Source organism: Silene latifolia, chromosome Y, assembly GCF_048544455.1.
Source record: "Silene latifolia isolate original U9 population chromosome Y, ASM4854445v1, whole genome shotgun sequence".
Taxonomy (NCBI): domain Eukaryota; kingdom Viridiplantae; phylum Streptophyta; class Magnoliopsida; order Caryophyllales; family Caryophyllaceae; genus Silene; species Silene latifolia.
In genome coordinates this window covers 370,984,432-371,056,520 of record NC_133538.1, presented here as the reverse complement: position 1 = coordinate 371,056,520, position 72,089 = coordinate 370,984,432, and the positions used below count along the sequence as shown (strand labels likewise).

The following is a 72,089-nucleotide window of genomic DNA, read 5'->3' as shown; positions in this document are numbered from 1 at the left end:
ACCAAGAGGTTGGAGTCTAGAGGGTCGTCTTGTTTGAGTCTATACTTTGTAATTGTCTTACATTTGAGTCGAGTTGATGTGTGACAGTTTGACCTAATAATTCCTCTCTCATTTGTGCTTTACCATTCCTATTTTCTTATGCCCACTAATCATGATTTTCGTAATGCCGTAAGTATTTACTCTCATGCTTGTTTATTTAATTAAATTCCTAATTACTTGTATTTTGACATATTGTGGCTGGGAGAACCCTGAGTTACTCCCCACTGACTGTGGCTTTCATATTTATTATGAATGACAGGTTTGTGATGAAGCTTAAGTGGGGAAGACCGTGTGAGCTAGCGAGTTCTTACCTCGGACCTTATTTAGTTATCACTTTGATAGACTCACCTACTTTTGAACTTATGTTAATTCGTGAGATATCTTTTCCCCAATAAATAGACTTGTGTTGTAAACTTAAATTTAACTAACTAAACTTATTTATCGTGTTGGTGATGCCTCGCGTTGGACTTCATTAGAAGCCTTAAAAGTTTTAAAAATCTCGTGTTTCCGCCACGATTTACTAGTTACTTTTAGTTACCTCAACGAGGGGTGTCACAATAAAACACAAATAATTCACATAAGAGAAAAAAAAAGAAGGAAGAAATAATTCACATCAGAGAAAGGAGGAAGAACTAGCTAGGAAATCGTCACAAGGTAATAATCTAATCGTCTCATAACATACTCATCTTAAGACTAATATAACTCGTAAAATAGACAACTATTAACTAACCCAAGACTAAGACCTTGACCGTGGGACACCAAAGGTTGACCGGACCCACCGTTGACCACTTATGACCGGCTGGAAGGGGGTGTTTGAAGGGGTTGTTGTCGGGTGGTTAGGATATAAGATTTACTTGTTTTACTCGGTTTTTGAACCCTTAAACGGACTCGACTTGACCTGGGTATGGTGGGGTTGAGACCTGGTGATTGGGTCGACCTTGTTGGTGGAGTTGGTGTGGTCCAAGGTGGTGTTTTGTACGGTGGTTGGCCGGATTTCGCGAAAAACAGAGGGGAAATAGGGGTGTCGTTGGTTGTTGTTGAAAACGTGTAATTGATGGGTGTTGGGACCACCATAGCTTGACTAGACCTGGCCAGGGGGAGGTGGAGATACAGGTGTAACCACCGTGGGTCAGTGGAGACCACGGTGGTGGCCACGGCTGTCATGATGGTGGTGGTAAGCGTATTGGGTTTCTTGTGTTGTAGTGTGTCGGGTTTGGGGAGGTTGTTTAGGGTGTGTTTATACGGGTTGTAGGGGATGGCTGGGCTGGTGATTAGTGGTTGTTGGGATGTGTCGTGGTGCGGGCTAGGAGGTAGCAAGCTTGGGTGGTGGCTGCTGGTGGCGCAAGGAAGTTAGAATATGGTTGTGTCGTAGGTTGTTGTCATTGTTATTCGCTGTTATAGTGATTGGATGGACGTGAGAGGTGTCGTGGGTGGTTGGTGGTGGTGCTAGGGCACGGTGGGGGACAGTGGTGGTCTGTAATGGTGTTGGTGGTCATGAATAGTGGTTGAAACCGTGAGTTGGTATAAGTTGCGTCGGGTTCGTATAGTGTTGGTGTTGTTGGTGTTAGCTGCTAAGGCACGCTTTGGCAGCCATGTGGGGTGGTTGTTGCTGGTGCTAGGGCCCGTGTCTGGGTTGTGGGGATAGGAGCTCACGGTGGGGCAGTGGCAGAGGTGGTGGTGTCGGGTTTTGGTATATTAACAGGTTGTTTGCGGTGAAGGTCGTGGGTGTTATTAGGTGTTTGTGATGGGTTTACACAGGTCAATGGGGAGGAGATGTTCGTGGGTTTTACATGGGGGTAGTTGTTGTGACGGGTTTTAATTAAGTGTTTGGGTGTAATTAATAGACGGGTTTTTACGTAATACTTTACACGTGAAATAATTAATATAATAAAATTATAATTGATTAAATTATAATAATATATTGAATAGTTAATAATTGAATTATAAATATTAATTATCTATAGGTGACGGACTTGTGGAACGGGTTTGTTGAAGAATATTTTTAGTAGATTGCATTAATTGGATTTGCTTGTCTTGTAGGAATTTCCTACTCAACTCGGGTTTTATTATTAAGTGAACGTATATTTAATTGTGATGGTTGATGAGATTAATGTTAATATTGAGATTTAATATTGGAGAAGGAGTATTTGTGTATGCTAAGTTGTTGCCTGAGCTGTATGACTGGATTGTTATTGATTATTTACGGTTAGTTATATTTGGTATGGAGGGTTGATTATTTAGTGTAGCATAACACGGAGGGTGTTACTGCCAGTTGTGCATAGCGAGTGATCGTTACTGCCAGTTGTGCATAGCAAGCAATTGCTACTACCAGATAGTTGAGCATAGTACGGAGGGTACTACTGCCAGGTGAGCATGGTACGCAAGTACTACTTCCAGTTGAGCATAGCACGGTGTTATGGGGGTTGTGCTACTGCCAGTGACTTAAGTGAGTTGTACGGATGAAGTGATGAGAATTTGAAGGATGACTATTTTCGTTGGATTATTATTGTTGTTTAGTTTATTCCTACTCAACCTCGTGGTTGACAGTGTATTCGTGAACACCTGTGATGAACCGTAACTGGGGAGCAGATTTGACAGGTATTTGAGTTAGGTGACTTGGGAGCTTATGGGAATGCGTGAGGACTTCGGCACATCTACCTAGAAGTCTAAACCACATAGTTCTTTATCCACTTTATTTATTTCCGCTGCAAGTTGTAATTAAATTATATTGAGTTTTTAGTTGGTTAATTTGTAAAGAACATGTAATCGCTAAATTTTATCTAAAGTACTTTGGTTTGTTGTACTTTGTTATTCACTACCTCGGAAAATCGAGATGGTAACAGTCCTATTTATTTGGGAATGTCTTGCTAAAGGCTCCGAAATAAATGGGGGTGTTACAAAGTGGTATCAGAGCTAAACGATTCTCAGGCCTAAACTAATGAACAATATTGAATTTAGTATTTGTCTAATAAAATAAACCCCGGGTAGAAACTATTAGGAGTCCCACTTAGTGCGGTTAAGAAGCTAGCCTTAATTCGTACTCTTTGGCCCTCTCAGTTTTGAACCGGGTACCTTGAGAGAAAATTTTGAGTGGGGTATTTAAAAAGGAGTCGCGTTAAATTTTTTTAGGAGTCAATGGGTTGCCTTAAAATGTATATTGTTGGCCTTGTTGCAAGCGCGGATTGAGGTAAGTATTGTATGGAGTTGTGTGAGGCCTTGGGCCGTGAGATGTAGTAGTGTATTGGCATTATCTTTGCACTTGGGTGATCATATGAATCGTGTGATGGATGGAGTTATCAGTTAATTTACATTTAGCTGAGAATGCAAATGTGATAGTGTTAATTGGATGTTTCACATATTGGAGTGTGTGCAATATGTGTAGTAGGAAATAACATGTTTAGTGATATGCTGATATGTGTTACCCCGACGCCATGTTTATCTCATCATGTTTAGCACTAGTTCTTTTTTTTTAGTAAGTAGGTTACGGGGACGTAACCTTAATTTTAAAGTTGGTAGGATTGTAAAATCGCTTGGTTAAACTTCTCAGATTTTTCCCCTTATTTGTTTTGACTACCATTTATTTCCTGTTTATAATATATGAACAAAATTTTTATTGGTGATAGTCCTGTGTATAAGCTTTTGTTTTCCGCTAATTTCATGCTTATACGATTTATGGTTTAAGAGAAATAAATATTTTAGTGGACAGTGGTCAGAATGTTCCTATACAGTTATGTTTTCGACAAACGATTTTGTAAAATTTCTCATTTAATGCATACTTAATATTTTTGCTTAATTCCAACTCCACTGTTTAAAAGATTCATATATGTTTTCAAATTGATAAGCCATGTTGCAAGATAATATTTTTACATTTAATAGTGATTTTTACAATTTGACCCAAGTTTTTGACAAGTTGCTGATCGGTTTCTGTTTGGACTAACTGGATTGTAAAAATCTTTATAAAATGGTTGTTCGAGATTTAAGTTTGATTATTTTTGTCATGTTTTTAAAACTCCCTATATTTTCTTAAAAGTATAAAAACTCAAAGAGGAATGTAACGGTTATTTAATGGTGATTTTTGAAAGTTACTGCTTAAGTTTGATTTCTGAAAACGCGGGTTTTACCAAAGTTCAATATAAATGCTTTATCAATTCTTAACCTATGATAGTTGAGAGATAGGAGTGACGATAGGGAGACCAAAGGAGGAGTAAGATAGGATATAGTTGATTAAACCTTATTTTTATTGTAGGGTTAGTTTTATACGCGTAACTCAAAGTTGGTACATATGGGGTTGTGAAGTGTGCTATGATTTATGTCAAAATGAGTAATTGTTGTTCTATAATAGTGATAATAGAGGCTTGTGATAAATTTTGTTATATTCTTAAAACAATTTTATCCTTATCTGATTGGTAATTATACAGGGTAGTACCTTTGTTATGGTCAAGGTTACGAGGACGTAACCTTAATTTTAAGGAGAGTGGGATTGTAAAATCTCGGTGGTTGTGGCGTTTTACAATTTTATGATGTTATATTATATGGTGTTGGTGTTCTCAATCTTAATGCTTGGTGTTCTCAATCTTAATGCTTTTGTTTGAGTTATCTGTTTTAATTGTTGTCCTTACTTGAGCAATGTAATGTGTGGTATAAGTGAGTAGAGCTTTAATTGTGTTATTAAACTTCGGGACGAAGTTTATTTTTAGGAGGATAGAATGTGACACCTCATGATTTTGATAAGTATGATATGGTTTGATAATGATTACATAAGTTAATTGTGTTGTAATGATCATAAGCAGGAATGGTTAATTGTTTAAAAAGGATTTCGTAGTATTCCTGGGCGAACTTCAGGACGAAGTTCATTTTAAGGAGGGAAGACTGTAATACCCCGTAATATGATAAGTATTAATGAAAATAAATTATGTAATTCAAATAATTATTTAAAAAGGCATTTATATTAATAGTTGCAAATAAGACGGTAATTAATAATAAAATAATAGATGAGTCGGGAAGACGAATTGAGGCGAGTAATAGGCATGTAATATTGTAATAATGGTACTAATAATTCTATCTTTTATAATAGTAATAATAATTGTAATTACAATAATAATTGTATTTTCTAATAATAGTAGTAATATGAAAATTATATAGTTTCCTAATTGCTTCCTTATACCCTATGACCTACCTATATAAATAGACCTTCTTCACCATAAAACACAAATAATTCACATAAGAGAAAAAAAGAAGGAAGAAATAATTCAAATCAGAGAAAAGGAGGAAGAACTAGCTAGGAGATCGTCACAAGGTAATAATCTAATCGTCTCATAACATACTCATCTTAAGACTAATATAACTCGTAAAATAGACAACCATTAACTGACCCGAGACTAAGACCTTGACCGTGGGACACCAAAGGTTGACCGGACCCACCGTTGACCACTTATGACCGGCTGGAAGGGGGTGTTTGAAGGGGTTGTTGTCGGGTGGTTAGGATATAAGATTTACTTGTTTTACTCGGTTTTTGAACCCTTAAACGGACTCGACTTGACCTGGGTATGGTGGGGTTGAGACCTGGTGATTGGGTCGACCTTGTTGGTGGAGTTGGTGTGGTCCAAGGTGGTGTTTTGTACGGTGGTTGGCCGGATTTCGCGAAAAACAGAGGGAAATAGGGGAGTCGTTGGTTGTTGTTAAAAACGTGTAATTGATGGGTGTTGGGACCACCATAGCTTGACTAGAACTGACCAGGGGGAGGTGGAGATACAGGTGTAACCACCGTGGGTCAGTGGAGACCACGGTGGTGGCCACGGCTGTCATGATGGTGGTGGTAAGCGTGTTGGCTTTCTTGTGTTGTAGTGTGTCGGGTTTGGAGAGGTTGTTTAGGGCGTGTTTATACGGGTTGTAGGGGATGGCTGGGCTGGTGATTAGTGGTTGTTGGGATGTGTCGTGGTGCGGGCTAGGAGGTAGCAGGCTTGAGTGGTGGCTGATGGTGGCGCAAGGAGGTTAGAATATGGTTGTGTCGTAGGTTGTTGTCATTGCTATTCATTGTTATAGTGATTGGGTAGGCCGTGAGAGGTGTCGTGGGTGGTTGGTGGTGGTGCTAGGGGATGGTGGGGGACAATGGTGCTCTGTAGTGGTGTTTGTGGTCGTGAATAGTGGTTGAAACCGTGAGTCGGTGTAAGTTGCATCGAGTTCGTATAGTGTTGGTGTTGTTGGTGTTAGCTGCTAGGGCACGCTTTGGCAACCATGTGGGGTGGTTGTTGCTGGTGGTAGGGTCGTGTCTGGGATGTGGGCATAGGAGGCTCAGGTTGGGGCAGGTGGCAGAGGTGGTGGTGTCGGGTTTTGGTATATTAACAGGTTGTTTGGGGTGAAGGTTGTGGGTGTTATTAGGTGTTTGTGATGGGTTTACACGGGTTAAAGGGGGGAGATGTTCGTGGGTTTTACATGGGGGTAAATTGGGTTGTTGTGACGGGTTTTAATTAAGTGTTTGGGTGTAGTTAGTAGACGGGTTTTTACGTAATAACTTACACGGGAAATAATTAATATAATAAAATTATAATTGATTAAATTATAATACTGTATTGAAGAGTTAATAATTGAATTATAAATATTAATTATCTATAGGTGACGGACTTGTGGAACGGGTTTGTTGAAGAATATTTTTAGTAGATTGCATTAATTGGATTTGCTTGTCGGGTAGGAATTTCCTACTCAACTCGGGTTTTATTATTAAGTGAATGTATATTTAATTGTGATGGTTGATGAGATTAATGTTAATATTGAGATTTATTATTGGAGAAGGAGTATTTGTGTATGCTAAGTTGTTGGCTGAGATGTATGACTGGATTGTTATTGATTATTTACGGTTGGTTATATTTGGTATGGAGCGTTGATTATTCAGTTGAGCATAACACGGAGGGTGTTACTGCCAGTTGTGCATAGCGAGTGATAGTTACTGACAGTTGTGCATAGCAAGCAATTGCTACTACCAGATAGTTGAGCATAGTACAGAGAGTACTACTGCTAGGTGAGCATGGTACGCAAGTACTACTGCCAGTTGAGCATAGCACGGTGTTATGGGGGTTATGCTACTGCCAGTGACGTAAGTGAGTTGTACGGATGAAGTGATGAGAATTTGAAGGATGACTATTTTCGTTGGATTATTATTGTTGTTTAGTTTATTCCTACTCAACCTCGTGGTTGACAGTTTATTCGTGAACACCTGTGATGAACCGTAACTGGGGAGCAGATTTGACAGGTATTTGAGTTAGGTGACTTGGGAGCTTATGGGAATGCGTGAGGACTTCGGCATATCTACCTAGAAGTCCAGACCACATAGTTCTTTATTCACTTTATTTATTTCCGCTGCAAGTTGTAATTAAATTATATTGAGGTTTTAGTTGGTTTTAATTTGTAAAGAACATGTAATCGCTAAATTTTATCTAAAGTACTTTGGTTTGTTATACTTTGTTATTCACAACCTCGGAAAACCGAGATGATAACAGTCCTATTTATTTGGGAATGCCTTGCTAAAGGCTCCTAAATAAATAGGGGTGTTACACTCGTACTCGGTAGAGTGATTGCATACGGCTTAAAATTTCGGGTCGAATTAGAACGGTGAAGTCCCTGCAAGACAAAGAGAAGGTTCGGGAGTCCACGGGCTATTGGTGACTCACCCGAGTTTGTCCATACGTCACCCTACTTACCGTCTTTGGTCGCTACCGTAGCACTAGTAGCTACTCTACCAACATACCTCACTAATCATATGTTACATGTACACTAGCATGCATTTAATTAATACACGACGCAACAATTTAGAGAGCAAAATCATCATTTGTATACCAACACATGCTAACCATCCTCAAACATGCTACTCACACCAATATAAGCATTCAACCTCCATACACATTCACACATTACTGAGAAAAACTATATCATACAAGGAACTTAATGTTAATCATACATTCATGCAACCATACAACTTTTCACATAGTGTTACCCATACTCATAACCACCCACATACTGACCAACCGAGACAATAGGCACTAATTTTGATATGAGGGCGCCTACTCATCCAAAACTGATCTCATATTGTACTCAGGTGGGGTTCATTTTATTAGACACACCTAGGTTCATTTTGGTTCATTGGTTTAGGTTCCAAAATCGTCGCTCTATTACCACTTTGCAACACCCCCTTCTTACCCGGCCAAGGTAATTGGGAGATGTTACCCTCTCGGTTTCCCGAGGCGGTAAAATCGGAGTTGCAATTAAGAAACAATTAATATAAATAAAGTATTTAGTGGATTACATAACCATAAATGAATAAATGAAATAAATGATACAACTCATGACTACTATACTCTTCTAATGAAATGACACTCGGCTCCAAGTCCAAGGCTCGTCCAATCTCCCACGTGACACCAAAACAACCTGTACTCAACCTGCTCCCCATATGATCGAAAATATCATATGGATCGACACAGGCCACCCCGAAAATAGGTGACAATTACACATACGCACAATACGTCAGTTTCAATACTTTAATATGAGACACAACATAATAAATAAATATGAAACATGCCAAAATGTAAATGAGATACAATTACCATGTCGGTACCAGGACACGTCCAGACGTACCCATGACCACCGATGCCAGGGACACGCCCACGACACCACATCTCACCATAAGGTACTGGGACACTCCCAGTCGTACCGGGTCGTGAAGCCAACCGGATCCCCTACGTCGTGTCTCACCCACACGAGTCCCTCCTAACTCAAGCCATTAATATGCACATCCATCTTGGAGTGAGAAGCTCCAAGAGGTGACCCGAGCGTAAGACGGTCTCCCAACCGTCTTACGTCTCCTCAACAATCAAGTATCACAACCAATGACCTCCAATACAACACAAGAACAACTACATATGACAAATGGAATACAACACTAAGCATATGACCGAATCATGAGTTCAATCCCAACATGTTATGAATAACAATTCCTCAAATACCAATATGATATACAAATCGACTCACCCATACAATAATGATGAAAGACACACAAATATGCACACAAAATATTGAAACCGAGTAGGATAAACCTACCTTTTAGCATTCTTCATAAGCTACTCAAATCCCATATGATTCTGCCTCGCAAGACCGTCTTATTCCTAAACAACCCATGTAATACCATCACAAATACATCTTACACTATTATACAATACAAAACCCTTTATTATTACCCACTTATTACACATTTTACTTATACTAATAACTAACTAATTAATCCAAGGGAAAACCCCCAAAATTAGGATTAAGACTTAAACAAGGATGAGTGGGATTCAACTTACAAGTGTGGATGATGAAGAACAAGATGAGAGATTACCTTAGAGCAAGCTTGGATCCATGGAAGAAGGTGTTTATAGGGTTTTAGAGAGAAGGGAGAGAGTTTGGAGTGAAAATCGATAACATATAATGAATAAAGATAGGGGTTTGAGATTTCTTATCCCGTGTTCTAATTCAGTGCCATTCGACCGAGTGCGAGTCCACTCGATCGAGTGTCACTCACTCGATCGAGTGTCAGACCACTCGATCGGGTAAACGTCTTACTCGGTCCATTACAGCCACAGTAGGTCTAGTCAAGGTCTCACTCGGTCTAGTGTACGGTCATACTTTCACTCTCGAGTACATCTTATCTCGTCCGATGGTCCTCTCACGTATTCCAATGTACATTTGCGGGCCCCAAAAGGTAAGGGTATTACAATAATAAACACCAAGAGTTGGCTACAGGAAAAACTCGGTCGAGTATCCAGGGATACTCGGTCGAGTGGGGCATCACTCGGTCGAGTACAGGTTCTACTCGGCCGAGTGCCCGATATCCAGGATTTACCCAAATGCTGGTCATGTGCCACTCAGTCGAGTGACACTCCATTTGGTCGAGTGTTGGCTTCGCTCGGCCGAGTTCCTATATTCCCAGAATTTGTCCCCAATTCTGGAAATGACCCTACTCGGCCGAGGGTCAAGTCCACTCGGTCGAGTGCCTCCTACTCGGCCGAGTCCCTTGACACCATCGATCGAGTCATGCCCCCGGCTTCTGTATACATCTAAACATTGTCATAGCACGTAAGGAGGTCCTACCCCACATGTTTCTATGGGTACAAACGTAGGTAAATCATACGGTTCTACTTCACATCTACACCATGGTTAAAAATTTTCACATGTAAAACATAGATTGCTCCTTTCAAACTTCAACTTCACATACTATCCCATCAAAACATGTCACATTACTATGTACACTATTTGCCACCATTACTCTTGAAATCCATAGGTTAGCATTCATGTGAACTTCATGCACTCTACACATCAAGCATACACACACACACACACACACACACACACACACACACACACACACACACACTGGCCACTTCACACTTAAACTACATACACTCTACCTCCCCCCCCTCCATTCACTCTGTTTACCATGTTGCCATGTTGTGACAGGAGCAAGATTGGAAGGGCAATGGTGCGGTTCTAGGATGTCTCCTAAATCATTGAGGTAGCACCTAACAATCTTTCTCCTGGTTCGTTTTATTTAGACTCCTCTAAGTTCATTGGGTTTATTCATTAAGGTTCCAAAACCGTTGCTCTGATACCACTTTGTAACACCCCTCAAACACCGGGAAGCCTTCGGCTAGGCGTTCCCAGCGCTTGGGAGCATTACACGTCTTGGTTGCCTAAGGAAATGGAAACAATACAAGGTAAAGGTAACACATTCATATCATAAATAAGTTTATAGTTAAAAGGGCATAGTTATATGCCATAATTAGGTTATACAAATTCAAAGTGTTGCCTTAGGGCCCAATAAATTACACAACCATTGTTCAATATCTCAAGCTAATATAAAAAGAAAGGGTGAGACTCGCTAGGTGAAACGCGCCCCCAAGCCTTCATGCATCATAACAATTAAGCACACATGTCAAACATCTGCTCCCCACATGACCGGAAATATCATGTGGTTCACCACAGTTTTGAAAACAGAAAAGGTCAGTTTCAACATTACAATTGACAATATAAAACCCAAATCGAAAACGCCACTCAATAATCCACAAGATAATCCAATTTATATCAAAGCTTGACCACATGACTCCACCATCCACACTCTCGATGACGACATCGCAACACTGTCATCACCCCGCCGGATCGCAACCCGAGGTACTCGCATCTCAACACGGAATACCTTGTTCGTATCGCAACACGAACCCATTAACCCGGACCATTAATGTGCACATCCTCCTTGGGGGTGGGTCCATCTAAGGAGCGATCTCAAGGCGCAAGGTCGATGTCCCGCAAACATCTCCTCTCTAAGTCAACACCCATCCATCACCTCCAACTCCATCCAAATTCAACATCACATAACCAACAAGATTAACCTCACAATTATAATGACCAATCAAGTAACCTCAAAAATGTCATAACCTTAATCATGTCTTAACCACCATTAATATCAAGAACACTCAATAATCATATTATCCACCAAAACACATGCAAGCAACAATAATATTGAAACCGAGTAGGAAAATTCTACCTCTAGCAAAGTCTCCACAAAAGCAAACAAAACAAGCCAGGAAGTCAAAACTCCTCCTCTATGAAGTCTCCACCTACAATTAGTGGAGTATAATCTATTACAACATGTACTAATATAATAAATTGTGATTGCTTTGATTACTACTATCATTAAATGATATTAAATAACATTACTTAACCATAAACCTACCCAATTACCAAAACCTCCAAAATCTGGGATTTGGGTGTCTTAAATGAACGTACGGAAATTACAAAAGTAAAGACATAATATTACTCATCAAGTAATGAGGAACAAGAATATGTAAACACCTTTTTAAGATTTCTCCAAACAAAGTGTAGATCTAAGATTTGAGGATGAAGGATTATATTGTAGAGAGAAGTGGTAGAGGTTTACAAAAATGTTTTTAGGGTTTATAAATGAAGGAAACACTGTTTATAGGTCTTATATATGAAGCCCAAAACGGAATATAGGCCCGCGTAGAAAATTTGGGCTGAACCCGGTGCACTCGGTCGAGTGGCCAGGGCACTCGATCGAGCGGACCGCACTCGGTCGAGTGTGATCACCTCAGTCCCGGATTGCTCAACTCACTCGGTCAGCCTACTCGGTCGAGTAGTAGGGCACTCGATCGAGTGTTCCCTTACGCTCGGTCGAGTGGATCACTTAAAAGGAAGGGGTATTACAGAAGCTCCAAGAGGCGACCCATGCGTAAGACGGTCTCCCAACCGCCTTACATCTCCTTAAAAACCATTTATCACCACCACATCTCCACCAACAACCTCCAACATCCACCACAATCACATTTATCACAATATGCAATTCACAAAGCCAACATGATGCTTTCACATGTACAACGAGTATCAAACATTTCTCTTTCTCATATGAAATGGATGTCAATCATACTATGTACTCATGTAAACCAACAATCAAGGTGATACATCAAGATATACTCCCACATTAACATGTTATAATGCAACTCAAATGATATCATGAAACCAACATTAACAACCCATTAACATGCCACCATGAAATCCCAACACTCCTATATATGATACTAACAACAATTACCCACAATAATCATGTAATGATGCAACAACAACACAACAATATCACATATGAACATTCATACTATTAAAACTGAGTAGGAAAACCCTACCTTTTAGCATACTCCATAAGCAATTCGAGTCAGGCAAGATCCCGCCTCATAAAACCGTATCATCTTAAATAAATTACGTAACAACTATCACAACGCATCCTATATGCTTCTATTATATAAAAACCTCTTATTATTACCCACTAATTACTCATATTAATTGCTAATTAATTAACCATAACAAAAACCCCAAAAGTTGGTTTGTACTAAAAAATAGAAAAGGTGAGATTCCGACTTATAAAAGGGTAGATCGGGAATAAGGTGGAGGAAAGGAAGCACCATCTTCAAACTCAAGCTCAAAAATCTTGGGAGAGAGGTTTAGGAGAGGTTTAGGCAAAAGGGAGATGATTTGGAGTTGAAGAGAGAGAAGGAAAAATGAATTGGGGTTAGATATAATAAGATCCTGACATAGGTTATCGTCCTCTGACGAGTTGCACTCGGTCGAGTGCCGAGTGCCACTTACTCGGTCGAGTACTGCTCGTACTCGGCCGAGTGTCACTCACTCGGTCGAGTACAACCCGTACTCGGCCGAGTTCCAGATACTCGATCCATGAACTCTCGACTAGGTCTAGTATGGGTTACACTTGGTCCTTTGTACATTTATGCCTTACTCACGAGCCTCTCGTCCTGTCAGGTCCTCTCACACATCCCAATGTTCCTTTATAGGTCCCTAAATATCTGGGTATTACAATATGAACATCCAAGAGATATTCAATCCCACGCAGAACTCGGCGATGGTCTTTTAAAGGAGCTTCAATCTGTTCTCCACACGAGATCCCGCCGACGAGGCACGTATTCCCAAGAACGCCTCTCGTCAAGGCACCATAAGGATCAGCGGAGTAACAGACATCATCCAGCCACCAACCCGCACATCCCAATGAGTGACGTGCAACAGGGTGGTAGATCATCTGACTACACCATTACGACATGGGTCGGATGTCACGCAAAATTTCCATCGAAAACCAGACGAGTAATAGAGATAGGATATTTATAAGGAAACATTACGAGGGCCATGATGGCCATTTGTGTTTTCTATAAGGAATTTTCTTGGTAAAGTAGAACCCTCCGATCTCCCCAGGAGCGGAGATCAACAGAGGAGGTCTAAGTCGAGAGAAGAAGAAAGGAAGAAGAAGTTGTGTTGTCAAACCCATTTCCGCTGAAGTGCGCAACGGGATATGCAAAAGCCCTAGGCAATGACTATTCTATTTATATAGGAAAGTCGAAAATGGAGTAAATGCAGTCAACCCCACCGAATCCCCAAAGGAATCGGAGGGTGACACGTGTACAAGGAAGCGAAAAAACGGCTAAAGATTCAAAGGTTCAAATCTGACCGAGTCCAAAAGCCCAAGGGAAAGAAGAAAACCACGACTACATTCAACGTATTAGCCGACCAAAGGAAATGTTAAATACATACACCTACTAAGCAAAGACACAAGGAGGACGGTTAGAAGAATTGGTTCGAGCTTGCCTAAAACCGCAGGGTACATCTCCCTCTGCCAAAGGCCCCTGTGGCAAGACAGCCTTACGTCCGGGAGGAAGCAGGCTCCAGAGAACCCGGTCCTCCCTCTGATGCAGAAGAGGAGGATCAGTCCAGCGAGCCTCGACTGACCCGACACTTCAGGCGCCCTTTCAACTTCGCCCTATACTTCCGGACCAGCTTCCCAGCTATATCGGTTCACAGAATTTTGATCGAGGTCACTGTCAGGTGTCCCAAGGGTAAACTACCCCTCAGGCGGCGAAACATGAACTGAAGCCGATGTACCTCTCTTTAGAAGATCTTACCGGTCGAGTTAAGGTCGGACAACTCCGCCCTAAGCTCCGCAGCGGCCGTTTCGGACAGCTCATGAGAAGACGGGGCTCGACTCCGCATTCTGACAATAAACGGTGAAAATATGCCCGACAAACAGGGGAACGAGTCACCAACTGACCGAGTGACAATCGCACGAGGATAATCGTGAAAAATGGATTAATGCTCATTTAATGCTCGTTATTTGAGGCTGAATCGAATAAGTTAACTCCTGAAATGACCTCGGACGCGTGATAGAAAAACCGGGAGAAAAAGAAACTGGGTCCGGTGGGACCTCCCGAACGGCTCAAATTGAAATGTATAATACACGGTTTTTCGGGATTCCAGGGTCCCGGAACAAAATTCTCCGGAAATCACGCAGAAAGTTCCTCGGGTCAGATAAAGCGGCCACGCAAAATTTGAGTAGCAACGGATGACATTTGGGGGTGCCGGTATGCCATAAACCAGCATTCGTCGAACCTCAACAAGAACAAGAGAGTACAATGTAAACTTCAGGGAGCCCCAAGAGAGAGCGCTCCCAATAAGAAATAAGACAAATCCTTTTATAAACATACGACACGAAGCGGAAGAATAAGAATCTCTATTTTTATCTCGCGAAGAAAAGGAATAAAGGTAGAAAGATTATAGAAGAAGCTACTCACTTCCTAATATAGGGAACAGTCTGTTACATACTAAAGACGAAGACTCCTACATTAGGACTCCAGTAATACAGGCTACTCAGCTGCCTTGGGGAGAGAGAGAGAGAGCTCGATTTCGGCGAACTTCGCCTCTGCTACATCGAAGTCCTCATCCTTAGCCACCTCGAATATAATCTGCATAGCCTCGGCCTGTACCACGGCTGACCTGCGATCTCCAAAGAGAAGATACTAGAATGCCTTCCTTACTCGATCACGGGCACAGGGAGAGCATCCAAAACCCGCTCCCACTCAGGATTCATGGGCCCTGAAGTCGCCTCACCTTCCTCCGGTTCCGCCACTAGAGCACACACTGGAAAGGTGACCAACTCCTCCGATCCGGCCGACCGCCTACTCCCGGGCACAGTACTCCTTCCCGATGACGACATCAGAATAACTCCACGCTCCAAGTTCCATGTAACCCTAACCAGTGAAACGCGGCAACGAATCTCAAAAGATATCAACCCGTGAGCTCACTTATCAAAGGCATTTATAAAGGGATTACACGAGGAGTAGGTGGACCTCCCCAAGCCGCCATATGGCGCAATCTCATTCGAAACGGCAAGACTCCCACGAACTTGTCTGTACGTCAGGACCGTGTTAACCCGTCATCAAAAGAGATATACGCTCCAGCACCTAGCTCACACGCTATCCTTTCTGGGGCAAATTGATGGGGCACGTCAAGCCGACGCAACCTGCATGCCAATCAACAGGTCAAACAGGTCCGAGTAACAGCCAGGTCGAAAGTAAGGTACACATTCTCTACCACATAAATATCTTCCCTTGGTTTCCTTCCAAGGGACACTTACATAGAGACAATGACCCTTGTAAGGGAAGACATCATCAACGACCATCAAACACAACTCAATCTAATCAATCACACAGCTACTTTCTCTCTCTAGAAATAAGACTACCATAAGTAGGGGTGGGCAACATCCGGTCTGGACCGGAAAAATGGACCGGTTCGGACTGGTATCTACAAGACCGGGACCGGAATTCAAAATTCCGGTCCGATCCCGGTCCACCATTTTTTAGGATTCCGGTTTCCGGTCCGGTCTTGGACCGGAAAGACCGGAATTATTTTTATTTTATTGTTTTCCTTAAAATATTAATTAAAAATACATTGAAGGCCTATTTAATTCGGTCCAACCGGTCTGGATTTATGGACCAGAATTTGAAAAAGTGGGTATGAAAAATTAATTCTGGTCCTGTCCGGTCTTGAACCGGAATTTTTCAGGTCTAGTCCTGGTCTGGAATTTTTATAATCCAGTTCGGTTCCGGTCCGAGATTTTTGACGATTCTTGTTTCGGTCCGGTCCGGTTTTGGACCGGTGCCTAGCCCTAACCATAAGCAACTAAGAGAGAGAGACCGAGATCGAGCCTTACGCCAAAGGTCCCAGCTTACATCTGAGGATACCATGCTGACTTAGGCATCGAAGAGGGCCCTCTCGGGACACCCCTCCCCCTCAGACCCTGTGTTACGTGTCCAGGTAAAGCGCTCAAAGCAGAGGGACATCCAACCATCCAAATCCGAAAGGAACGTGTCGACCCGACTTCGGATTGGGCGACGCTGACTTGATTGTTTTCAACTCGAAACAGCAAGTTTAAAGCGGTAAGTCTGGTAACTCAAATGACTAGAGATGTTATTGGGTAGGAGCGTGGACAAATTTTGAAGTGGAATTGGAAAGAATAAGTGAGAATTGGTAACAAAGATTGTACGTGATTTTTGTTTTCAAAAGTAAAACTAAAACCATATTACACTATTAATGTTACATTTTCATTTGAGTCTCTTTTATTAGTGGAAAATGAGAAGAGAATATATACGAGAGGATACAAAAGAAGTTTGATGAAGATAGAAGTGTTGGAGTTAGTGTCCTCCACAATAGTGCGTTAACATAATAAATCTCATTAATGGAATATCGTCAGATATTTAATTATTTGATCCTCATCAGTTGATTAACGTAAATCGATAACGGTTGGCTGACTAGAGTTTGACGTTATTGTCGTGAGACGGCGGTGATCAACTGACCCCTTTCGGTCACACCTATAGGAACGAACCCCAATAGACAACTAATTAATTGTATGAGATACAATTTATTTAGTCCCTTGATTTGTAGACTAAAAGGTTAGTCAATTATTTTAAGAGAGAATTCGAGTTGCGAACTCGAGGAACGGCCGTTATTATTTAATTATGTGATAATTGAATAATAAATTTTGGGAGACGGCTTTTAGTTAATTAACTAATAATTTACTAAAATTGTACTAATTGATTAATGTGATTAATTTTAGTACGTAAATAATATGTGTAGTGGTACACGTATATTTAGGAGTGATTTGGACGATTTAATTATGGAAGTATTTAAACATGAAACGATGTTTAAAATAAAATTACACGTATTTGTGCGACAAATATAAGAACCAACATGGACCCGTAAATGGGCAAGTGAACCGTGTAATATTGAGTAGTGGATAATTAGGAACATAATCATTTCACCTTACTTTGTATACTACCATAAGTTATCTTATATAAGATTTTGCATGTGATGTAAGATAAAAATATAAGACACATTTAACACTCTTCCTCACCTAACACTCCACCCCACCCGGTTTTCCCTTCCCTTAAAGACCAAATTGTTGTTCTTTTTATCATTCACTTGTACACTTTGCATGTGAATTATTTTGGTCTTCCTCTCTTTAAAAATAATACACATCTCTACTAAAATTGTTAGTATTCATATTAATATTTACTAAGAGAGTTAGTAATATTAAAATATTATCAAGGGTATAATATTAACAAGTTTCTAGTTAAATACTTGTTATTATTTTTGGGTAAGTTCTTGGATGCAGCAAGAAGGAGATCTTCTCTTTGAAGATTTGTAAGAAGGATCATCCATTTAGTATAAGCTCAAGAACAAGCTAGTAAGGTGAACTAGTTTGTGCCCCTTTTACCACAAAATCAATGTAAGAAAATTGTTTTTCCTTATACTTTCATTTTTATGCTTTCATATTAGCATGCATGTTACGTAGATCACCTAAATGACAAATTATGAGATAATTTAATTTTTATTAGAGAGTCTAATATGGATCTATGATCTTTTAAGTGGTATCAGAGCTTAGGCTTGTAATTTGCATGTTGATTTTAAGCATTTTAATGAATTATGAGATAATTTATAAAAACTCAAAAATGGTGTTAGAAGAGGTTTTAGCACGAAATTTTGGGACATGCATACCTACTGATCTTAATAGGTTTGTGGTTAAGTTTGGTGATTTTTGAAGTTATTTTGCTATTTTTAATAATTTTTGGTAGAAAACCGAGTCAAAATGCCGTATTTTAGTTAAAAATTGACTAAAAGTAGTTAAAAGTTGATTCGGTGCATGTATTTTTTATGGTATTTCATGCATGTTTTCTACTGATTGTATGCAAAAAGTTGAAGGTTGGTTCGAATATTTTGCATGTTTATTGATTTTATGAGATAAAAGTGAAATAAAATAATCATAATTTTGAAACATTTGATTCTGCCCATGATAAATTTATATACATTTAAAAATATTATTTAAATGTTAAAAGTGAATTTTAATATGTCTTTTCACTTTGTTTTTATGTTTATTGGTTTTAGTGGTTAAAAACCGATAAATATCGATCTTTTTCTTCATAAAATTTATCCGGAATTTTTGGGCAATTTTTCTGACATTTTAGTGTTCTTGGGAGTGTTCCAGAATACTAAAAAATTTTGTTTCAATTTTTTGGGTAATTTTTCAATTATTTTGGATTTTTACTTAAATTTTATGATTTTACCGATTAAATTAGCAAAATATCACCAAATCAAACTAATTATTTATCATAAAATTAGTGAGGACGGACTAATTTTGAGGTTCAAAACAGTTTGGACTTAAATGAGATTTAAGAGTTGATTATTGATTTTTACATGTTAAAAATCGATTGAATCCACAAAACCGAGATGGATACCAACGAATGATAGATAGGGCGATTTTGGCATCATTTTACAGCATTTTAAGCATATTTATTTAAGTTGAATGAATGATTGTCATTTATTTAAAGTATTTATCCTGTTGTACCTAGTATGGCCTATTTAATTTTAATCGTTATTACCTGAAATGAATGGGAATATCGATTTGTTTGTAATTAAATACGATCTCGTATCGTCGGTTTGTAATTAATTAATAGTTTTATTTATTTTATTAATTAATGTATAATAGGAATAGCTATGTAATTAAATTGTAATAGTTATTTTTACCGGCGTTTCCAAAAGACGGATTACATCGAGACGGAGTCTATTTTTGGAAGGTGTTCCAAATCCCACAAGGAAGAGCCACTTATGGAATGAAGAGGCAAGGGACCAAGGAGTTGGTTTCCGAAATGTAATAGACTAGTTTTTATTAACTAGGTGGTCATACTAAGATTTATTCATATGCTTACATGTTTGCTTGTTTTATTTTCGCGCATGCCAAAATCGCCATTCACATGCATTTTATTTTCGCGGTTGGCAATTCACGTCATTTACATTCACCGAATTAATTCACTTATAAGGAATTTATGACTAAATTGACAAGATCTCTCACATAACTAAAATTGAGATTAGCCTTACCAATTAGTAACACCTATGAATCTCTTGTTCATTAGAGCCACGCTCGCCCAAGCGGGGTGTTCTCTTTTTACCTTGGGTAAGTAGGGTGGTAAACGGTTATCACACGCTAAAATTGGTTGGACTCAACGGGATATAAGACGGCCTTGTGTTACGGGGCTAGTAGATGGATTTAAGGAAATTCGTCGACCAAGAGTTCTAGAGGTAGAATTAGTCAACGTGACTTGCCGAATTTACGCAATTATGGGATGTTTCGCCCAAGAGATGCTCTTTTTTGTTTAAAATTTGGGTCTTTGAATCATTTATATAATTTAGTGGGAGGTCATTATATAAATGCTAAAACTTGCTAAACATGTTTTTACAAGTAATTTTTAAAACAATGAATGTTAATTTTTCCTTTTTGGTGTAGCATTTTAATTCGCAATGGCAACTTCATCAACTTCATCGACTACTTCACTAGGCAAAGATTCATGGCTAAGGTCCGTAATGGACAAATGTATTTTAAAAGATGACGGTAGTAACTTTCTTGAATGGGAATCCAACATCAAAAGTGCCGCGTTGTCCGACAATGTGCTCACTTACTTGACCGATGCTCCTCCTATCGAGCCCGGTGCAAGGGCTTCATCGGCGGTGCGGACCGCCTATGATGACCATGTGAGGATGTCGAATGATATTAAGAATGTGTTGATATGGTCGATGTCGCCAAAGCTCAAGCTATCATGCATTTCTTTAAATGCATACGAGATTTTCACTCGTATGATCACTATGTTTTCACAAACACCTAAAGTCCGTCAATACGATGCGGCGGCACGCTTCTTTGAAGCTAAGCTTGAGAGGGGCAAAAAGGTTGGTCCTCATGTACTCAAAATAGTCGAATATGTTGACATCCTAGAGCGTCTAGGGTGTAAGATTCCTAAGACTCTTGTGGTGGATCGTATCCTCCACTCACTCCCCACCAAGTTTGCCCACTTTAGGGTAAACTATAACATGAATGACATGGATAAGAGTTACCATGAAATTCATGCACTCCTCACCCAAGCGGAGAGGGATATGGAAGCTAGTGGGAGTGAAAAGGGAGATGTTTTAAACATGAAGTTAAAGAACATGTCCCTTGGAGTAAAGAAAGGAAAAGGGAAAGAAAAGTCCCAATTCAAGAAATCGTCAAAGAAACATGACAAGGGAAAGAGGAAAGCCGTTGAGAATGGCAATCCCAAGGCAAAAAGTGTCAAGCTCTCCGAGGCCGAATGTTTCCATTGTAATGGAAAGGGGCATTATAGGAGGAGTTGTCCCAAATATTTGGAGGATCTCAAGGAAGGGTGTGTGACGCCTATTGGTATGATTTCCTCTCTCTATGTGATAGACGTTAATTATGCTTGTACTTCCACTTGGGTACTTGATACCGGATGTGGCTCTCACCTTTGTAATCATTTGCAGGGTTTAAGGGACGTGCAAGCACTAGCAAAAGGTGATGTGGATCTCCGCATGGGCAATGGAGCTAGAGTAGCCGCCGTTTTCGTGGGGACCTATGTGCTCACTTTAGCTAATGGTTTAGAGTTGTATTTAAATAAGTGTTATTTTGTACCAACTTTAACTAAGAACATCATCTCCATTTCCGCGGAAGGCTTTTGTTTTATGATTAAGGACAAATGTTGTACTTTTTCTTTTAATGATGTGGTTTATGGCAAGGCCATTTCAATTGGAGGCATTTATGTTTTAAATGATGTTAATGACGTTTATCATGTGGAAACTAAAAAGCTCAAAACGGGTGATCCAAACGAATCCTACCTTTGGCATTGTCGTTTAGGCCACATGAACGAAAGACGCATTAAGAGACTTACTTCATCAAAAGTGCTCAAACCATTTGGTTTCGAATCTTATGGTACATGCGAGTCTTGCCTTCTAGGCAAGATGACTCGTGCACCTTTTTGCGGGAAAAGGGACACGATCTAGTGAGGTTTTGGCTCTCATACATACAGATGTGTGTGGACCATTAACCATCACAGTTATAGGAGGTTTTCACTACTTCATTACTTAAGTAGATATGGGTATGTCTATTTAATGAAGAATAAGAGTAAAACCTTTGACAAGTTCAAAGAGTTCCAAAATGAAGTAGAGAACCAATTGGATAAAAAGATAAAGACCTTACGATCCGACCGTGGTGGTGAGTATTTAAATATTGAATTTGATTCACACCTAAAAGATTGTGGTATAGTATCACAATGGACTCCTCCTGGCACACCGCAATTAAATGGTGTGGCCGAAAGGAGAAACCAAACTTTACTTGATATAGTTCGGTCTATGATGAGTCTAACTGTGCTTCCTAGTTCATTTTGGGGTTTTGCCCTCTTGTCTGCAGTATTTTCACTAAATCGAAGCCCGACTAAAGCGGTCGATAAGACTCCATATGCGATATCGAGAGGGAAAGTCCCTCATTTGTCATTCATGTGTATTTGGGGTTGCGAAGCGTACGTTAAGATCAAGTCTGACAATAAGCTTGCACCCAGGTCTGACAAATGTCTTTTTGTAGGATATCCAAGGGAAACACGTGGCTATTACTTCTACAATAAACACGAGAACAAAGTGTTTGTGGCTCGTGATGTTGTCTTCCTAGAAAAGGAGTTTATTTCTAGGAGACAAAGTGGGAGAAAATTTGAACTTGAAGAAGTTCGAGAGTCACAAACCGAGAATGAGGTAGAGGAGAACGTGGAGGATAGCATTCCTTCTTCCTCTGAAACAGTAATTGTTCCCAGAAAGTCAAGTAGGATTTCTAATCCACCTGACCGCTACCTTGGTAACATCGAAGAGGATGGTGTTTTGTTACTTTTGGAAGTGATGAACCCACCACCTACAAATCGGCCATATCTAGTCTCTACTCCTCGCTTTGGCTAGAAGCCATGCGGTCCGAAATGGATTCCATGTACGAGAACCAAGTATGGGACTTGGTGGATTTACCTGAGGGAGTGCGACCCCTTCAGTGTAAATGGATATATAAAATTAAGCTCGGCGTGGGTAAACATGTGGATGTTTACAAAGCTAGATTGGTGGCAAAAGGTTTCACCCAAGTTCATGGTTTACACTATGACGAAACATTCGCTCCAGTCGCTATGCTTCGGTTCATTAGGATAATCTTAGTGGTTGCCGCATTTCATGATTATGAGATTTGGCAAATGGATGTCAAAACCGTCTTCTTGAATGGGATTCTAGAAGAAGAGGTGTACATGATACAACCTGAAGGTTTTGTGGATACATCTAACCCTAAGAAGGTGTGTAAGCTCAAGAAGTCCATTTATGATCTTAAGCAAGCATCTAGGAGTTGGAATCATCGCTTTGATCATGTTATTAAACAATATAGTTTCACTAGAAGTGTGGAAGAACTGTGTTTATACATGAAGTTTAGTGGGAGTAAGGTTGCATTTCTTGTCCTATACGTGGATGACATATTACTCATTGGGAATGATGTTCCATCACTCACTTCCGTTAAGGAGTGGCTAGGGAAACACTTCCAAATGAAGGACTTGGGAGAGGCACAACGAATCTTGGGTATCCGGATCTATAGGGATAGGTCCAAGAGGATACTAGCATTGAGTCAAGAAGCTTATATTGACAAAGTTCTTGACCGGTTCAATATGAAAGACTCCAAGAGAGGATTTCTACCTATGGGCCAAGGGATTACTTTGAGCAAGTCACAGTCTCCCTCCACCCCAAAGGAAATTGAACACATGAAGACCGTCCCTTATGCTTCCGATGTTGGGTCTATCATGTATGCTATGATTTGCACTCGTCCCGACGTTGCGTATGCCTTGAGCATGACAAGTCGTTATCAAGCCAAGCCTGGTGAGAGTCATTGGATAGCCGTAAAGAACATCCTTAAGTATTTAAGAAGGACTAAGGATTCGTTCTTAGTGTTTGGAGGAGAAACTGAGTTGCGTGTAAGAGGTTACACGGACGCAAGTTTCCAAACCGATCGGGATGACATGAAATCCCAATTCGGCTGTGTGTTTATGCTAAATGGAGGAGCTGTTTGCTGGAAGAGCTTCAAGCAAAGCGTTACCGCGGATTCTGAGTACCTTGCAGCGTCTGAGGCTGCGAAGGAAGCTGTTTGGATTAGGCAATTCATGAAGGGGCTAGGAGTAGTCCATTCCGCCAAAGATCCTATCACTCTATATTGTGATAACAGTGGAGCTATTTTTCAAGCCAAAGAGCCTAAGTCTAGTAACAAATCTAGACACATTGAAAGGAAATACCATGTAATTAGAGATTATGTGGAAAGGAAGGAAATTGACATTTGTAAGGTTGGGACAGATGATAATATTGCTGATCCTTTAACCAAGCCTTTATCAAAGGCTAAGCATGATGGTCATGTCGTCGCTATGGGATTGAGACGAGTACCATATTTTCTTTAGATTAAGGATATGTAATAATTGGATAGTGTATATACTTCCTCCATTCAACTCCACTCTACCTATTTGTATTTTGCACAAATATTAAGAAGGGTGGGGTTGAGTGGAAAATATTGTAAATAAATAATGGGGTATAATGTAATTAAGTGGGGTATGAGTAGAAAAGGGTGGAGTTTGATGTAGAAGTAGTGGGGTATGAGTGGCAAATATTGTAAATAAGTAATGGGGTACGAGGACAAAATGGTCATTTGACATTCCTTTTTAGGAAATAGGTAGAGTGGAGTTGAATGGATGAAAAAGGAAAGATGGTAGAGTGGAGTTGAATGGAGGAAGTATATAATAACATTCATTGTTTTCGCATTCATTTCTTTTATGAATCTTTTATTTAGTGTGACTAAATTATTAATACCTTGTTTACCTGAATAAGTTGTGAAGACAATGTTGAACACTATTCAAGTGAATAAGATGAACATTGTATTTTGTCCATAATCACTTAATGAGGTGACGTCTCGGAGTGACTAGATTGTAAGTCGATTGATGGTTGTTCAACACCATAAGGTCATATGTGATGACTGGTCGATTACATAGGCAGAGTGGGTGACACTTTGCCGGACAGTGACCATTTTGAGAGTCCCTAAGTTCTATTATAGACGCCTGGTCGTGGCGGGGATCTCTAAGATGTTCTAATGAGTAGATTCTTTTGACTGGAGATTATTATCTGAGCAAGTGCAGTTTCCGAGTGACTTTGGTTTTTGTCCTAGGTCGTGCCGTGAAAGGAGGCCAAAAAGGCATTTACTAGGTCATGGTGAGTTGTATTGTGCAATAGGATAAATAGAGCATACAGGAATTGTCCACCCACGTTGGGTAACTATATCTCAAGGCCACTCGAGGAGTTAATGACTACAAATGCGTGGCCACGCTCGGAAGTAATCTGTGAGAGATTTTTCCAGTCAGGTAGTCACACTCCCGATCGAGAAAACCACTCGCGATATGTTCGTGTACAAGTGCGGCCTGAAAGACACCTTGCATTGAGTGGGAGATTAAAACGGACAAGAGAATTGGTAGCGCACACCTTGTGTCGGACAAGTGGGAGATTGTTGGAGTTAGTGTCCTCCACAATAGTGCGTTAACATAATAAATCTCATTAATGGAATATCGTCAAATATTTAATTATTTGATCCACGTCAGTTGATTAACGTAAATCGATAACGGTTGGTCGACTAGAGTTTGACGTTATTGTCGTGAGACAAACGGTGATCAATCGACCCCTTTCTTTGGCCACACCTATAGGAACGAACCCCAATAGACAACTAATTAATTGTATGAGATACAATTTATTTAGTCCCTTGATTTGTAGAGACTAAAAGGTTAGTCAATTATTTTAAGAGAGAATTCGAGTTTTTACGTCATTTCATCAAAATCAGTTACTTTTTCAGTTAGTTTGCCAAACATTTTTTTTATATAACAGTTACCTTATCAGTTCCCAATTTTCAGCTACCTTATCAGTTACCTTCTCGTGTTTCGCCATTTACCTTCTCGCCACTACCTTTTCAGTGTTTTGATTCCATTTTTTCGATTAGTTTTACCAAACAGAGCCTAACACTCCACCCCACCCGGTTTTCCCTTCCCTTAAAGACCAAATTGTTGTTCTTTTTATCATTCACTTACAATTTGCATGTAAATTATTTTGGTCTTGTTCTCTCTAAAAATAATACACATCTCTACTAAAATTGTTAGTATTCATATTAATATTTACTAAGAGAGTTAGTAATATTAAAATATTATCAAGGGTATAATATTAACAAGTTTCTAGTTAAATACTTATTATTTTTGGGTAAGTTCTTGGGTGCAAGATCTTCTCTTTGATGATTTGTAAGGAGGATCATCCATTTGGTATAAGCTCAAGAACAAGCTAGTAAGGTGAACTAGTTTGTGCCCTTTTTACCACAAAATCAATGTAAGGAAATTATTTTTCCTTATACTTTCATTTTTATGTTTTCATATTAGCATACATGTTACATAGATCACCTAAATGACAAATTATGAAATAATTTAATTTTTATTAGAGAGTCTAATATGGATCTATGATCTTTCAAGAAGATGGAGTGGTGAGAAACGGAGAACTATGAGAAGGGAGTTTGGGAGGGAATTTTAGCAACCCATTAGACTGATTAGAGGCAGCAAAGATAAGAGAGTTGTATGGCGAATCGTGATACAATGTGTGCTGAGAGGTGGTAGTGAGTGCAAACTGATGGTAGAACTTACCGAGAAATGTGGTGGTGAAGCAAGGTTGATGGTACAAGTGTAGGAATGTTGTTGGGTTAGCGGTGGTGGCAGACTACCTCTTAACTATAGAAGGGATTATATAACCATTACGGCATTACCTATGGCCTGAAATCAAATCAAAAGTAAAAGAATAATTTGGTGATTACTCGAAAGTCAAAACATAGAACTGACCGGAAGAATCTTCGTCTTCAATTTTTTTCAATCAAGTTTTCCTAAAATTTATAGGTGAACGCGGGATTTGGGAGTACACTAACTACAGAAGCTGGACTTTATTTGAATGCTTAACAACCAGCCAGTCAAACTACTGGATGAAAAGAGAACTCCATTCATGGTTTCCAAAAAAAAATGAAATCACCTTTAAAAAAATCAGCAATTGTTTCAATCGTCAAAATTAATTCACTATTGTCAACTTTATTGGGAATAGTTAGTACACAAAGAAAGAGCTTGGATCAATAGGTCACTGCCATATTTCTCCATCAAAAAATTGTAAAGCCACGATGGAACTTACCAGCTTGTCAACAAAGTATCAATTGTCGTTCTCAGAAGCAAGTTAGCTTGAGATCCCAATTCATAACTTAAGATTTCGACGGTTGACTGTTAGAATCCAACGAGCCCAACCCTTTTCCTAAACCAAAAGGGGCTTCGTTTTCTGGTATCTGATGGGCCAGGTTGCTTGAATCTTCTGTAGTCTGAACCGTTTGTTGGTTTACGTTCATATGCACTTGCTCCTCATATTTAGAGGTCGCATTCGATAGTTGACTACGGTGGGAAGAGCGTTTCGAGTTACCCTTTGTTGAAGCTTTCTTCTTGAGAACAGCTGCAGCTCGAGCACTGTTCACTGAAATACCAGAACCTGACCCTCTAGCCAAAACGGCAGCCTGAAACTCCTATCAAGATTAACAAAATCGCACCTTGATGGTAAGATGGCGGCAGAATTTTAGTTTTTGCTATTCTTCTCACAAACATAACCCAACACACTTTAGATAGTAGGACTAAATAACCCAATCTCACATACTACACTACGTGTCACGGTCAGTTACTACACTTTTCAATTATTTACCTGCAAGAGTGCAAGTGTCTTGTGGCGAGACAAATTGTTTTTCAATACAAGAGACTTTATTGATGTCCATCTCAACAATCAAATGAAGAAGATAACAGATGAAGCATCGTCAAGACATCTTATTGGAAACAATTTTACTAGAGCAAAACAAAAAATTAAAGATGAAAATCACAAGGAAAGGAATCAAAGAGTACTGCCCAGAAATCGAGAGTTTAGAGTTTACCTTCCAGATAACTGGGTCAACATGAGCTGGCTCAACAAGAGCTTGAGTCTTTTTTTTCTGAAAGTTAATTTGCCACAAGAGAACAAACATAAGGTATCCAACCAGAATAATTGAAAATAATATTCACATAACTAGTGCTACAAAAACTTGCAGCTACTAGCTGGAGCTAACTCATCCAATGAAAAGATGTCGCAACCTGAAGCTCGCGCATCTTAAACCTATTCATCCATTCATGCGAGTCACGAGTCCTCAAGTCATCCTCACCAAGCTGTTTCAAGAGTATTTCATGCGTTTTCTTTTCATGCTGTAAAACAAAAGAAAATGTACATTAAAAAAGTGCTTCAAAAAAAATTTGTAGTGCTTTACTAGAGAAAACAACACACCTGATGAGAAAGTTTGTAGTTTTCCATACTATTAAAAGCAATAGCCAACGCATGATAACAGACGGCAGTCTGAACATGCTCCTCACCGAGAAGCCTCTTATTCTTCGTTAAAGCTTCTTGCAGGTATCTCAGAGCTGTACCCATATTCTCAGCATCTTGATACATCATTGCAATGTTAATGAAAGTTGCAGCAACATCAGGATGATCAGACCCAGAGGACAAGCTCAAAAGAAGCAATGCCCTAGACATGTGATGTAATGCAAGCTCCGTTTCGTTGAGGCCGTGATAGAAGAGAGCCATGTTGCCATAGCTGCATGGAACAAGGAAAAGTAAGAATAGCAACCAAATTCTACAGTAGTATACTAGTATGGTTAATATGATGAAGAACTAAGAGAATAAAATTCCCCTTGAAGTACACAACACGTTAGAGAAATCACCTGTGAGCTGTATCAGGATGATCCAAACCAAGACAGCGTTCATTGATAATAAGCTCTTTGTGTTGCTGCATGATGGCTCCACCCAAATCTTGAGCATGATATAGAACCATTGCAAGGTACCTTACAAAGAAAAGATTGATTAGCCTGAAAATACTCAACTACAACCATTAATATCCAATGCCAACAAAATAAAAAGCCATAGCCAAGCCGAAAAGAAATGTGTAAAGGTTACGTATTATTTCCAAACCCGAAAAATAAAAATAACAAGAGGGTATTGAATCCTAAAAGTTGACCAAGAATCGCCAGTAGTACAAGGAGCCCGAACGAGTCAATTACCAGTCTTTGAAAATTATTAACAGAGCCGTTAATGCCAAAATGATTGGGGCCAGCTACAAGGATTCTAGGGATCATTGTCTTAATCAGCAATTCCAGGTGAAACAATGGAAAAGAAAAAAAAGAGAATAGGGAAGCAAAATAAAACGAAATGTCAAAAATTAAAATGGGGAAAATAGGTGTCAAGGCTTAAGACAAATCTGGAGAAAACACATTAGATACTAAGACATGATATGTCAAACTTGATCATCAATTTTTCTTTTTTGCTTCAAATGAGCACACTATGTCGCGAGTAAGAATCGAACCCCCGACCTCATGGCTCATGGTTGGAGTAAGAGAGCTCTTACCACTTGAGCTATCTCTTGTTCTTTCAAACTTGAACATCCTAATGAGTTACTTCCCCGCTAAAACCTAAATTGTTTCTAGTTGCAATTATGCACTCAATATTAAGTAATTTACCTGCAGCAGTTAGCAACTTCTCTATGCATTGGGCCAGTCACCTACAAAACATCATAACCACCTTAGAAGCCGTAAAAGTGAAATACCAAAATTCACACACTTAAGAATAGAGCAGAAAGTATGTGTACCTGCTGCAGGGTAGAAAATGCCTCTGAAAATGATGTATATGCTTCACTCAGTCTTCCCTAGAGAAAACAGAACTGTCAATTGTTAGTGTAGTTTTAACTAGTCTTCATTACAAGCAATGTTTGAGTTTTCAATATGCCTGATAAACAGAAATGTTATGTACAAGCAATATCATACCAGCAGATTCCTCCACCATTCACAAGAGTAGCTGACGAAGAAGGGGGGAGGGGGCGAAATGATCATTACAGAGCATGTGAGTGAGGTTGAAATGAGAGGTGGAAGGTACAAAAAGGAAGGAGAGGGCACAGAAAGGGAGGCATAGTAGGCGCTAGTGATGTATGGGAGAGGTGGCAAAGGAAAGGGCTATGATGGCAAGAGCATAATTGTAACAACTGAATAGAGACTTAAGGAATGACACAACCAGTCACCCCCATGGACTTGGAATGCAATCACCAAAGCACAACGATATGCTTCTAAGTTGAAGGAACGTGACATACCTCCGCCAACTGAACCTTTCCGGTATCAATAAGATCTTTCGTTTCTGAACATACAGGAACTGAATGTTTCACCACAGGTTGCAGATCCACTACATCTGATGTTAGGAAAGGTAATGCCGCACCAAGATCATACTTGCGAGCTGCCAGACTTGCGCCAATCTGACAATAAGACCAAGAAGTGGATCAGTCAGCCTCAATTCCAAATGAACAAACAATCCACACAGCCAGTCCTAACAGTTTGGTATAATTACAGATATATCATTCAAGGAGAAGATTTGCGGAAAATACAACCAAAAACCAAAATAGGACAATTCACAAGCGAAAAGGAAAAAAAAAGACATTGGGAACTTAAGATCATGTGTACGACCCTATGTGATATGTCTAAACAGCATCCTTAGTCACTTAGATTGTTAGGGGAGTAAAAAGATAATGTAGCTACATGGTAGGATAAATCATTGGATAGGAAATATAGTCGTAGAACCCCCAGCTCCATGCTTGTAATATATTATCATAAATGATGTCACTCTTCTTCAATTTGCCACCAGATCCCTCTATAAGCTAAGACCAGATACTTCTGGCAAGTTCAGATGATTTATTCAGCAGTATTGAACACAGTATCTGAATAACAACCACATATCTATTTCATGTCACCAACCTGACATACATTCATTATGACATAGGACGATACACAATTTTTACTAGCTCGCCACAGCAACCCAAATTAAACACTACCTATTTAATACAACAGTTTAATCCTAAGGTTGGATTTATCGTAGTTACCTTCTTGCAGAGATTGCGAATCACTGAAACTTTCCTGACCCGAGTCCTTAAATCCTCTGGCAAATCAAACTACAAAACAAAAAGTATATTACAGTTACAATTGTAAAACAAACTACATTCTTTGGCAATGACCGAAAGGTGAAGAGCAAAGTCAAACAAACATCCCAGATGTACCTGATATTTGAATTTAGCGAATTCCACAATTTCAGACCATAATCTTTCAGAGCACAAGCCCAAATAGGAAGACAAATTTGTTCTGGCAAATGCTCCATTCTTCGACCTGTTTTTTCCCCTCGTTGCCTTTTGATTTCCTGCCTGCTAGTGAGTTTCAAAAAAAACAGTAAGGCCATGTTCTTTTGGACTTCTATTTGCCTCTTTAAGTTCAGTTCAGTTCCTATAAGTTAAGTTCAGCTCTTATAAGTTCAGTTCAGCTCCTATACGTTAAGTTAAGAAGTTAAGTTCAGCTCCTATACGTTAAGTTAAGTTCAGCTCCTATAAGTTCAGTTTAGACAAGTTCATACAACTTATACTAACTATAAATTCATACCCGTTTTTTAATATTGATGAATTAAAAAAAATAGTACGCTTTTCATTAAAATCAATGCAAAAAAATCCAATATTAAAATTATCCTATGCACATTATTCTATAAAAAAAAAAAAAAAAAAAACACTCACGCAGTAACTACATCCACACAAATTAGTGTAAGTAAAATAGTCAAACACATACTACCTGTTATCTTCTTCTACATCTAACATCTAACAAATTAGTGTAAGCGAAGGAAGCTAAATAAGCTATGTACAAGGTACGAAATAACATAGTAAAAGACATTTGGCGAGACAAATGGATTCGATGATGCAAGTGAAAATGAAGATGAACATGAAAGTGACGAGGATGATAATATGGAAATAGATGGTTAGAAAAAAAATGTACTATGTTCAGCTCATATAAGTTCAGTTCAGCTCTTATATACAAAATTAACTTACATAAAACCCAAAATTTTTATAATTACAGTTCGACTTCTATAAGTTCAGTTCAGCTCTTATAAGTTCAGCTCAATTTCTATAAGTTCAGTTCAGTTCAGCTCTTATAAGTTCAATTCAGTTCAGTTCACTTCCTATAAGTTCAGTTCAGCTCCTATAAGTTCAGTTCAGTTCAGCAACTTGAAGTCCAAAAGAACAGGGCCTAAGTAGAGAGAAATATAATCATAAAAACATTTATACCAAGTCCTGAATTCTTGCTCAAAGAGAAAAGTAAATACTGAAACTAATAGACAAATAAAAGTGAAACCAAAATCTCCAAAGTGGCTCACCTTCTTGTGAGATCGGCGCAGCAAGACGTTGCTGCTGGTTTTTTCCGGAACAGTTTGAACATCTCCAAAGAAACAATTGAAGAAATGTGATATAGCAGGACCAACTTCATGTTCCTCTGTATCTCTCAGGACATCCTACAATACCGTAGAATTAACACTAGAAACATACTCCCTATCATTCATGATTTCATGGTATATGAAGTGGTTGACATTTATATTTGTTACATCGCAGAAGATGTTCTACGTAACATAGTAATTCCAAAATGTTGAGTACAAAATAGAGAAAATCTGAGATGATAAATTTCAATTTCATATGTTTTTCCCTAGTACTTGCCCTTTTATGGGAATTATCGAATTGTGAATAAGTAACCTCATGACTTAAATTTGCGCTTCAAGACAAAGGTAGCATAAAACATAAGCACGGAAATATTACCTTCAGCAAGTGCTTTGCAGACCTAACTGCAATCTCGTTAACAAAGATGTCCCAAAGATGAGGCATATGTTTTGTACCTTCAGCTACCTAATCAAAGAATCACAAAATGATAAAACTAAATTACTTATTCAATTTTTTAACTGATGTCACAGTAAACAAGGACCAGGAAAACCTCATAAGTGCTAACAAATAAAAAATGACCACCTCAAAAAATTTCTAGACGGGGCATCTTGAACAAAAATAGAGGACCAACTATCGATTCATAGTTCATAGTTCACCGTCATAGTTATCGCAAAAATTCCAAGGGAAATACGTAGTACTGTATTTCACTAATGCTTCAAGTGAACTTAAACCTGTCATATCAACTCTTTATTACACCATTAAATAAAGGAGCAACATCCGCACAGTAAAACACAATTCCTCAGCTACTTTAAAAATTTACAAACACAAGAACTCTCTGCTGAGCTGAGTGTAATGCATTTCTCAAACCATATCACAAAAAGTTAGCTGTTACTCACTTTTAACACCTAGAAATCGTAAACTAATTACTATTATGTCAGCAAATGCGCTTACTTTTCCAATATATCGGACATTAATCCCATGAGTATGAAGTTGTTCAGTTAAAGTCTGGCCATCCATTGGTGATACTTCAAGTTTGCATAGATCCTGTATAAATGTTGGCAGCACAACATCTGTGAGGTACAAACTTGGCTCCTTCACACTACTTTCATCTGCCGCTATATCCTGAAAACAAACTGACAATTAGTGACTTTTATCTCATTTAGATAGACTACTGATACAAAATAATCAGCCATCAGAATGTAGCAAAACTCACTTCAGGGGACCCAGCTAACTTGAACTCCGTGAATACATTTGGATTGAAACTTATTACATCACTTGTTTCAGTGGTAGTAGATAAATAATCTTTAGCAGTAGCTTTACCCTCTTCTTCAGAAATATCCTGCAGAAAGCAGCAAGAGCTAAACATCAAGAAACACGATCTTGTAAAAAGATGCATCTCCATTCTAATGGGAAAAAAAAAATTAAACAGGAAGAGAAAAACAAACAGTCTCATTGGATGGACCATTCATTTTGATTCAATAATAAGCCCGGGCAATCAGACCCTCGAGGGCTTTGCGAGTCATTTGCATATCATTGCACCATAAAACGTCGCGCTAAAATAAGTATATAGCTGAACACAAATAGCAAATAAAGTGGTCATGCAAATATGTCTTCACGCTCTCAATACTATGCACCAATTATCATCTAACCATGTTCAATTTCAAATGGATGATTACATCTCCCAATAATCAATATCAATGCATGACTCTGTCCTGATTACTTCTGTCTCTTTGAAACAATGATACGAGAATACAAGTTCCCAAAGACAACAGAAATTGACAATTCCATACTCTACATGAGTTTTGTCACAAATATGCTAGGTAAAAAATAAACATGATGCAATTGATGACACTTTTAAGGTGGTTAATGCGAATTCCAAATTTGGAAACTTCCATTATCAACGAGATATAGAAGAAATGCTTGTTGAAATGAGCAGGAGGTAAGGAGATTGATGCTTATAGAAAAGCAAATGAAGCGTCAAAGTTCAACGGAGGCATCATGTTATAATACTTATCTAATAGGCACACCTAATACTTACCAAAAGCGTAATGTTGATAACTTGCTCAATTATCCTAGAAAATTCTACCAGTCATTATAAATGATGAGCTATTCCTCTAGCTTTTTCTCCACCCACTAAATCTCTAGTACAACAAAAATATTTGGCTATCTTCCTCCCCCATACAACCTCCACAACTTCTAGTGATCTTTTCATGAAAGAGCAAGTAATCCAGGTTCAAAAGTGAAAATGCTTCCCTCGCTAACAAAACCACGAAAGTGGTAATTGAGCCCCATTACTTTGCCTGATTGTGAAATTAAACCCCTTAAGTTTAGAATGTAGTGATTAGGCCCATAAGTTATATAAAAGGTGAAATTAAACCCCTTATCCAAAATCTCATGAGAAATTCAATATATCATATATAAAAAGTGGAATTGATTATACTTGTTACAAAATATACAATCAAAATTCAAAAAAAAAATTAACAAATGAAATCATAATCTAAAATGAATTAACATCAATTAGAGAAGATTTTAAATTATTTTATAAAAAAACATATTTAAATTTTATAAAATAACTAAATAATTTTCCTAAAACTGATTACAATTCCTTAAAAAATATACAGTATATAATTTTTTTTTTTGTTTTTGAAAAAAAGTTGAATACTCTAAAAATATATGTGCCAGATTTTAGTTGTATAAAGCTTTCTTACGTAGCAAAGAAATGTTTTAATAATTTTCTCAAAAAATATAAAATAAAATAAAAATATTCATTTTTTTTAGAATTTAAAAACATAATTTATTTACATTTTAAAAATTTGATCTTTTTTTTTAAATAAAACATAACTAATTTCGGTTTTTACGATATGAGAAAATGAATTTCTCATGAGATTTTGATATGGGGCATAATTTCACTTTTTGCAAAAGTTAAGGGGCTTAAACACCCCAATTTGAACTTAAGGGGTTGAATCTCACGATTAGACTAAGTTAAGGGGCTAATTTACTACTTTCGCGCTAACCAAACATTGCACTTGAGAAAAATACATTGCAACGGCACATGCATAATGATTTTTAATCGAATAAAAAAGATGACAAGAAGCGATCATTTGATGCTTCAGACTTTCTGAGGCTAAACTTTAGTCACGTAAAGTTGGCATAATGATTTTTAATCGAACAAAACTTTGAAGTCACGTAAAGTTGGCATAGCAAATAGGCACTTACTTGGCTATCAGAAGTTACTAGTACGCATGAGACAGTTTGTACATCCATATCAGCATTTACACCACCATTTGATGCTTCAAAGGCTAAACAATCTTTTTCATCACAATTTGATTCAGAACTTGACCGTTTTGCAGCTTCAACCTTCTTCACAGTTTATGAATAAAAAGCGGATTAGAAAAGGCCAACAGAGACCCTTTTAATTGTATTGCAGATTATGGTGTTGACTCACTTGGCAAAAAGCGCTAATAAGCTCAGGCCTCAATATACAAAAGCGAGATCTCGGACCGGTATAATTTGCATCACGTGGAGTAACTCTCATTAAATCCAGAAGATAATGCCTATCATTGGAAAATGTTAAAAGAAGAGAATCAGAAATGGTGAATGAAGAAAAGTAGTCACGTTCACCACAGGAAAATAGTCATACTATGGTCAGCTGAAATGTGACGCACTGCTATCCAAAGATTATTGAAAATCCAGAAGAGAGATTTTTACATACAATACACACGGTTAACTCCAAGTTGTTGCATAATAACTATGTACACTGAGGTATAATCGTCGGTTAATGAAGAAATCCCGAGAATTTAATCATAGTTAAATTTGTTAATTAAACAGAACTACAAGGAAAACAATTAACCCCAAGTTGTTGTTCTTCTATACTCACCTAAAAGTTTTGTAGATGCATGCACAAACTCTGGTAAGTATAATTGTCTGATTCCATCATGTTCAAAAAACCTAATAACACTAAGTCTTACGCTCTATTAAGATGGAAAACGAGAATGTGAAAATAAGAATGGAGAGCTAATAATTTCCCTTGGACAAGAACACGAATTAATCACGAGTAAAACTAGCAGAAACAATCAATATCAGAAGAGCAGTAAGTTGAAGTTATCACCTGTCATCACTACCCACAATACCCTTACATTCCACAGGTGCAGCTAGTTTGAATACATTTCCATGCTCATCAGATACACTGTGCTCTTTCAAGTGAAGCCGCTTCGCAGCCTCCAATACCTACCATCGCAACAAGTCTCACTATTAACTACAAGTAGTTACTAAAGCAGTTCTACAAAGTTTCCAAAAAAATAGAAAGATTTGCTGGATGCGCACTATAGCACTATGTAACAGTTCCTTCTTTGAGACAGAACTTAATGTGCACGCTTGCCTCGCTTCGCGGCAAGAACACAGACATTGTGAACAAATGCTAGTGATGGATTGCCCATTCGAAACAAGCTGGAGAGGGTCGTGGGTCAGCGTGCCAAGAATCTCTAGTCGCAAACACGAGTTGACACATTCAATAAAAGATCAATGATCACAACAAAGTTTATTGTATTGAGCATAAGCAACTAAGCATAAGTAACTACTTGAAACAGGAAGTCAATTTTATTGGCAAGGGCATCTCCAATAGAAAACTAATGAAAAGAAACGTTAAGTGTGCTGTGTGCACAATAGCACACTTAACTCTAACAAGGTAGAGCATGGAGTGAAATTGATGTCCAGACTTCCAAAACTACACATCAAAAATCCAGCAAGCATGACTTACATAATATGGTGACAGTTGGTGACACTTTAGATCATTGTAGAGGTTATACTTAAAGCGGATGCATCCCCAACGTAACAAAATGATAATTTTGTGGTAATAAAATGACTTAGGTAACTTCACAATTGAGATTTGAGAACCATACAATGGTCTCAAATAAGAAATTAGTAATAGGAGGAAAACAACAACCACACAGAAGCCTGACAGTAAAGTAAAAAGGGTTGGATTATGCGAAACATGCCACACAACAAAGGCTTCTCTCTAATTCCACTGTATAAAATGTGCCAATTCAACAAGGCAGCGCTATTATAAAAATTTAGCATAAGCCACAAATCACGAAAAAATCAAAGGAACCACAACAATTAAGATGTGATCACTGATTTAAGAGGTCAGACACCGTTTCTCACCTTGCAATGAAAACCTTCATTCCAGCAAATCTTTTTCCCATTATCCACAGAACCATATAAAAGGGAGTCCGATTTATCACCTTGAAGGATGCCAGGCAAAACACTCTGAAAAAGCAAAATTAACAATGGGTATTAAAATAGGCTAAAGGATAATACAAGCAACGATATCAAAAATGCATCAGAGATTGCCACTTACGGTGGCATAAGCAAAGGTTATATCCGAATGACCCATAATGAAAATTGTCTAAAGAGGTGCTTTGGCAGACAGCCACTTCAATATAAGAACAGACCCGTTATAAAAGTAGGCTCATCAAGGTATTATATAACAAAACAAAATAGACAAGCAGATTTCCGAGGCGCGTGTACCAAAAAAATAAAACCAAAGGAATAAGAAAGTAGAGATAGCAAGTAAACATACAACATAACCAACACGCATTATGTTTTCAAACCCAAGTATGTGTACTCTAAGAAAGGCTTGGGTCTAAATATAACCAGATGCAAATAGACAAAAATGTAGCACACAAACTCAAAATCCTGACTGTAGTTGCGAAAAAGTCGAATGGGATAGGGTTGTGGTGGCAGATAAGGATGTAAAAACTACAAGACGGCCGGTAAAAAAAATTAAAAAATTAAACAGGAGTGACAAATGCAAATTATAGACAAGCAGGACATCTAATCACACCTGGGCAACTACTCTGTGACCCCTATAATCAATAATGGCCATTGCAAGATTATACAATCCTGGAACATCGGCTTCCTGGTACGCCTTGGTGCCTTTCAAGTCATTATTTGCAGAAGCGTATGTAGCTTGCTCAGTATCAACGAACTGAACTTCAGGAGCATCAAAGGGTTCAATAACAACTCCATTCTCATCTTCTACTCTTGAGCCATTTGATTCAACCCCATTGCCAAGGTCAGTTGCTGCATCAGATAGTTTATCCACAATTTTACCACTTGAGTTATGCTGGACGGGCGTTATGTTATTTTTCACATTAGCATTTGTTTTGTGCTTCCTAGGAAGCTGCTCGAGGTCCGCATCAACAGCAAAACTGAAGAATATATTGTTGTGCACATACCTAATAAAAGCATATAGATGTTGATGAGCAACCAACTACCAAACAAAAAAGCAGGTGCGAAGGCAAAAACAGAAATCAATGGACACACATGGAGCAACTCTAAATACTAGAATATTCCACTGATTAGGATGTAAGAAAAATACATTTAAAAAAGGGTAAAGAAGAAAGATGAAGATTGTGTGACACTGCCCCCCATCCAGAAACGAGGTGATTCATTAATTGTAAATCAATGGTGTGATAACTGGAATAGGAACAAACAGAAGAGGATCAATAACCAATGTTAAAAATAATAAAGCAATCTGGTATGTTAGATCAGGAGTAAGAAATTACGAGACTTCAGACGTATGCAGTATGTGTCCACAAGATTAATCAAGATACTAATTTAGTATTCATCATCATTAAAAAAAAGTGAAAAATTTATTAAAAGAAAATTAACATATTATTTTGACAGTCTGGCACTCTGGAATCAGCGACTTTAAGGAACATAGGCACTCGTATCTAAAGATGGAACTGGGACCATGGGAGAATGGGAGAATGGAATGACATAACCCAACAGCGGTATGAGCAGAGAGGGGGGGGGGCACAGTGGCCAAGGCAGACATGAATTTTTCAAAATTACATGCATGGGACAGGTTAGCCATCTGACAGCACATCTCATGCACAGGTATATTTGAAAATACGAAAAATAAAAGACAAATTAACCCCACACAGCAAGGGCACACGGCCCAGTGGTGCATAGATATTGGAAACCAAAACTATAACGCCGTGCTCTAGTCTTTTCATAGCAAACATTCAGTGTAGATATTTTATTTTATTTTATTTTATTATAATCCTAACACTCTATAAATACCACAATTATCCAACTCAATTATCCCACCTAGTCTCTTACTTCTCTCTTTATCTATCGTTCAATCTTATAATTTCACTTTCATTCTTATGATCTTATTTACTCAACATCCAAGTGTTCAATATATAAGTCAATTCTTAACTCCTAGCTTTTCTATATTTCGTTTCTGAACTCCTAAATGTAAAAAAAAAAAGTTCTAAAATTCCTAACAACATCTCATTTACTCATCAACCAAGTGTTCAATATGAGTCAATTCTTTTCTCTATCTCGCTTCTAAAACGCCTAAACTTAAAAAAAAAAAAAAAAAAAAAAAAAAAAAAAAAAAAAGCTTCAAGTTCAAAACTTCCTACCGAAGGTTGTGGGCACAAAAAGACGTTTTCTGATAAAAAAAACAATCATGGAAATGGGCTGCAATTTGTTCTAAGTTCGAAACTCTTTGCACAATATCGAGGCCAACCCAATAGTGATGATTTTGTTCCACACATGGAAATGAACTTAGCAAAAGATGCATATTCGATCTAAGGTTTAATATACCTTATACACACATTTTCGCTTGCATAGTAGATCTTAGGTTTAACTTTGAAAGTGCGTTATCAATGACCAAAAGCATATTTTGGTTATAGTCGTAAAAATGTTGTTCTGGAACCTAGAGATGAATTAGGTAGATAAAAATCATTCATGGCTTTTTAGAATCTTCAAAAATACGCTAAGCATGTAAAATAAAGGTAATGAAACACAGGCTGCAATACCTCATGTTAGTGGGCTTCAAACATATTAATAGACTACACTCTCTCCAGAAAAATTTGACAGAAAATAGTCAATATCAGTTAAAGGGCACAAGGAGGTGACACACTAACACCCATATTCAAAAAGAAGTCAAAGGGATGGTGCACCGTGCACCTACACAAAAGAAAAGTTAGATTCATAAGCTTACTCTCATGAGTAATTTTATCTACAAAAGACACAACTCTATCTAAATTCCAACTTTCTCAAAATGTAGCACCATCTAGATAGTTTAGCACCAAAAAAAGGATATAAAAGAGTACACAATACTCAAATATATCCATGCAATTAACTTATAATGATTCAGTGCAAAGAAAATGAGTGATTGTATCATCAACAAAACCAAACATGTTGCAAATTGCAATCAGCAATATCAAGACATACTATGCTCAAACCCAAAGAACAGGAAGCCGGGAAAATAACGAGACAATTGTTTCCTCAGTTAGTACATCTATAAACGTTCACAAGAAAGCAATTTATAAAAATGTAAATGCTGCCAAAAAATAATGACAACCAAAAAAAACATGAATTATCTCTTCAGGTTATCATTACAGTTATACTTACATGTGAAAACATTCAGGGTCTGTTGGGTTGATTGGAGGTATGCATTTGTTAATAACTCCAACAGCACCATTCATAGCAGCCTCAACAAAATCAGAAGTTACTTTATAAAGAGCTCTATTACGTAAAATCCTGGGGGGAGAAAATGAGCTCAGACAGTCAAAATGTAAGAAACATATTCTCATATGCTAACACAGAAACACTCGTAATAAGCATGCACCTTTCCTGAGGAGTTGTATGAGGAAACTCTCGGCAAGACTGCAACTCTTCATTCCAATCCCTTTGCATGCCAATTAGCTCGCTTCCATACGTAAGGGTGAGAGCATTTTCTGCCCTCGCTGCATCACGACTATGACCTGCAGAATAAACAAAGAGGATAAAGTTTATAGACACCGGACACACCAGAGTTTATAATATACTATCAGCAATGCATAAATCTTTCAAGAGTGTCTAACTGTACATACCAGAACACAATAACCACTCAGGGAGCTTTCAAGGTCAATGAAGAAGGCCAAGAATAAGAAAAGAATCAACATTTACGCTCAACTACTAGTCTTGTATAAGCAATGCACCTCAATGATTTTGTTGCTTAGCCAAATTAAACTGACTATCAAGGTAAATAAATCAAGATGTGTTGGTTGTTATTTCTTGTCTACAAATAACAAGTTATTAACACAAATTTATTCATTTTTATATCCTTCAACACCTTCCAATTCAATAATAAAGGTATCTATAACCAAACAAGTCCTCAATCCTTAAGCAGGAACATATTCACAAACTCATAACATCCTCTTGAGTTTAAACAACAGCCCTAAAAGATCGTCAGATTTTAAGTTATATCAGAAATCTTCATTTCCTTCTTTTCTTTACTGCACATTGGCTTCAATACAAACCATGCTACTTGTGACTCTTTATTTATATACACTCAATATGTAGGTCTACTTGTGCATAACCCTTATCGATCCGAATACTCACCCTAACATCAATAGAAAGGTTCTATGAAAAATGTAGAGAAATAGATGACTTTAAAAGAGATATAACTAATCTAAGCCTTTCAACAAAAGATCTCTCTATAAACTCTAGAAAACTCCAATAATGTAAACTTCTCATAGAACTTTTCTTTTGAATACATTTCCCTTTGGCCTTTACCTAATATTGAATTAAATAAGAAGTCAATTAAAAAAGAACAAAAAAAATGGAATGACCATGTAAAGGCTACTCAACCCATTTAATGGGTGATTAATAACACAATTTTACATATAGAAGCGACAACGTATACATTACCAGGTGGTGGATATGGAGCAAGCCATGAATTTGGAGGCAAAAAAGACTGAGCATTCTCAAATGGGTGTGCAGAAGCTTTCTGCTCCAAAATTTCCTTGAAAGCTTCAAAAAAAAAAAAAAAAAAAAAAAAAAAAAACTTTTGGCTGGCTAATATTGAATTAAATAACAACTCAAGAGAATCTCAACCCACAGCAAACTGAAGTTTGGGAAATTTTCTACCTTTCTTAAGTTTTGGGCTAATTTTTTGCATGAGTCCAATAAGAGTTGTTGCTTCAAAAGAACTTTTGGCTGGCTTAGGATCTAAACAATTTCCTGCAGTTGAATTAACGTAAAACCCTTGTGTTGTTCCTGTTACGCAAAAGTTGCTTCCTTCCAGGGTTATCACATCCAAATAAATTAAGTCCCCAACAAGCCTGACAAATCAAACAATTACCACATTAAAAAACATTAAAAAATCATGATCCCTGTTGAGTTCATCCAAACAGCAACTGTAATCCATATTGAAAATAAGAACAGACACTCATGGAGAGAGGATTCGAAATTCACCTTCGATGAGTAGGGGGAGGGTTTAATGATGAGAATACTAAGCTCTCAACACATTTTATCTCTTTTGAGGAAGAAGGAAACAATTTACTAAAACAGCTAGTAATGTCTTCCATGAAACCAAAACCTTCCATTTCCGGAACTGCATTGACAGAATCTGCAACCATAAAAATATACTAAGCGTTATTCAAAACTCGGGTTATACAAAGCAGTCCGTAACATGAAGCAAAGGATCAAAATTTACAACCTTGTTTGGTTTCTGATGTACTACGTAGTCTCTCATGCTCCAAAGCAAGAGATGTTGAAAGTGAAGCATGAATGGTTGAAACAGAAAGCAACTCCCGTGTACGGTGAACATGAAATCGCACCGACCTATCATCATAATAAGCTGCAAACCAGGTATCGGCATCAATATAGTGATAACTCTTGCTAGTTATAAGATTTAATTTTCATTTGCTTTTCTCATATTGGACATACAAAATGTTCCTTTTATACCATTTATATTGTTCCTCTTTGACTTTGGAAGTCAACTCTGACTGCTGCCCAACTATGGACTAGCAGATAACGTGCGCAAATGAGTCATCTGCTAATTAATGACATCCGCCAATTGATATATTCACTTCGTTAAGTTCATCTACACTAAAGGATGCAGCTACGGATAAATTTACCTTAAATCCATACATTCGCTCTATTTGACTACCACTTGTTTGGATTGATAAGAGATGAACAAATATTGAGGTAAGATTATAAGAAGTAGTTCAATAATATATAGATCATTCAATGTATTCCATTCCTAATTATGTTCTAATAAAAGGTACTCAAAGTTGTTTCGATTCGATAAGTTGTCTGGAGTGACCTACCAAAAACCATTTCCAAGGAACAATCTCCAGTAGTAATATCAGCAACTTCAGAAATCTCATTATAATCTTCAAGGGAATGAACAGCACCGTCTTTCGTGTGCAACAACAAATCATAACAAGTAAAGAAACACGTCTCCCGTGCATCAAGAAGAAACTGCCTCACATCCATCACCGAATCACCAGGGTTCAGCTGCATCAATTACCACACACACCGTTACTAACTACCATTCTCAATTATTAATTAATAAATTCAATAATATAAACAGTTAAAAACACCATTTTTCCGCTTTATCATACCTGCAGCTCGAGCTTGTCGCCACCAAATGTCTTAACAGAAACCGGATAAAGATGAAATTCATCTGTACACTCCGCTCATTAGCAACCAATTCCTCATATAAATTCATTCGGTTATACCGAGTATTTTAATCAACGGTAAAGAAATGATTGGGACGGAGGGAGTAAAAATTACACAAAATGATTAATCATTACCTTGCCTATTATTAACCGGGTCGGAAGGCGGCTCCTCCGAAACCGCCTCCTCAGCAGCAGCAACGACTCCATTTGCTTCAACAACCGGTTCATCACTAGCAGCAACAACATTAACTACAGAGTCGACATTGTCAACAACAATTTCCGAGGATTCCGACGAAACCGGCAACGGCGAAGCATCGATATTGGAATTGGTATTCGATGAATTTGCACCCTTTCGATTTTTTCCTTTATTAGTCTTCCCCGCCATTTTCTCAATAACTAACAATCAATCAATCAATCAAACGGAACTACTGTTAGTAATTACCTTTGGTTGTTCAATTAAATTTCTAAGGGTTTTGGGAAGAAGAGGAGAAAACAGAAATGTGAAGAATTCAACGAGCGGAAAACCCTAACTGATAAACCCACGATAAGTATGTGTCGTTGCGTACTGCTTGCGTGTGCAAAAAGATAGACGAACTTGTCAAATGGCCCAACATTATATGAGAGCAACATTTGTTGGCCCAAAACGTGAAGTAGTAAGTTCGATAAGATACGGGGAGATTCGAATGGCTGATTTGTGGTTGTTTTTTTTTTTTTTTTTTCTATGGTAGTTGCTCTTTTATATGACAAAAATTACTTTTTTGATGGATATTTTGTCATTATTTTTTCATATTTTACCCTTTCATAAATAATGAAAATACTCCAAACTATTGGGGTGCTTCTCAAAATAGTATAAACTATAATTTAACTATCAATATACTCAACTATTACACCCCCTCCGCTTTGAATACAATTAGCTCTTTATTAACTTGTAATAGCAGGTAAATTTAAGTACGAGTCTCACTCTTCTCCCTATGATCTTCATCTTCCTCCCTTCCTGTACAAAGCACTGAACATTGGCTTCCTTGCTAAAACCAAGAAAAAACCCAATTCAAATTACCCAAAAATCAATCAAAAAGCACACAAATACCCAATTAACACCTAATTACATAACAAATCACCAATTTCACCCAGATAATTGAATAAACAACACAATCAATCAAACAACAGTTAAAAAAACCTCAAAAATGGCTAAGAATTTGCATATCTACTTGAAAGAGTGATATTAAACTCGGTTCTTTACGGAAGCTGTTGTCAAATATTGGATCTAGGAATGAATAATGAATTCTAGTTTTCTTTTTCCAATTTAAATTGGGGGTTTCTTTATTAATTTTTTTTTGGCAAATTTCACTCTTATTGTTTCACTTTGATATGCTTACTTTTTTTTCAAGAAAAGAATAAAACTTTAACCATTAAGACTAGAACCTTAGCCATTACACATATCATTATCACCACAAATATTGATGTTTAGCAAATTAAATGGTTTTCTTCTAATGACATTTCCAATTTGAATTTGTCTTCTGATTTTTGAACTTAATTTTTTTGGTTTTCAGTTGAGCTGCAAATCCGATTCTGGGATATATTTAATTTCATATAAAATAGTTTATGAATAAACTTTGATTTTGTCAATTTTGATGTCTCTTTAGAATGCTACGTTTTGGTCTTCTTATTGTACCATTTAAGATATTTGAGCCAGTTCTTCATTCAATTATGAAGCAAACGCCATTCCGGAGATTTTTTTGGACTAATGGTGTGAGACAATACATGTAAAGCCATCAAATAAGTTTAGATAGCTGATACGGAAAACATACTTTGCCAAAGTTAAATTAGGGTGTCTTGAATCAGATGGTTAATGGCCTTTTGGAGGAGAGCAATTGTGTTTTGTATAAAGTAAAGGGAACAAGATAAAGAAAGAGAAGGGTAAAAAGAAAAAGAAACCAGTTCGACAGGTAGCCCTTCCACCTGTTTTAGTGAAAAAAAAGAATGTAATAGTTGGGTATATTAGTAGTTAAATACAATTCAGAGTATTTTGAGAAGCACCCCAATAGTTTAGAGTATTTCTATTAAATAACCCAAAAAAATGAGTAACGAAACGTCGTCGACGTTTTATAACGAATCGTTTTCATAAAAAAAATTAACACTATCCTTGCATTCTCTTTCCCACTTCCTCTTACTCACTCTTTCCTTTGTACATAATTACCACCTATCCCTCACCCCTGCCCCACTGCCACCGTTGCCACTGTCACCAATACCACCACCAGGCCGCCGCACCACCACTGTAACAGCCCGGCCCAAACCGGGTCGGGAGCGGTTACTTATGATAGCTCAGCAGGCTGTGTACATGGCCAACAGATCAACACGGGTCCTTAATAGCGCATTTTGTCCTCACTCATGCACATCCCGGAAACCTTCCCATGAGGTCACCCATCCTAAGACTACTCCCAGCCAAGCACGCTTAACTTTGGAGTTCTTTCGCATGGATGACCATAAAAGAAAGTGCACTTTGTTGATATGAGTAGTACTTCCAATCCCTTTAAGCACTAGTCATTTAAGCTTATCACTGGACCTCTTCAATTAACGTGGGGTGTTACAATCACCCTCACTTGAAGAACGCAACGTCCTCGTTGCGCCTGGGAGCATAACCGCTAACCCAGAATCTTCCTCCGCTAGGTGGGTGATCACAATGGATCGAGCATATAACAACTGCCTCCGGGAGCGTATAACAACAGCCTCCCATCACCACACGGTCGCAAGGTTGCTCTGATACCACTTGTAACAGCCCGGCCCAAACCGGGTCGGGAGCGGTTACTTATGATAGCTCACCAGGCTGTGTACATGGCACACAGATCCAACACGGGTCCTTTATAGCGCATTTTGTCCTCACTTATGCACATCCCGGAAACCTTCCCAGGAGGTCACCCATCCTAAGACTACTCTCAGCCAAGCACGCTTAACTTTGGAGTTCTTTCGCATGGATGACCATAAAAGAAAGTGTACTTTGTTGATATGAGTAGTACTTCCAATTCCTTTAAGCACTAGTCATTTAAGCCTATTACTGGACCTCTTCAATTAACGTGGGGTGTTACAACCGCGCCACGATATTGTCTTTGGAATTCAGCAGAAATACAGTACTCCAAACTAAGTCCAATTCATATCGCATACTTAACAAAGGAATTCGCGAAGGAATATCAAATGAAGCACATAGAATTATGGATGAAATTACCAATTAACATACATCTCATCATAAGTTGAAACATAGTATAATCTTCAAACTAACGATCAAACATAGTATAATCATTAGTTTTGGACTCGAATTTCAATTCCGGGTTGGGCTCGGGTTTGCTGCAATTGCTAGTTTGTCGGAGCAAAAAAGTAGCAGGTGCGGTAATTGTAGGTAACGGCACATCACAGGACTGAATTGGGGCTGCTAGTGTTGTTGTTGTGGATGGAGGCGTGATTGGAGGGTGAGTTATTGCTGGTGTTGATATCCAACGTTGGGGACGGAGAGGGACGTTGATAGATCAACGTTTGGGGGTGGGTGAAACGTTGATCTTTAACATTGGGAAGGGATTGTAACGTTAGGCTTGAACGTTGGGGTGGGTTGGAAAGTTGGGCTTCAATGTTCGTCATGGTGCTGGACGTTGATCTTCAACGTTATGGCTGGGCTCGGACGTTGAATGCCAACGTCAAGCATGGTGTTGGACATTGGTTTTCAACGTCCGCATGGTGTCGGACGTTGAATTTTATCGCCTGGTTTGGACCTCTAAATTTCATTTCCACCTTAATTTCCGTATTTAAATTGTTTTTTTGTTTATCGATGTTTTTCTAATTTTTTTTTTTTGTTTATGGACGTTTTTTTTTTGTTTATCGATGTTTCGTCGTTCACTATTGAATTCGACCGTCAAAATGTTGTATTTTTTTAAAAAAATTTGTTATTTGGGAGAGAATAGAGTAGAGAGTGTGTCAAGGGTAGTGGTGGTCTTCTTTTTTTTTTAAAAAAACGTCGACATCAACGATTCGTTACAAAACGTCGACTACGTTTCGTAACCCAAAAAAAACTCTATCTGATTCGCTTTCTTAAAAATTAATCAAATCCGTCAAATTATTCTATCTAATTCTCTTCTAGAACTTCTAATGCCGCAAATAGACCAATTACATTAGAAGAGACACATAAGAAGCCAAATAAATGACAAGTTTGTATATATAAATATACAAATTGTTGTATAGGGCGGTCTTATAACATAAGACCAGCCTAATTTGTGAAAGCCCAAAAAAAATAGATTTTTTTTTAAAAAAAAAAAACCTAATGCTAATTTTAAAGCTAACTGTTCTTCCTAAGAAAACCAACGGCTAACTCCACTAGTTGCCTAACCGTTTATCTCCCAAATTAAAAATTTCTTTTTATCATCATCACAATTGTTCATCACTTTCACGGCAACTTTTTGGTGTTCTTCATCTCTGCAACTTCATAGCCTCTTACCAATCACAACAATGTCCGGAAAGGAGAAATCCATCCAGCAAGGTTTGTTTAATTTTTTTTTTTAATTGTATTACATATATTTTTTCTTCTATTTTCTACATGCATGAGGTTGAAGGTACCGTCTTTGGCAATGCACTTGTGTAAGGATGGTTTTTCTTACGCGTGATGTGAATGGTTTTTACGAGGAGTATGTGCAGGGGGTTAAGGACGGGGATTCGACGATTGCTGAGGGCGGTTGGGGTTGAAATTGATGGGGGATAAAACTTGATTCTAAGGTTGAGTTTATGACGTGAATGTTCAGTTCTGGTCAAATTGATTTGTAGGAAGTATTTGACAAGATTTTGGTATTCGTCGTCGAACAAAGTTTCAGTGAAGTTTAAACTCAATTGTAGTTCAACTTTAATTCCCACAATAATTTCTGTTCATTCTCAATTGAGGATGTAAAAGATCTGGGTTTTGGTGGGTTGTTGATGATGAAATTGAAGACACTTTCTTTAGGCGTCGTTCCTTGGTTAGTCCGGAACTTTAACCCGCATAACAGACTTCAAAGTTTGGGAAATGGTCACATGTACTATATTACGCCCGATGATGTTCATGACATCTTGGGAATTCCAACATATCCTAACAAAAAAATAGAGGCAGTGACACACCATGGAAGAGGGCAGACTAAAGATGCTTCTTTAGTTAAAAAATGGATGGATGTACTTAAGGTGTCAAAGGAGGAAGACCTGATGTTGGACAAGGTTATTAACGCCTTTTGTGAGCACGAGAATGGTGGTGACATCTTTAAGGGTTTGTTTATCTTGTTTTCTGTTTCAAGCTTCTTATCACCGAACTCTGAATGAAAAGTTGATAAGTCACTTTTTAAAGTCTTAGAAGGCCTTTCCCATTTGCCTCGATTGGATTGGTGCTCCTTTGTTTTGGATAGACTTTGTACATCGGTAAGGAGGTATTTTGAGAATATATCTCAAACTACTGCCAATGGTTGTGTCTTGGTATTGTTACTAGCCTATCTTCACCGAATGTCATTTCAAGGCATACTAGCACCATTGAAGATTCCTCTTGTTCAGAATTGGCACGATGACGAGGTGAAGAAAAGAGTTAAAATTGAGTTCCAAGTCGGGTATGGTATGGTTAGGGAATCATAGACACAACAACCTTTCCCATTTGTAAAGTGTATAGGCAATGGGCAGTTACGCGTCAACCCTTGGATGTAGTCGACACTGATGGGCAGGAAACAGAGGGTGTACAACAAGATCTCTCTACAAAATAATGTCAACATGCTAGGTGTTGAAGTTGGCGATACATCATCAAGGTCTATGTACTATAGTATACCTGACAATCTGCCTTCTAATCATGAAATCAAGTCACGATCTACACAGGTGAGTACATAATGTTATATGTCATCATTTTACATAATTTTTTCGTTTTACTTCAGTCTGGCTATTGAATATTTTAGATGAAAAATGATAACTATAAGTTATTAATCTGACAATATGTGGTTCCTATTATTAGTCTCCTGATAAATTATTATGTGAATACAACATTCTGAAGAGTCGTGTCTGTAATACCCCTTAATTTAATAATAATTAATGAGAATAATTTATGTAATTTAAATAATTAATTAATGAGATTTCTAATAATTGTTGTGAGAAAGACGTTAATTAAATAATAAATAAATAAGCAAGTCGGGAATTGGGTTTAGCTAGTAATAAGCCTTGGGCCGTGTGTTGTGAATAAATGGGCTGATTAGATTAGGCCTAGCAAGAGTAGTAGTCGGGATTTAAAGCGGAATTTAATAATATAATAATAAATTGGTAATTCTTAATAATAATTAGAAAAGGCAATAGTTTCCTAATTGGTCTCATATACTCCATAAACCTAGTCTATAAATACTTAATAAATCGGAAAAGTAATTCATAGAGGAAGAGGAAGGAAATTTAGAAGACAGAAGAGCGATTGGCGATTGGCGATTAGCGAAAAAAAGGTAAGACCGTCTCACAATTTAATGTATTGATTTTTGTAACTAATATAACTGGTAAACTAGACCATCATAGGTATTGCTTTGACCGTGGGACACCAGGGGGTTGGCCGGACCTCCGTTTGACCGCCGTTGACCGTGAGGGGTGGGGTAATTACTGGGTTTTCGTGGGTGTGTGGGACACGTTGAACCTGGCTTTTCGACCCTTGTTGTGACTCGTTTGAACCCAGACCAGGGTTGGTTGGCTCGTAGTGGCTGGTAGACCTTAGTGGGAGGTCAAGGGTGGTTACAGGTGGTGGTGTGTGCGGTGTCTCGCTGGAATTCGTAGGATTAGTGATGGTTATGTGTTAGTTACCCTATGTATAAACATGGGATTGTGGGACGATGTGGAGGGAGTCGTGACCTGGGCGAGGGTTGGCCGTGTTCCTGGCGGTTGGTCGACAACTTTGGGGTGGTCGTTGGTGGTTATTATCAGTATTTGTGCGACGGTGGCCGGAGTTCGCATAAAACAGGGGAAGACAAAGGAAGCAACGTGACCGTCTTAAGACAAGCATTGTGACCGTGTTTGCGACCGCACCGGGGATGGGGGACCACCCCTGGAGTCACCGTGGGACAGATGTAACACCCCGGCCCAAACCGGGTCGGGGGCGGTTACTTATGATAGCACACCAGGCTGTGTACAGGGCCCACAAATCAACACGGGTCCTTTATAGCGCTTTTGTCCTCATTCATGCGCATCCCGGAAACCTTCCCAGGAGGTCACCCATCCTAAGACTACTCCCAGTCAAGCACGCTTAACTTTAGAGTTCTTTCGCATGGATGACCATAAAAGAAAGTGCACTTTGTTGATATGAGTAGTACTTCCAATCCCTTTAAGCACTAGTCATTTAAGCCTATCACTGGACCTCTTCAATTACCGTGGGGTGTTACAACAGAGGTGTCAACGGTGGTGGCCAGAGGTGGTAGTGGTGGCTGTGGTGGTGTTGGCGAGGTGCTTTATAGGCGGTGTTGGTAGATGTCGGGTTTTCGGTAATTGGTAGTGTTTGTGGTCGTTGTTGCTAGGGCGTGTCATGATGGCAGTGTATGGTGGTGGTTGCTGGTGTTTGGACCGTGGATGGGTTGTTGGCAGGGGAGACTCGTGGTGGAGCTGGTGGCGGGTGGTTGTAATTGGCAGGAATGGGTGTTAAAAGAAGGGTGTTTGTGGGTTGGTTTTCACGAGTGTAGTGTGTGTTAATGTGTAATACAAGTGACATGGGTTATGGGTATTGTTGGGTTTTATTATTAATTATAAAGACGGGTCTTGCGTAAGATCGTACACGAGCAAATAATTAATGTAAATAAATTATAATCAATTAAATTATGATAATGTATTGAATAATTAATAATTAAATTATAAATATATTATTCATCTATAGGTGACGGACTTGTGGAACGGGTTTGTTGAAGAATATTTTTAGTAGATTGCATTATTCGGAGTTGCTTGCCAGGTAGGAATTTCCTACTCAACTCGATTTTATTGTTAGGTGAATGAATGTTTAAATGTGACGATTTATGAGGTTAAGGTTAATATTGTGATTCATTATTGGAAGTAGAGTAATGGAGTATGTTAAGATGTTGGTTGAGATGAAGACGGGATTTTTATTGAGTTTTTGTTGTTTAGTTATATTTGGAATGGAGAGTTAATTATTCAGTTGAGCATAACACGGAGTGTGTTACTGTCAGTTGTGCATACCAAATGATTGTTACTGCCAGTTGCGCATAGCAAATGATTGCTATTGCCAGATAGTTGTGCATAGTAAGTGATTACTACTGCCAGTTGAGCATGGTACGAAAGTACTACTGCCAGTTGTTGAGTTGAGCATAGCACAGTGTTAAGGGAGTTGTGCTACTGCCAGTGACGTAAGTGAACTGTACGGACGAAGTGATGAGAATTTGAAGGATGTTTATTTTGGTTGGATTATTATTATTGTTGTTTAGTTTATTCCTACTCAACCTCGCGGTTCACTGTGTATTCGTGAACACCTGCGGTGAACCGTTTTATGGGGAGCAGATTTGACAGGTACTAAAGATTAGCTGACTTGGGAGCTTATGGGTTTGCGTGAGGATTTGGCAAGACTACCTAGAAGTCTAGATCACTTAGTTATTTTATCACTCAGTTGTATTTATTTCCGCTGCGAGTTTGTAATTTATTTATTTAAGTTGTTTTAATGAGTTGTAATAAAAGTGTTGAGTAGTAAAGTTTTAATAAAGTACTTTGGTTCTGTTTAATTTGTACTCACTGCCTCGGGAAACCGAGATGGTAACAGTCCTATTTATTTGGGAATGTCTAGTTAAAGGCTCCTGAATAAATGGGGGTGTTACAAAGTGGTATCAGAGCGAACGATCCTCAGGCCTAACCAATGAACAATAATGAATATAGGATGTGTCTAATAAAATGAACCCGGGTAGAAACTGATAGGAGCCCACTTAAGGCTTGGGATGAGTTAGGGCCCCCCTCACACCAAACTCCTGGCCCTTTCAGTTTTGAACCGGTTCCCTTGAGAGATATTACAGAGTGGGGTAATTTAAAATGAATATTGTTTATTTTGGCGTAGGAGTTTTGGTTGCCTTGTTTGAATATTGTTTTCATTGATGACTGAGATTACGGGACGTAACCTTGATGTTAAGGGGAGTGGAATGGATGAAATTAGGATTTGAGGTTCGATTGTTTTGATCATGAGCATGACAGTGATTACAAATTGATATTGATTATGTGGTTGGACGTTGTGTGATAGTAGAATCATGTCTAGTGATATGCGGTTGTGTGAATCCCAAAGCCATGTTATTTAAAATATATTATGAAATGATTAACTAATTATTATGAAATGATTAAACTTGTGATATGAATGCTTTAGAGTAGATACTAGTCGTGTGAGAAAGTTTATTGACCAAGTTGTGTTGATATAGGAGTAGGAGGGTGTGAATGAGGGCTTGTGACCTAGTAAAAGGAACCTAGAGCTGAACTTTATTCCGTCAGATTTTACCCCTATTTTATTTTGTTGCCATTTGACCTCCGTTCATCATACAAGGTTGAAATTTTTATGAGTGATAACTCAGTGAGTTAGCTTACCAATGCCATTGGTCTCATGTTTAAAAGTTATATGGTTTGGGAGAAATAAATAATTTAGTGGACAGTGGTCAGAATATTCCTGTACAGTTAAGTTTTCGACAAACGATTTTGTAAAAATTCTCATTTTATTTGTACTTAATATTTTTGCCTAATTCCCACTTCACTGTTTAAATGATTCAAATATGTTTCTAAATTGATAGGGCATGTTGAAAGGTAAAGTTTTGACAATTAACAGTGATTTTTACAAGTTAACCCAAGTTTTTGACAAATTGCTGATCAGTTTTTGTTTCAACCCACTGAATTGTAAAAATCTTTATAAAATGATTATTCCAGATCTGGGCTAAATTCTTTTTCTCATAATTAGAAAACTCTTTATATTTTCTGGAAAGTATAAAAACTCAATGTAGAAAGTAACGGTTAATTAATGGTGATTTTTGAAAGTTACAGCTTGACTTTGATTTCCGAAAAATGCGAGTTTTACCAAAAGTTTAATATACAAGTTTTGTCAATTCTTAACTTATGATAATTGAAAGGTAGGAGTAATGATATGGGGACCTAAAGAGGAGTAAGAAAGGATAGAAGTGACCGTACCTCGTTTTGCCGGTATAGAATATTTAAAAAATGTTAAGCCATCTTCCTCGGGTAGAAAACTCATGTTGTCTTGTTTTACTTTTATAGAACCATATCTCCAAAGAAATCTACACCTACACCCTCTACCATGTCCCAAGAGGAGATTGACCATTTGATATCTATGAATGAGGCTTTGACTGCGACACAGAAGGCTAAGGGGTCAGTTCAGGATCCAGCAAAGATGAACGCTAGTATCGCAAGGCACAACCCGACGAAATATGACGGATTAGGGGAACCATATTTACTTGGGGATTGGCATAGGGAGTTTTACAACCTTTTTGAGTTGCTAGGATGTCCTGCGGAGTTGCAAGTAGATCAAGCTGCTTACTATTTGAGAGGAAAAGCGGGTTTGTGGTGGAATCGTAGTAAGGAAGTTTTAAGGGAAGCTTGGAGGGAGAGTGATGAACCTTTTATCACTTGGAAGGGTTTCAAGGAGAATATGAGAGCCGTATTTGTACCAGAACATGTTAGGAGTAAGATGAGAGCTGAATTTGATTCTTTCAAGATGACTGAGGAGATGACAGTAGAGACTTATTATAACAGGTTTATGGTATTGTCAGAATATGTAACTGATTTGAATTTTAGTGATGAGATGTTGATACTCAGATTTGAAAAGGGATTAACAACCACTATTAAGAAGAGGCTTGCAGCTAGCCAACCAAGTATCATGGATGGTGTTTATTAACGAGCTGGGCACGCAGAGAGGATTGCAGATATGTTAAAGGAAGAGAGGAGGGAGAAGGAGGAGAAGAAGGAAAAGAGTGAGAAGAGAAAGGCTAAGTCATCAAGTGAGGTAGTTGGGGGTAGTAAGAAAAACAATACTCAATCTAAACATTTTTCACCCGGAGGGTTTAGTTATAGTGGAAGTGCAACACGGAGTGGAGAAGGAGGCTCAGGCCAGATTCCAGTTCGAGGATGGAGGTGTTTTAACTGTAATAAAATGGGGCATAGAGCTTTTGAATGTAGGAGTGCACCTAGGGGAAGTAATGAAAATAGGAACCAAGAGGGTTATCGAACTCCCGCACCAAGTATTGGGGGAAATAGGAATGCAGGGCAATGGAGTACCCAGAGGAGCTACAACAATAGGCAAGGCAATGGGGGCAATCAGAGTAATGGTGGAAAGACTTTTGGTACAGCTAGTACAGTACAAGGGAATGGAGAGAAGGGTAACTAGTTTCATTGAGAGGATTAGAGTCTTATTATTTATATAAGTATTTCCGTTGTTAGTGATTTAATAAAGTAATTGTAGTTCCGAAACTTCGGGACGAAGTTTATTTTTAGGGGGGTAGAATGTGACACCCCGTGTTTTAAGTTTATTTTGTGATACATTTTCATGTTTTGAATTAGTTTTGTGATACATTTTGATAAGTATGATATGGTTTGATAATGATTAAGTAAGTTAATTATGTTGCAATGATTATAAGTGGAATGAGGCTCAGTTGTGCGGATGCTTATAAATGTTGTTGTAATAGTTATGGACGAACTTCGGGACGAAGATCATTTTAAGGGGGAAGACTGTAATACCCTGTAATTTAATAATAATTAATGAGAATAATTTATGTAATTTAAATAATTAATTAATGAGATTTCTAATAATAGTTGCGAGAAAGACGTTAATTAAATAATAAATAAATAAGCAAGTCGGGAATTGGGTTTAGCTAGTAATAAGCTTTGGGCCGTGTGTTGTGAATAAATGGGCTGATTATATTAGGCCTAGCAAGAGTAGTAGTCGGGATTTAAAGCGGAATTTAATAATATAATAATAAATATAATAATAAATTGGTAATTCTTAATAATAATTAGAAAAGGCAATAGTTTCCTAATTGGTCTCATATACTCCCTAAACCTAGTCTATAAATACTTAATAAATCTGAAAAGTAATTCATAGAGGAAGAGAAAGGAAATTTAGAAGACGGAAGAGCGATTGGCGATAAAAAAGGTAAGACCGTCTCACAATTTAATGTATTGATTTTTGTAACTAATATAACTCATAAACTAGACCATCATAGGACTTGCTTTGACCGTGGCCTTGACCATGGGACACCAGGGGGTTGGCCGGACCTCCGTTTGACCGCCGTTGACCGTGAGGGGGGAGGTAATTACTGGGTTTTCGTGGGTGTGTGGGACACGTTGAACCTGGCTTTTCGACTCTTGTTGTGACTCGTTTGAACCCAGACCTGGGTTGGTTGGCTCATGGTGGCTGGTAGACCTTAGTGGGAGGTCAAGGGTGGTTATAGGTGGTGGTGTGTGCGGTGTCTCGCCGGAATTCGTAGGATTAGTGGTGGTTATTTGTTAGTTACCCTATGTATAAACATGGGATTGTGGGACGATGTGGAGGGAGTCGTGACCTGGGCGAGGATTGGCCGTGTTCCTGGCGGTTGGTCGACAACTTTGGGGTGGTCGTTGGTGGTTGTTATCAGTATTTGTGCGATGGTGGCCGGGGTTCGCGTAAAACAGGGGGAAACAGAGGAAACAACGTGACCGTCTTAAGACAAGCATTGTGACTGTGTTTGCAACCGCACCGGGGATGGGGGTGTTAGAGCTTGTGTCCTCCACAAATTAGTGTGATAACATTTGTAAATCTCTTACAGGTTCACAAGGGTATACTTCGTATATTTAATCAGTTGATTAACGTTTACCTAATAACGGTTGGCTTGCTAGAAAGTTTGACGTTATTATCATACAGATGACGGTGATCAACTGGTCCCTAAAGGTCACACCTATAGGATGTGTTTGAGAAATGTGGTTATAGAAATATAATCACATTGATGCCCAAAATGACTAAAAAGTTAGTCGATGTGTTGATGAGATAATTATTTAATGAAAATTAAATAATATTAAGTTGAGACGAATTAACTGTCAATTCGTAAATTAAATATAATAAGTTATATTTAATTAAATATATATAATGTTAGCTTGGACGAATTAATCTGTTAATTCGTAATTAAATATAATCAGTTGTATTTAATATCAACAAGCTGAATGTGTCATAGTGGTAATAGTGAGGGTACACATACCAAGAGGTCATGGGTTCGATCCTCACTAGATGATAATTCAACACATATTATATATTTTTGGAAAGACCAAAAATAAGGAAATTTTCATTCCTTATTTCAGTCAACATTGGCCGAAAATTAGGAGAGTGATATCTTTCCTAATTAACTTGGTAATTCGGTCTGTATAAAAAGAAAGGGAGAGAATTATTTCTACCCTAGTGCTTTTTCTTGACCTAGCCTCTCTCTCTCTCATCACAAGAAACACAAAAACAACTAAATTTTACAGAAAATTTTAGATCGATTTCTAGCATAATCAAAGGGCATATCTCAGATCGTCTTGGGTGCAACTAATAGGCGAATATCAATTTTGATATTGTTCTTAGGCCATATTTGCTAGGACCGAAGGTTATTTCTGAATCTTTTACTTATGTTTATGTATTTTATTTGATGACCTTAGATCATCTTTATTTGATGACCTTAGTATACAGATTTATTTCCCACAAGTGGTATCAGAGCTTTGGGCTACGATTTTAATTTTGATGATTTTCATAAAATTTGTATGTAAACAATAACCTAATTCTCGAATAAATTAAGGTTTCGGATTTTTTTTTGGTTCGAATTTTTTTTGTGCCGTTTTTTTTCTTGCCGTTTTTTCCTTTTAGTTTGATGATATTTTTCCATTTTTTTTTTTCATATTATAGTTTATAATCAGTTAAAATTATCATATGAAGAATTGGTAGTTTTTGATTTAATGCAGATTAAGTTAAAATTAAATGGAATCGTCATGTTTATGATAAAAAGATTGTTTTTGCTATATAGTTTTAGGCATATGAATTAATTATGTTTATTGTTTCATATGCTAATCATGTTCTAATAGCAAAGGTAAACAATTTAGTCATCAAATCTTGTTTAAGGGCATATTGCTGCAAAAGAAGAAAAAAAAGGGGAGGGGGGACGATTTTAGGGTTTGCCGGAAAAAAAAAAAATTTGGTTTTGTTTTTGGTAAACCGAGAATGAGAAAAATAAAATAAAAGGAAAGTTTTGTTTTCTTGTTTTTTTTGCCATATTGCCGAAAGAAAATTTATGGAAAGTTTTTTTTGGGTTTCCTAATTTCCGAAAAGAAAGAAAACAAAAGGTAATTGGCTGTTATTTATTTCGGCCGTGATATAAAAATAAAAAAAAACTTTGACGGATAGAATTCATATTACAAGTTTAATATGGATTAAGTATGAAATTAATGTGATTAAATTGCGGAATTGTCACTTAATTTAATTTAAATAAGTGGTTTGGATAATTTAATCAACATAATTAATGTATTGTATTATGTATGTTTAATTTATTTTAGTTGATGCTTTTAATTTTGTTGAATGAATCGAATGAATGAATTTTATTTACGTATTTAATTTTTTGCAATCGGTTGTAATTTGTAATACTTAGTGTGGCCTTAGTCAAATTATGTTTTCGTAATGAAGGAAACATAATTTCTTATGTAATTATGAGATCTCGAATCTCCTTTATTTTAGTTTTGGGTTTTTGAAATTAGAATGTAATTAATAGGTCAATTATGTAATTTTATTTATTGTAATTTCAAAGAAGACTAAAGATGAAGATTCAAGCTCACTCCCGCTACATGGATCAAGATGGAACATCAAGACAAGCTTCTCGGGTCCAAGGATGGATTCCAAACTTGTATTTATTGTTCATTTTGATAGGATAGGCCACACTAGGACTTTTACTGTTTTTTTTTTACGTTTTTCATTTTATTGCTTTTCATTCACATGCTAGTAATTGCATCATATTCCGCCTAAAACCAAACCACCTACTACTAAAATGCATGAAAATTGACTCATATAGGTTGTATGTTAGTTTTCATGGACATGCAGATGTCACAGTCGTTAAACCATCACCTAAGTTTAAATCATTCTCGCATGCTAGATTATAGTTCACTTAAAATGAATTAAAAAGTTGATGGGATCTTCCTCTAAAACGGAAATTGAGATTAGTCTTTATAAGGGCAAACATCTATGAATCCCTTCTTCGTCGGTAGGCCTAATATGACCCCTTCTACGTTGGGTAAGTAGTTGTGTTGACTTAGTTTACCTCAACATTGTAGTCCGAAGAGTTTCTCGTGATTATGATGGACTAAAGATAGTATTTACAGAAATTTATCGACCAAGAATTCTAACGGTAAAATTAGCTAACAGGTTAGCTTATCAATTTGAGAGAATTGAGTCTTGGGGTCATTTATATAATTCTTGAGGGAGGTCAATTGTATAAATGTTTTTGAGTCTTCGCGTTATGACATTAGTTCATTAGACTTAAAATAAAACGATGCATGCTTATTATTTTATTCTTCTTTCGCAGTGTAGAACACGCTTATTATCAATAATCTTTGTTACAACAAATGGCTGGAAATAATGCAATCCCAATGCCTAGTGCCACACTAGATCGTTCGTCCTGGCTTAAAATGTTCATGGACCAAATGAATCAGTCCACTCGACTGAAGAATGATGGGTCCAATTTTGCGGACTGGGAGGCGGCACTACGGAATGCGCCGCTGCGACGGTAAGCTCGGGTATTTAATCGAGCCAATACCGGTCAACCCAGGCCCAAATGCAGGAATCAACGAGTCACTCGCCTATAGTGATTTCGTTATGGAAGCGGGTGCGATAAAGAACGTACTCATCTTTGCAATGGAAACCAATTTGCAGAGATGCTTCATTGCCCAAAGTGCAAACAAGATTTTCACTACGCTCACTAACGAGTTCTCAAAAGCACCAAGAATCGTTATATATGAGCATACCTGTCGCTTCTTTGATGCGAAACTCCAGAAGCGCCAACCAGTTAGCCCACACATTCTTCACATGATTGAGAATGTCGAGAAGCTGGAGACACTGAATTGTAGAATCAGTGAGAGCATTGTCATTGACCGAATGCTTCATTCTCTTCACGATGGTTTTGCCCTTTTCAGGGCGAACTACTACATGAATGACTTGAAAAAGAGTCCTCATGAGCTACACTCCCTTCTCGTACAGACCGAGAAGGATATGAAATTGAGTGGGAGCATGAAGCAGGATGTTCTCACGATTCACAACAAGAGTAAAGGTAAGGGCAAGGCTCATGGCGACCTAGCGTAGGTAAGCCAAAGTTTAAGAAGCCAGGAACGGTAAGAGTGCGCCTGGTGAGACTAGTGGCTCACAGGGCAAGACAAAGAGCAAGGGCGGTGACATAGAGTGCCACCATTGTCACAAGACTGGACATTGGAGGAGGAACTGTCCCGTCTACCGTGAGGACATCAAGGCAGGCCGCGTCGTTCATGTTGGTATGTCATCTTATATTCATATGATTGAGATTAACCATGCAAGTTTCGGAACTTGGGTACTAGATACTGGTTGTGGTTCTCATCTGTGTAATCATTTTCAGGGCCTAAAGAACATCATACCTCTCGAAAAAGGTGATGTGGACCTGCGAGTCGGGAATGGAGCACGAGTTGCTGCTGCCTCGAAGGGAACATATGTAATCCAACTCCCTAGTGGTTTTGAGTTATCTTTAAATAACTGTTACTATGTACCCAGTTTATCTAAGAATATTATTTCTGTTTCCGTACGTGCTAAAGACGGTTTTACATTTTCAATAAAGGATAATAGTTGTATTTTCTCTTTTAATGAAATGATTTATGGCAAAGAAGTTTCCATGAATGGAATTTATATCTTAGATCAAACCACGGAAGTATTACACATGAAAAATAAGAAATTAAAGGTTGGTGACAAAGATCAAACCTATCTATGGCATTGTCAAATGGGACACATAAATGAGAAACGCGTAAAGAAACTCGTCGATAATGGGACTATTCCCTCATTCGGATTTTCTGCATATGGCACGTGTGAATCATGTCTCATTGGCAAGATGACTCGAATTTCCTTCAAAGGTATTGGAATGCGCGCTAGTGACCTATTAGGACTCATACATACGGACGTATATGGACCTATGTCAATTACCACTAGAGATGGCTATAGATATTTTATCACTTTCACGGACGATTTGAGTAGATACGGATATGTCTACTTAATGAAGCATAAAAGTGAGTCCTTTGAGAAATTCAAGGAATACCAGAATAGGGTACAGAACCAACTGGGTAGAAAGATTAAAGCACTTCGTTCAGATCGGGGTGGCGAATATCTTTCAAATGAGTTTGATCAACACCTAAAAGACTGTGGAATCGTTTTGCAGTTAACTCCACCTGGAACACCTCAATTGAATGGTGTGTCCGAACAGAGAAATTGAACCTTACTTGATATGGTTTGATCCATGATGAGTCACACCATTGTTCCTGATTCATTATGGGGTTATGCTCTTTTGTCAGCTGCTCTTATACTTAACCGAAGTCCGTCTAAAGCTGTCGACAAGACTCCATATGAAATGTGGAAGGGAACAATACCTAACTTGTCCTTTATTCGGGTTTGGGGCTGCGAGGTTTATGTCAAGTGGAGACACGAGGATAAGATCGGCCCGCGATCGGTCAAGACATACTTTATAGGTTATCCAAAAGGAACATTTGGTCATTACTTCTATTCGCCAACCGAACATCGAGTTTTTGTTGCGGCTAGTGCGACGTTCTTAGAGAAAGAATTTCTCGAAAACAAGTCGAGTAATAGAACCTTCGAGCTGTCGGAGATTCCAGAACCAACAACCGAGGAACAGATGGAGGAAGCTGTATCTCCAACTGATGATACGGTTAATATTCCTGAGGAACCTAGGAGGTCGGGTAGAGACTCTCATCCTCCGGACAGATACATTGGTATGGTCGAGGAGAATGACGTTTTACTTCTAGAAAGTAATGAACCCGCAACCTATAAAGGTGCTATGGCCAGTTCCGACTCAAAGCTATGGCTTGAAGCCATGCAATCCGAGATGAACTCCATGTATGAGAATAACGTATGGGATCTAGTTGATTTACCTAATAAGGTAAAACCTCTACAGTGCAAATGGCTTTACAAAATAAAGCGTTCTGTAGACGCGCAACCAGATATCTATAAGGAACGACTTGTGGCAAAAGGTTTCACTCAAGTGCAAGGATTGCATTATGATGAGATTTTTGCACCTATAGTCATGCTACGTTCCATTCGGATAATCTTAGCGATTGCCGCATTTCATGATTATGAAATTTGGCAAATGGATGTGAAAACCGCCTTCTTAAACGGTTATTTGGAGGAAGAGTTGTACATGGTGCAACCCGAAGGTTTCATAGATCCTAAACATCCTAAGAAAGAGTGCAAGCTTAAGCGTTCCATTTATGGACTTAAGCAAGCTTCTCGGAGTTGGAATCATCGTTTCGACCAAGTGATAAAAGAGTATGGTTTCACTCGATCGGTCGAAGAACCATACTTATATATCAAGTCGAGTGGGAGCAAGATTGTATTCTTGATATTGTATGTCGATGACATACTCTTGATTGGGAATTACATTCCTCTCCTTTCTTCAGTTAAAGAATGGTTGAAGAACCATTTCCAGATGAAAGATCTGGGTGAGGCACAGCGCATTTTGGGAATCCGTATCTACAGAGATAGATCACGACGGACGTTATCACTTAGTCGAGTCTTATCTAGATAAGGTTCTTGAGAGGTTCAACATGACCAACTCCAAGAAGGGGAACCTTCCTATGACGACTGGGATGCGGTTGAGCAAGTCTCGATCACCCACGACGCTTTGAAGGTATTGAGCGCATGAGTCGTGTTCCTTATGCTTCTGCAATAGGATTGATCATGTATGCCATGATATGCACACGTCCAGACGTGGCATATGCATTGAGTATGACGAGTCGGTACCAAAAGACTCCAGGTGAAACACATGGATAGCGATCAAAAATATCCTCAAGTACCTACGGAGGACTAAGGATTGGGTATTGACTTATGGAGGCGATACTAAGCTATGCGCAATCGATTCTGTGAGATGCTAGCTTCCAAACGGATCGAGATGATTCAAAATCTCGGTCCGGGTTCGTCTTCACTCTTAATGGTCTTTGCGATCGGTGGAAGAGTTCCAAACAGAGTGTTGTAGATTCTACTCTCTGAATCCGAGTACTATGCCGCTTCGGAGGCAAAGCAAAGGAAGCGATATGGATGCGTCAATTCTTACAAGGACTTTCGGTAGTTCCTAGTTCGAATGACCCGATCACCATCTATTGTGACAATAAAGGTGCCATCTTCCAGGCTAAGGAGCCAAAGTCTAGCAACAAATCTAGACATGTACTTCGGAAGGTTCACCTGATCCGTGATTACGTGGAGCAAGAAGAGATAGTGATTGACAAGATTGCGACGGATGATAACCTCGCAGATCCTCTAACCAAACCGTTGAATTATGATAAGCATGTAGGGCATGTTAATTCCATGGGAATTAAACATGTTCCTAAGTTGTAGTACTTGATTATGGATTTGATACATTATCTTTTTCATATATTATTTATAACTTCATCGTTTTATATATAGAATATTTTGTTTTTCATGTGGATTGTACTGACAACATTGAACGCAACAAAGTGAACTGAATTACATTATATTTGTTTTGGTCCGTAGTCGCCAATGTGAGCTGATAACTCCGGCTATTATATTGTGCAGTCGATTGATGGTGGGTTCAACGAGCCATAAGTCAAACGGTTGACTAATCGATCACAGATACGAGATTATGACGATACCTCGTAGAAAAACTTTTTGTGACAACGTAATGGAGTCCTAAATTTTTAATAATATTCGGTGCCAGGTCGTGGATAGGACATCCATTGTGTTCCTAGAGTTGATTCTTTTGACTATCAACTATCTCTTGAGATTAAGGCAGTTTTTGGGTGACTTTGGTTTCTTTCTCACGGTCTACCGTAACTGGGGCTAAGTAGATTTTTTGGGTCATTTCATACGTGCTTACATCTGCAGGATTCGAGTTGAGGAAAATATCCAACCCTTATCAGGTATAGTTATTTCTCGGGGCCACTCGAGGAGTTGAATCGAAATGCATGGCCATGCTCGAATGTTGATTCGTTTATCAGTTAAGTTACTCTCTAGTCGGGAAAACCACTCTTGATACTGATCGCTTGTAAAATACGACCTTTGTGAATTCAAATTTGCAAATTGTTTTACATTGAGTGGGAGAAATTTTAAAGGATATGAGAATCGGTTATCGCACATACACTTGTGAGGACAAGTGGGAGTTTGTTGGAGCTTGTGTCCTCCACAAATTAGTGTGATAACATTTGTAAATCTCTTACAGGTTCACAAGGGTGTACTTCGTATATTTAATCAGTTGATTAACGTTTACCTAATAACGGTTGGCTTGCTAGATAGTTTGACGTTATTATCATACAGATGGCGGTGATCAACTGGTCCCTAAAGGTCACACCTATAGGATGTGTTTGAGAAATGTGGTTATAGAAATATAATCACATTGATGCCCAAAATGACTAAAAAGTTAGTCGATGTGTTGATGAGATAATTATTTAATGAACATTAAATAATATTAAGTTGAGACGAATTAACTGTCAATTCGTAAATTAAATATAATAAGTTATATTTAATTAAATATATATAATGTTAGCTTGGACGAATTAATCTGTTAATTCGTAATTAAATATAATCAGTTGTATTTAATATCAACAAGATGAATGTGTCATAGTGGTAATAGTGAGGGTACACATACCAAGAGGTCATGGGTTCGATCCTCACTAGATGACAATTCAACACATATTATATATTTTTGGAAAGACCAAAAATAAGGAAATTTTTATTCCTTATTTCGGTCAACATTGGCCGAAAATTAGGAGAGTGATATCTTTCCTAATTAACTTGGTAATTCGGTCTGTATAAAAAGAAAGGGAGAGAATTATTTCTACCCTAATGTTTTTTCTTGACCTAGCCTCTCTCTCTCATCACAAGAAACACAAAAACAACTAAATTTTACAGAAAATTTTAGATCGATTTCTAGCATAATCAAAGGGCATATCTCAGATCGTCTTGGGTGCAACTAATAGGCGAATATCAATTTTAATATTGTTCTTAGGCCATATTTTCTAGGACCGAAGGTTATTTCTAAATCTTTTACTTATGTTTATGTATTTTATTTTATGACCTTAGATCATCTTTATTAAATTGTTATAATCCTTCTAGTTTTAGGGAAGTATACAGATTTATTTCCCACAGGGGACCACCCCTAGAGTCACCGTGGGACAGAGGTGTCAACGGTGGTGGCCATAGGTGGTAGTGGTGGTGTTGGCGAGGTGCTTTATAAGTGATGTTGGTAGATGTCGGGTTTTCGGTAATTGGTAGTGTTTGTGGTCGTTGTTGCTAGGGCGTGTCATGATGGCAGTGTATGGTGGTGGTTGCTGGTGTTTGGACCGTGGATGGGTTGTTGGCAGGGGAGACTCGTGGTGGAGCTGGTGGCGAGTGGTTGTAATTGGCGGGAATGGGTGTTAAAAGAAGGGTGTTTGTGGGTTGGTTTTCACGAGTGTAGGGTGTGTTAATGTGTAATACGGGTGACATGGGTTATGGGTATTGTTGGGTTTTATTATTAATTATAAAGACGGGTCTTGCGTAAGATCGTACACGAGCAAATAATTAATGTAAATAAATTATAATCAATTAAATTATGATAATGTATTGGATAATTAATAATTAAATTATAAATATATTATTCATCTATAGGTGACAGACTTGTGGAACGGGTTTGTTGAAGAATATTTTTAGTAGATTGCATTATTCGGAATTGCTTGCCAGGTAGGAATTTCCTACTCAACTCGGTTTTATTGTTAGGTGAATGAATGTTTAAATGTGACGATTTATGAGGTTAAGGTTAATATTGTGATTCATTATTGGAAGTACAGTAATGGAGTATGTTAAGATGTTGGTTGAGATGAAGTCGGGATTTTTATTGAGTTTTTGTTGTTTGGTTATATTTGGTATGGAGAGTTAATTATTCAGTTGAGCATAACACGGAGTGTGTTACTGCCAGTTGTGCATAACAAGTGATTGTTACTGCCAGTTGCGCATAGCAAATGATTGCTACTGCCAGATAGTTGTGCATAGTAAGTGATTACTACTGCTAGTTGAGCATGGTACGAAAGTACTACTGCCAGTTGTTGAGTTGAGCATAGCACAGTGTTAAGGGAGTTGTGCTACTGCCTGTGACGTAAGTGAATTGTACGGATGAAGTGATGAGAATTTGAAGGATGTTTATTTTGGTTGGATTATTATTATTGTTGTTTAGTTTATTCTTACTCAACCTCGCGGTTGACTGTGTATTCGTGAACACCTGCGGTGAATCGTTTTATGGGGAGCAGATTTGACAGGTACTAAAGATCAGCTGACTTGGGAGCTTATGGGTTTGCGTGAGGATTTGACAAGACTACCTAGAAGTCTAGATCACTTAGTTATTTTATCACTCAGTTGTATTTATTTCCGCTGCGAGTTTGTAATTTATTTAGTTAAGTTGTTTTAATAAGTTGTATAAAGGTGTTTAGTAAAGTTTTAATTAAGTACTTTGGTTCTGTTTAATATGTACTCACTGCCTCGGGAAACCGAGATGGTAACAGTCCTATTTATTTGGGAATGTCTAGTTAAAGGCTCCTGAATAAATGGGGGTGTTACAAAGTGGTATCAGAGCGAACGATCCTCAGGCCTAACCAATGAACAATAATGAATATAGGATGTGTCTAATTAAATGAACCTGGGTAGAAACTGATAGGAGCCTACTTAAGGCTTGGGATGAGTTAGGGGCCCCCTCACACCAAACTCCTGGCCCTTTCAGTTTTGAACCGGTTCCCTTGAGAGATATTACAGAGTGGGGTAATTTAAAATGAATATTGTTTATTTTGTCGTAGGAGTTTTGGTTGCCTTGTTTGAATATTGTTTTCATTGATGACTGAGATTACGGGACGTAACCTTGATGTTAAGGGGAGTGGAATGGATGAAATTAGGATCTGAGGTTGGATTGTTTCGATCATGAGCATGACAGTGATTACAAATTGATATTGATTATGTGGTTGGACGTTGTGTGATAGTAGAATCATGTCTAGTGATATGCGGTTGTGTGAATCCCAAAGCCATGTTATTTAAAATATATTATGAAATGATTAACTAATTATTATGAAATGATTAAACTTGTGATATGAATGCTTTAGAGTAGATACTAGTCGTGTGAGAAAGTTTATTGACCAAGTTGTGTTGATATAGGAGTAGGAGGGTGTGAATGAGGGCTTGTGACCTAGTAAAAGGAACCTAGAGCTGAACTTTATTCCGTCAGATTTTACCCCTATTTGATTTTATTGCCATTTGACCTCCGTTCATCATACAAGGTTGCAATTTTTATGAGTGATAACTCAGTGAGTTAGCTTACCAATGCCATTGGTCTCATGTTTAAAAGTTATATGGTTTGGGAGAAATAAATAATTTAGTGGACAGTGGTCAGAATATTCCTATACAGTTAAGTTTTCGACAAACGATTTTGTAAAAATTCTCATTTTATTTGTACTTAATATTTTTGCCTAATTCCAACTTCACTGTTTAAATGAGTCAAATATGTTTCTAAATTGATAGGGCAAGTTGAAAGGTAAATTTTTGACAATTAATAGTGATTTTTACAAGTTAACCCAAGTTTTTGACAAATTGTTGATCAGTTTTTGTTTCAACCCACTGAATTGTAAAAATCTTTATAAAATGATTATTCGAGATCTGGGCTAAATTCTTTTTCTCATAATTAGAAAACTCTTTATATTTTCTGGAAAGTATAAAAACTCAATGTAGAATGTAACGGTTAATTAATGGTGATTTTTGAAAGTTACAGCTTGACTTTGATTTCCGAAAAATGCGAGTTTTACCAAAAGTTTAATATAAATGTTTTCTCAATTCTTAACTTATGATAATTGGAAGGTAGGAGTAATGATATGGGGACCTAAAGAGGAGTAAGAAAGTATAGAAGTAACTGTACCTCGTTTTGCCGGTATAGAATATTTAAAAAATGTTAAGCCATCTTCCTCGGGTAGAAAACTCATGTTGTCTTGTTTTACTTTTATAGAACCATGTCTCCAAAGAAATCTACACCTACACCCTCTACCATGTCCCAAGAGGAGATTGACCATTTGATATCTATGAATGAGGCTTTGACTGCGGCACTGAAGGCTAAGGGGTCAGTTCAGGATCCAGCAAAGATGAACGCTAGTATCGCAAGGCACAACCCGACGAAATATGACGGATTAGGGGAACCATCTTTACTTGGGGATTGGCATATGGAGTTTTACAACCTTTTTGAGTTGCTAGGATGTCCTACGGAGTTGCAAGTAGATCAAGCTGCTTACTATTTGAGAGGAAAAGCGGGTTTGTGGTGGAATCGTAGTAAGGAAGTTTTAAGGGAAGCTTGGAGGGAGAGTGATGAACCTTTTATCACTTGGAAGGGTTTCAAGGAGAATATGAGAGCTGTATTTGTACCAGAACATGTTAGGAGTAAGATGAGAGCTGAATTTGATTCTTTCAAGATGACTGAGGAGATGACAGTAGAGACTTATTATAACAGGTTTATGGAATTGTCAGAATATGTAACTGATTTGAATTTTAGTGATGAGATGTTGACACTCAGATTTGAAAAGGGATTAACAATCACTATTAAGAAGAGGCTTGCAGCTGGCCAACCAAGTATCATGGATGATGTTTATCAACGAGCTGGGCACGCAGAGAGGATTGCAGATATGTTAAAGGAAGAGAGGAGGGAGAAGGAGGAGAAGAAGGAAAAGAGTGAGAAGAGAAAGGCTAAGTCATCAAGTGAGGTAGTTGGGGGTAGTAAGAAAAACAATACTCAATCTAAACATTTTTCACCCGGAGGGTTTAGTTATAGTGGAAGTGCAACACGGAGTGGAGAAGGAGGCTCAGGCCAGATTCCAGTTCGAGGATGGAGGTGTTTTAACTGTAATAAAATGGGGCATAGAGCTTTTGAATGTAGGAGTGCACCTAGGGGAAGTAATGAAAATAGGAACCAAGAGGGTTATCGAACTCCCGCACCAAGTATTGGGGGAAATAGGAATGCAGGGCAATGGAGTACCCAGAGGAGCGACAACAATATGCAAGGCAATGGGGGCAATCAGAGTAATGGTGGAAAGACTTTTGGTACAGCTAGTACTGTGCAAGGGAATGGAGAGAAGGGTAACTAGTTTTATTGAGAGGATTAGAGTCTTATTATTTATATAAGTATTTCCGTTGTTACTGATTTAATAAAGTAATTGTAGTTCCAAAACTTCGGGATGAAGTTTATTTTTAGGGGGGTAGAATGTGACACCCCATGTTTTAAGTTTATTTTGTGATACATTTTCATGTTTTGAATTAGTTTTGTGATACATTTTGATAAGTATGATATGGTTTGATAATGATTAAGTAAGTTAATTATGTTGCAATGATTATAAGTGGAATGAGGCTCTGTTGTGCGGATGCTTATAAATGTTGTTGTAATAGTTATGGACGAACTTCGGGACGAAGATCATTTTAAGGGGGAAGACTGTAATACCCCGTAATTTAATAATAATTAATGAGAATAATTTATGTAATTTAAATAATTAATTAATGAGATTTCTAATAATAGTTGCGAGAAAGACGTTAATTAAATAATAAATAAATAAGCAAGTCGGGAATTGGGTTTAGCTAGTAATAAGCCTTGGGCCGTGTGTTGTGAATAAATGGGCTGATTATATTAGGCCTAGCAAGAGTAGTAGTCGGGATTTAAAGCGGAATTTCATAATATAATAATAAATATAATAATAAATTGGTAATTCTTAATAATAATTAGAAAAGGCAATACTTTCCTAATTGGTCTCATATACTCCCTAAACCTAGTCTATAAATACTTAATAAATCTGAAAAGTAATTCATAGAGGAAGAGAAAGGAAATTTAGAAGACGGAAGAGCGATTGGCGATTAGCGGTAAAAAAGGTAAGACCGTCTCACAATTTAATGTATTGATTTTTGTAACTAATATAACTCGTAAACTAGACCATCATAGGACTTGCTTTGACCGTGGCCTTGACCGTGGGACACCAGGGGGTTGGCCGGACCTCCATTTGACCGCCGTTGACCGTGAGGGGTGGGGTAATTACTGGGTTTTTGTGGGTGTGTGGGACACGTTGAACCTGGCTTTTCGACCCTTGTTGTGACTCGTTTGAACCCAGACCTGGGTTGGTTGGCTTATGGTAGCTGGTAGACCTTAGTGGGAGGTCAAGGGTGGTTACAGGTGGTGGTGTGTGTGGTGTCTCGCCGGAATTCGTAGGATTAGTGGTGGTTATATGTTAGTTACTCTATGTATAAACATGGGATTGTGGGACGATGTGGAGGGAGTCGTGACCTGGGCGAGGATTGGCCGTGTTCCTGGCGGTTGGTCGACAACTTTGGGGTGGTCGTTGGTGGTTGTTATCAGTATTTGTGCGACGGTGGCCGGGGTTCGCGTAAAACAGGGGGAAACAAAGGAAGCAACGTGACCGTCTTAAGACAAGCATTGTGACCGTGTTTGCAACCGCACCGGGGATGGGGGACCACCCCTGGAGTCACCGTGGGACAGAGGTGTCAATGGTGGTGGCCATAGGTGGTAGTGGTGGTGTTGGCGAGGTGTTTTATAAGCGGTGTTGGTAGATGTCGTGTTTTCAATAATTGGTAGTGTTTGTGGTCGTTGTTGCTAGGGCGTGTCATGATGGCAGTGTATGGTGGTGGTTGCTGGTGTTTGGACCGTGGATGGGTTGTTGGCAGGGGAGACTCGTGGTGGAGCTGGTGGCGGGTGGTTGTAATTGGCGGGAATGGGTGTTAAAAGAAGGGTGTTTGTGGGTTGGTTTTCACGAGTGTAGGGTGTGTTAATGTGTAATACGGGTGACATGGGTTATGGGTATTGTTGGGTTTTATTATTAATTATAAAGACGGGTCTTGCGTAAGATCGTACACGAGCAAATAATTAATGTAAATAAATTATAATCAATTAAATTATGATAATGTATTGGATAATTAATAATTAAATTATAAATATATTATTCATCTATAGGTGACAGACTTGTGGAACGGGTTTGTTGAAGAATAATATTTTTAGTAGATTGCATTATTCGGAATTGCTTGCCAGGTAGGAATTTCCTACTCAACTCGGTTTTATTGTTAGGTGAATGAATGTTTAAATGTGACGATTTATGAGGTTAAGGTTAATATTGCGATTCATTATTGGAACTAGAGTAATGGAGTATGTTAAGATGTTGGTTGAGATGAAGTCGGGATTTTTATTGAGTTTTTGTTGTTTGGTTATAAATGGTATGGAGAGTTAATTATTCAGTTGAGCATAACACGGAGTGTGTTACTGCCAGTTGTGCATAACAAGTGATTGTTACTGCCAGTTGCGCATATCAAATGATTACTACTGCTAGATAGTTGTGCATAGTAAGTGATTACTACTGCCAGTTGAGCATGGTACGAAAGTACTACTGCCAGTTGTTGAGTTGAGCATAGCACAATGTTAAGGGAGTTGTGCTACTGCCAGTGACGTAAGTGAATTGTACGGATGAAGTGATGAGAATTTGAAGGATGTTTATTTTGGTTGGATTATTATTATTGTTGTTTAGTTTATTCCTACTCAACCTCGCGGTTGACTGTGTATTCGTGAACACCTGCGGTGAATCGTTTTATGGGGAGCAGATTTGACAGGTACTAAAGATCAGCTGACTTGGGAGCTTATGGGTTTGCGTGAGGATTTGGCAAGACTACCTAGAAGTCTAGATCACTTAGTTATTTTATCACTCAGTTGTATTTATTTCCGCTGCGAGTTTGTAATTTATTTAGTTAAGTTGTTTTAATAAGTTGTATAAAGGTGTTTAGTAAAGTTTTAATAAAGTACTTTGGTTCTGTTTAATTTGTACTCACTGCCTCGGGAAACCGAGATGGTAACAGTCCTATTTATTTGGGAATGTCTAGCTAAAGGCTCCTGAATAAATGGGGGTGTTACAGTGTCAGATTTTGAAGAGGGACATGGAGGTGGTGCTCGCCGAGCATGTGAAGAGGATGGCCTCAAAAGAGTCAGTAGAAAAGCAACATTCTGTCGAGAAGGCTGTTTGTCTTTCTCAAGAGGAAATCATATCACAAACCCAGCGTAAAATGGAAAATCAAGATTAGAAAGCCTTGATGGATGATGTAGTAAATCAAATGTTGAACACATCCAATACTTGGTTATCCTTATTTGAAGATGACGACAGTG

The 72,089-nt window shown here is 38.2% G+C and overlaps 1 protein-coding gene across 8 annotated transcripts; it reads right to left on the bottom strand.

Moving 5' to 3' along the window:
* Positions 1-26,860: 26,860 nt before the first annotated feature.
* Positions 26,861-44,259, bottom strand: LOC141627327 (clustered mitochondria protein-like). 8 transcript variants are annotated; one of them, XM_074440642.1, is made up of 28 exons: positions 43,795-44,259; positions 43,603-43,664; positions 43,306-43,495; positions 42,693-42,833; positions 42,449-42,602; positions 42,122-42,315; positions 41,903-42,004; positions 40,839-40,974; positions 40,622-40,750; positions 38,034-38,427; positions 37,352-37,456; positions 36,300-36,418; positions 35,637-35,745; positions 35,408-35,548; positions 33,405-33,530; positions 33,143-33,313; positions 32,570-32,656; positions 32,137-32,271; positions 31,001-31,141; positions 30,827-30,895; positions 30,047-30,205; positions 29,552-29,608; positions 29,424-29,464; positions 28,632-28,751; positions 28,195-28,504; positions 28,008-28,115; positions 27,812-27,868; positions 26,861-27,415 (listed from the first exon to the last, which is right to left on the bottom strand). In XM_074440642.1, exons 1-28 carry the CDS (start codon positions 44,042-44,044, stop codon positions 27,104-27,106), a joined length of 4,119 nt encoding a protein of 1,372 aa, XP_074296743.1. In that variant the 5' UTR covers positions 44,045-44,259; the 3' UTR covers positions 26,861-27,103. The 8 variants fall into 8 exon arrangements, with proteins under 8 accessions (XP_074296743.1, XP_074296740.1, XP_074296741.1 ...); XM_074440639.1 differs by having other exon boundaries at positions 31,001-31,144; positions 35,408-35,551; positions 43,795-44,236; XM_074440640.1 differs by having other exon boundaries at positions 35,408-35,551; positions 43,795-44,236.
* Between the last annotated feature and the right edge of the window lie 27,830 nt (positions 44,260-72,089).

Bases quoted from the DNA above. Each gene is read 5' to 3' on its own strand.
- LOC141627327 (XM_074440639.1), bottom strand. From the start codon at position 44,044: ATGGCGGGGAAGACTAATAAAGGAAAAAATCGAAAGGGTGCAAATTCA. The intron at 38,428-40,621 runs GTAAGTATAACT...TGCTTTTATTAG, and splicing joins GACCCTGAATGTTTTCACAT to GTATGTGCACAACAATATAT. The intron at 37,457-38,033 runs GTGTGATTAGAT...TTGCTTTTTCAG, and splicing joins GTCACAGAGTAGTTGCCCAG to AGTGTTTTGCCTGGCATCCT.